The sequence below is a fragment of the Hyalella azteca genome, unplaced genomic scaffold, assembly GCF_000764305.2.
Source record: "Hyalella azteca isolate HAZT.00-mixed unplaced genomic scaffold, Hazt_2.0.2 contig2234, whole genome shotgun sequence".
Taxonomy (NCBI): Eukaryota; Metazoa; Arthropoda; class Malacostraca; order Amphipoda; family Hyalellidae; genus Hyalella; species Hyalella azteca.
In genome coordinates, this window is record NW_025932517.1 from 49,351 (window position 1) to 121,439 (window position 72,089).

A 72,089-nucleotide genomic window follows, 5' to 3' on the forward strand; every position below is an offset into this window, starting at 1 on the left:
GAGAGTTGTTGTTAAGCTCGATGCTATCAGTCATTGAATTACTGATTTATATGACTTGCAATTCAGCCGCGTGCATCAATAATTCATTCAAGTGCCCTTTGGTCGCTTAATGCAATGAATTAATATGTAATGAAAGACAGCCTCTTGAGATGAGTACGTTCCTGATTTCACTTTTTTTACAAACGATAACTAGTGAATGGCGAAAATTACTTGAAGCATTGGTTACTCGTGGTGGCTCTAGTTGTTCCTTGGTCCGCTAGTACAGAAAACTCCTAGATTCACGGACAAAATGTGACTTTAAAATCTATTAAGTTACAATGGTTACTCGCATTGGAATGTACTGCAGTGATTAATTCAGTGAAATTACAACTTGAAGTCTTGGGTCGAAAGACGGCCGAATCAGAAACGATAGCCTTCTCACATTAAAGATGTTAAAATGGTTATGAACAATTGTCGGTTTCTACCCATAGTGCGCCTCCCACTATGGAAGCTGAAATGAATAAATTACTTCATACTTTCTCTGCTAGCCAGCATCGGGCAGTAGAAGCATCGTTTTCCTGGCTGCGTTGTCTGACAATTATTCTCGAGGTTTCGTGATGGAACCTGCATCGCTTTCCTCCTGCTCGGCCGGAGGAAAGGATCGGTGCTCGGCCGGCCGTCCTTAAAAGTTCGGTCAATGCATCCCTTCGTTTCGTTAATGCGTAGGAAAGCGGACTTTCCTTCGTTTATTTCCGGAACCGTCGCGTCTAGGCTCTCCAGAAACCGGGATGAATGTCGTCCCTGAGCTTTAATTCTAATTTTGAGAATCATCACCGTTAGATAATAACACACACGTCTGCTGCGGTTTTTCATTACTTTTTCAAATTACTGTCCATGAATAAAGGTGAATTAATTGATTGTTGGATTCTGCAACGATCATTTTGAAAATCTCGGCTATTGTTACAGGGTTGTGAGATAACTGAACATTTCATTTCCACATGATCTAAAGTTATTTCACTTGCAAACATATACTAAGAAAGGCGACTATATCTAAACAAATGGTTTAATTTATTTGCCGGAAACGACTTCTTTCCATGAAATCCTGTATTTTTCCAAGATATGGGATATTTCCCAGTTGGCTTGCAGTTGGATGTGGGACATCGATCATATTTCGAAGCATGTCTTGCGAGGTCAGGCCATAGAAACGAATTCGAAACTAATAGTTACGGGGCATTCGTGGTCCGGTTTACTTCCCAAGCGTCGCCCAAATCCGGTGGTTGTTGAAAAACTAGATGCACTCGTCTGCTAGCACGTAGCAATGGTGGTGAAAAAAGTGCGAATTAGAAAGTGAGGCACGAGTAAACTAGGCTATGCCGGTGCTAATGAAAATTATGTTCTCGTGCATATTGTATTGACACAAATTTCACGTTGGAACATCTTAAGTATTGAGAAAAAGTATGGCATAGGACATTTTAGAGCAATGAATATTTTCAAATGCTCTGACGACTTTAACTATTAACTTAGCGAAATGCGTTCAACGTTTAGGCAGTTCAAAAATATCTAATCTTGCCTGAAGTAGGCGTTAATTAATACATTTAGGGAATCAAAATACCATGAATGAATAATCAGACACTCGGAAGAAATAGGCTAACGCGAAATTTCTAAGTTATAAAAGCATGAATGACTTCCGCGCTTTATGTACCATTACGTACTAAATAATGCTCCTACTCTTGTGGAGGTAGTACGTACATTTGATACTCATTGTTTTTATGTTGCAACTGTCGACTTTTTATCCGTTACGCATAGGAAACTGTTAAAATCACTATTTTACAGTTATTGTTCTTTGATTTCATATGAAAAAGTGAAGTGTTATTTTGCGTAGATGTAGTAGCATGAAATTTAGGTATATACGGTAAAGGAAGTTATATTTAGGCTGTAGACTGTAGATTTCATGTTATTGCACTTGTTTTATGATGCTCATCGACTTTTTTATTCGAGTTTGGGATGAACCACAGGACACATTTTAAGCGTTTCGGTTCGACAAAGAAAATCATTTTTACCCGCAGTTTTGCAATTCGTTGAATAAAACGTTTCTGCTTCCTGTACAAGAATGGTGAATTCCGATGGTGTTGTTTTACTCGGTTACTGGTTTTCGGCAGAATAATGAGTCCAACTTTGCTCAAAAAAGTGGGACTTTTGAGTCCTCAAAAACTATGCAAGAGTGGGCCACAGCTTTCACATTTTTCTTTCGGTGTGTTAGTTTAGAGCTCGACAGCCAAAAACCACGCAGGTTTTTGGCTGCCTGATCTGGATCGGCTCTTGTCCAATGTCGAGTTTGTTTTTTATTAACATTGCGCGACTCAACGCAAGTCTTACCATGCCTGTTCCTTACAACTCGTCGATTAATTCCTAATAATATAGCCTTAAGTACGCGTGACTCTGAGGGGAACAGCTCAAAAATTGTTATAGCTGGAATGATGGAAATTAAATTCAGTTTTCCAAACACCGAAAATGCTGTAACGCACGTGCAGTTTCAAAACATTTTCATCTACGCACAATCAACAAGAGAGCACGGTTCACTCTCAAATTATAAGTTTGCTTCACCAAATAGTAAATATTTTTCGTGTACTTGGTCAAGAAAGTAAGGTAATATTGAATTAAAATTTCTCTTTCTTACATTCCATAACGTTATATCTCACTGATGCACCCAATAATTTCAAATCTAACTCTTAACATGTTTTGCTCCCGAATTTCGAAGTGTACTAAAGTTCACAGCTGCGTGTGAGGTGCTGTCGCCTTGTTGCTGCGTGACGAATGGTCGCGTCAGCCGCGGCACGCGTGAGAGAATTGAACTGCGTGACGCTATGAAAGCCTCGCCACTCTCCTCTACACTCACGTAAATACTAGGCTCTACCAGCTTTAACATCACTATGCCACTCCATTCAGTATAAATACCTACTTAGTACTTTCATTCTTAGATGTGTGGTCGGATTCAAGCTTTCTCACGCGAGCTTCAAAAGCTCTGTGTAAATTATTTTCAACTGGTGTTGAACCAACTCATATTTATTTCGAACTACAGACCTTTTTCAGTAAAATTGCAGTTCCATGGAAGGTTCTGCTGTGGACAGAAATGTATTCATGATAAAACTACAAGTAATGCATGCAGTAATGTGGGAATGAGGCGTCGCAGTAGCGCGCAATATTCTACGTTTAATGATGTAACGAGCCAGGAAGAGAGATCCCAGTCATTACATGCATTCACCAATGATGTCATCTTTGTTATAAATTTGTGTCACGTATCGTCGCCAATCTTCTGCTTCGCAGTAATGACAATATTTGTTGTCGTACCTTCTACATTTTTCGTAACAAAATGTCCCTTGTTAATTGATCGGAAATTCTAATACTTTTTTCTAATAATTTTAATACTTTACGCATGATTTTCTTGTACGGATGCATTCTTGGTCCATTTAAAGATGTACACGAGTTTCTCCTGAATTAAAATAGAATAATAACTGAAAAATTGATAAACCTAACGAAATTAATAACTTTGTTCATGAGGGTACAGGGGCGAAAATATGATGAATTCACCGCCAGATTATGCCAAATGCATTCTCGATCTAAATCATAGTAATATATTTATTCTAATTGATATTCATGGAGAAGGAACTTCAAACCTCTTTTTACCAGAGAATAATTATTATAATAAAAATTAGACCATAAAATAAAGCAATAGTTAAATGCAAACATTGCTGAAGGATAAAAAACACAACACTGTTTTTTACTGAATTCATCTTCGAGAAAATTAATCATAGACTCGAGAGAGAGAGAGAGATATTAATTAATTAATTAATTAATATCATAGAGATATTAATCGGTAAAATTAGATTATTTTCGAGCATGCGGCTTAAGGTTTCCTCCATAATCGAACTTTTTCAACTAAATCGATGAAAGCAGAGTTCAGACTGTAGATTTAAAACCCTTGCTGCGCTTGCTTAGGAAATTAAATGTGTAATGTTATTCTTACCGTAATCGAAGACTGGAGCGGGCAGTGAAGGCAACGCTAAGTGGAACGTACCTTACTGACCTAGACAGGCAACAGAGACTGCGCTGTCAATGAGAGAGCGACGCTCTGCCAGAGCTCGTGGGAGATGAATATAAAGGTTCCGCGTTGCCATATGCGTCGTGTGCGATCCAGAAATCCATCAAATGCCTTACCTTTAATGAAATTGGATGGTTCATGCATGGTATGTCATGGATATTCAAGCAATGTTTGTTGTGTTATTTAACCCAGATAATGATTGTCGTTTAGAATTATTTTCAGCCATCGATTCTTGCATATGTAAGGGGTCTGTCTTAGGCTTACCGTTTATTATCCAATTCTCAAGTTCGTTTCGTATGCATTATTTGGATGTTTATTAGCAAAGGAAAGTCGGAGCTACTCACATGATTTTCTTGTTAAATGGCAAACAAACAAGAGAGATGCCGACCGTTTAGAATAAGAAATGGTTGTACATTCCATTGATGATCTGAAAATTATATGGGCGCAATTTGGTAATCAAAATGAAATATTTAAAACAATCACTTTTATTCATTATAATTTAGACTGTCTTGATTGACTACTTTAGTAACTGTAAGTCAGACGTAGTGATGATCGGTATTTAATTTTGAACTTAACATTAAGTGCAGCACGACCCACCGGTATGAAATACGCCCTTAATACGACATAGCCGAACATGACGTGTTGAATTATTAGTGTCACGGCTGAAGCGAACACGGAGTATTTCTAAGATGGAATGCTCGTTGAGGAATAAGATGGAAAAGGATAAGATAAAATGGAAAGCTCAGGACACGCCTAGCCCTCGATCTCCACAACGTTGCCCGAGGGCACCGGACTAACGGGGCAGGTTGTGGTGAGTGTCTGCTGCTGCTAAGGGAAGCGAACCACAGTCGCGGCCTCGAGCTTCAGCTTTCAGCCAATTCTGAATTTCTCTTGCCTTCAAGCAGTGAAGGCATCCTTTTACTGAAGATTTCATGCCTCCTTTCATGCCTTGGTTGGATTTATATAGTTGTTTGATTTTCATTATCGATGTTGATTTGGGTTAATTTGATTTATACTGTGACCATAATATTCCATAATGCCTAATAAATCATTTCTGCACCGTTTATCAAGGCTTAGTCCCCAAATAGTTCATTCTTTTCTATGTTTTCTGTTTTGGAACTATCATTCGTTTACCTCTTATTTTCTTTATTTTCACGTAATTTAATATTTTTGTACAATTCTGCAACGATTCGGTTCTGTTTTTGACGATTTTCCATTTTTTGTTAAGCAATCTTAATTGGAGAAAGTATAACCGTCGTACGTGTTGTTGGTACGAACTTTATAGCGAGACCGAATTTGAAAAAAAATCAATAGACTGATGCAAAATAAACAAAACTCAGTACATGTTTACGGTTAGGTCAAATGTTCAGTCACAAAACCTGGTTGACGCCGATATGTATATATTTTTCAACAATATTTTCATAATTATTTTACGAATTTTGGTGCAATATGTGATAGTTCTTGAGGTCTTTACTGCATCTACATCGCTGCAAAAATAATTTTGACTCAGATTATATCTTAAATTTCTCGTCGAAAAAACAATCAAAAAGTTATGATATTAAATATATCTATAAGGATTGATAAACTTCATGCCTTGAAGACTACGAACTTCCTATATATCACCAACGCTTCTGTTATCGTATAATCAATGCATGTATTGTGCGATCGTAAGAGCGCATTTTTTATTTCTATAGATACTAAACAATTGTGAAAATGAATTTATATGTGCAGGATAACTCGCATGCTCCAGGTATGCTCCGCTCCCTGTTCGGTACATTGTTTAACGTAATTTCTCTTTGAATTTATCGCTCATCTAATTCTAAAATGCCCATAGCAGTTTTCACGAGGAAATGAACACTTATATCTTATACATAAAGTAACTGTCGTTTGCGGCGATTGTGTTTTTTATAACAAGGAACTAAGGTGTCGTAGACTAATAACTTGTTAAATGAGGCGAGAAAATAAATCCAACAAAAACTTAACAATATATCAATAGTTACGGAGATAATCGGTTAAAATGTCTTCTTACTCACGCTATTTTCCTTTATTCAAAAACCCCACGAAGAAAACGCCTGACGCGTTGATTCGTAGTTCGTGTTGTTCACGATGTTTTTTTTTAATTTGCCTGATGATTTGGTTCCATTTGTCTGACATTTCGTAACGCATTAGGCGAGATGACTAAAGCTCGACCCAGCGTTTTGTTCCTTAGATGTGCGAGCGCGGACTTGTGAGCTGCAGTTCTCACGGTTTCTTTGGCAACGCACTTGACCGTATAACCATCACCTTTACACGAAATCGCATTTTTTTTCTTCGCTTTCAGCTCAACGAAAAAAAACAGTGATATCGTGAATCTTAACACGAAATCTTTTCTTTCGGCAAATTGAGTTTCGGCAAAAAAGTTTGACGATGGGAGTATCTAGAGCAAAATTTTATTCTACGATTCAAATTGTTGTATTCAGCTACTTAAAACGAAACAAATTATTGGATTTGTCTAATGGTATATCACGCCTGAGATATTATTGCCGTACAATAATGCGGACTCCAATGAGCTGCTGGATTTCATTGATATATTTGATTTCATCGATTAGTTCATGGTTGTCATCATACCTCCAAACGAAGTAAAATATTATAAGATAGTCAATAGTGGTTCAAATGAGTTCACATTAGAATGTTTTTCTCACTTGTCACCACTATAGTCGGCTTTAGTCTATAAAAAAGGTTATCACGATCCTGCCAATCAATGTGAATCGGGTTTTCAGCCGCGCTTGCTCGCAACGCCCGGTTAACTGTCAAGATATACAGCAGAGATCGCGTTTACAAGGAGTTATTGCTGGGACTATTCTAGGTCATGTGCCAATTAATTGGCAGGAAATGAACTTCATGGGTCGTTTCATCCGTTGTTCTTTCTCCTGATTAACCACAATTTTTAACGTAATTTCATTCACTGCATCTTCTAAACAAAATTATGTGATTTGTTATCGAATTTATTCACCAATAAAGTGCTGAAAAGTATCGATGTTATGCTGAGATGCTGTTAGATGCCTGTTATGCTTGTTATGTTATGCTGAGAATTTGTTTTCTCAGAGGCACTATGTGACTTAATTTGGCGTAGCCCGATTGCTCATGTCTTGTATCAGCTCCGCAGTCATTTAAACAACGACTGCTCTTCTTCTTAATCTTAAAACTTGAGGTTTCTTATAAATCTTATCGAAATAATTTTCAGATATTTTGCATCGTCACTTGGTGTATTAACATTGCAAAATATTCATAATGAGGTCAGTGTGACCTTGTGTGTGACTTCTTCGAAGCAGTGTTTCTTGGTTATGACGTAGCTCATGATGTTAGGGGACGGAATTCATCCTCCAGCTGAAATGCACATTTCGCAAGTAGCGCAGATTGCCAAAAATTTTGGCGGTATAAGAAAAATCCCGCCTCCCCCCTTACCTGCTAAAACCAAAAATACACAAGAAAGTTCGTTTGCGAACGTATCTTCCCCCAATTCCGTGGCAGACTTACGAAGAAAACATGAAGAGGAAGTTGCCCAAGTAACGCCCACAGTGTTCAGTCCATCCCGAAAAGCTCTAAACCTTCCACCTCGCACTCAAGAAGAACAGGAAATTCTAAACGCTGCGCAACATCAAAAAATATACTTTGGGGGCCAGCCACAAGGTCTGTTCAAAAACGAAGCCTTCGACACTTCACAGGTCGAAGAAATGTCTCATCATTCCTCGGAAGAACCGACGATGCCAAACCCCTCAAACGAACAGGTAGCTAGGGGCCCTGCACTTAATGAGCTTCTGGACAGAGAAATTCGGGCTCGATCCGAGTTAGTCTCAAGATCCTTGCGTCACAATAAATCTAATGGTAGATCACGATCAGAATTGTCATTGCATCGCCGAGAAAAGCGACTCCGGAAAACAGCAACCCTGGAAAGGTCAAATCCTCCTCAGCCATCAACTATCCGAAGCCGCAGTTCCGGCCACCGGTCTGACAACGAGCGAAGCTTTGATCAATCGCCTTTACCGTTTGTGAGCATGGAGCCCGACAGCTTACAAACGGTAGAAATAAACACGTTGAAGAGAGCAATCAAGAAGGCCAATGAGCTGTATGGAAAAGATACTCATAAAGCACTTCTACTTATTAATCCGATGATCGAATCATCATCATCGAAATTATCCAGCCGAACATTAGTCAACTTACGACAAAAGCAACCAGTCAAAGTCGCTCTACAAAATTTCGAGGACAAACGGCCAAGACAAGCCACCTTGACAAGAAATTTAGAATATCATGGACAACAGAGAATGAACAAATCTGCATTGAAAAGGCAAATGCCTTTTCCAAAAGAACATGAACATTTTCAAGAACACTATCAGCATCAATTTCTCATTGACCCAGACTCACCAGAATTAGGCAATGAAATAGTCAGGTTTGAAAGAAAACGACTAGCAGGAATTAGAGAAAACGCACGCGCCCTTAAGAAAGCACCGCCTCCACCACCGCCGCCTGGAGGTAAGACTGCTTTATTTATAAGGCCTGGAAACTGAGCTTCGCAGGGTCGATTTCTTTATTACATGATATGCAAGAAATAATTGGATGCTATTTTTTTAAGAAACGCAGCAAATTTTTTGTTGTATTCAGCAATACACTTGGTATTGCCTTGGTTTATACTGCTGACTTCACTCAATAAATTATTCGTAACGCAATCTTTATCGTGACATTGATCATTCTTTCTTCATTGAACTCTGCAGTCCGCTTACAAGACGTATGGTACTACATTATGATAGCGCTCACAAATTTTCATTATGAATTTTTCGTGCATGAGACTTCTTAGTAGCATATTTTTTGTGTTTTCCAGGTATGTCTATTCTGGAGTTGACAGTCATAGATGTTCGGCGCCCAGCGTGAGTATTAAAAAAATGTTTTTCTGGATTACCTGTTATAGCGATTATACTTTTGTTCGCTGTGATGGTTAAGAAATTTGCGAATAGGATACAAGTAATTTTATTATATATTTGCTCATTTCAAACGAATTTTTAGAAGGATTCCAACATCACACGCAAAAGCAAAAGCTTTCTCAGCTTTCATTGGATAATGATAGGCGTGAAGTATAAACATGACTTCTTCAAAATCATTTTCTTTATCCTTTCCTCGCATGTTCATAAAGTTATGTACACTTACTAGCGCGATATAATACCATTTGTATGCCAATTATTTCGTTAGAGCATATAAATCATTTATATAATTGAAATGGGGGAAAAATTTGTAAAAAATAAACTTGTAACTTTCGACTTGTTGCCATCATGTATTTAGCAGCCTCGCAAAAGCTGACTCGACGACTTTCGCACTGATTTCTCTAGCTCATTAAGGACGTCTTGTATCCTACTTTGCGTGTAAGCAGTAAAATCAGACTTGGTTTCCCCAAGGCCTCCAACACAACTATGACCGACCGTCTTGCATCCGTATACCGTCAAAAAAAAAAAAACGCTCGGTTGAGCAGGACATAGGAAATATTTTTACTTCTATAGGTCCCTCATTCCCTGTCCCGTCTTTGTAAGACTAAACTTTAGTTAAAATCATCTAGAAATCAAAGTTCAATTACAATACGCACCATTATCCATTTTTTGGAGCAAACTTTCGTATTTCAGGGTCTTGTGTCGGTCTATTTATAATTCTGCTCAGGAAAACACTTGGCATCTTGTAAATTAAGCATGTGTTTGTGCTGCTACCAATAATAAGCTGTTATTCCTGAAATCGAATATAATTCCCATGGATGGTTCAGAACCTTTGACATGGTGAAGCCATTATTGGCGTTTCCTATTACCCGGAAACTTAATTTTACTGATCTGTTATGAAATGAAAGCTTATCATCTGTTCTAAACTGGAGCAGCTGACTTTAACGGCCGTACATCAGAAACTCTGATGGACGTACATCAGAAACTCTAAGTAGAATCGCTGGTCGAAGTAGCGCTGCACTCGAGACACCATCTGTTGGCCTCATCCTCGCGCGCTGCTGTCCCGACCGAAGCAGAACGTGGCAGTCGTGCTCCGCCGCTCTTATGAACATCAACTCGCCTCTGGCTAATAATTCTTGCTCGTTTTTTACATGCTTGAGGCTTTTAGCTTTCTTGGTCTCAATGTATACCGGGTTCTATTATATCTAATGGCAATTTACCTGGCCATTAGATCGTCCGAAGTGTATTATGAGACCTACTTGAGGATTGAGTTTTAATTGAATGCAGTTACTTGTTCAATCAAGTGTTACTAGTGACAATCAGGCCCATTTTCTCCGTAAAGTGAGAACCAACTTATACGTTTTTTTATTCAAACCTTATATGATTGTCCAGCAAAATATAACTAACGCGAACTTGGTGCTTTAAAATTGAAATCATAGCAAACTTTTTTTAAAGACGTGTGTTTTTGAATGGCCTTTTCTGGATATTTTGTTCGGTGTTAAAAAATATATACAGTCATCATCACTTATATATCACTAAGCGCAGTGGAAGGAACGAGGAGTGCTATATGTGACCAAAAAGTGCGAAACACGAAGAGCAACCTTTACCGGAGTCAACAAAATAAATAGGTAGGATTATACTTATATCTAAGAATTCATTTTATCTTTTATTCTAAGAACGAACGTTAATTTCTTAAATGAGGCTGTTGATGTGAAATTATATTTTCAGTCACGCGAAATATTTTGCTCTCAATTCCCAAGCCCCGAATAGTTTTTCTGGTGTAAGGCTTGCTAAGGTCCATCGAATTCTCAACGGGCTGAACGCATGCAGAAGGAAAGATACGAAACAGTTAATCCATACATCAAAACAAAGACATTTTTCTACACAGAAGTAGTCAACATGGATGAACTTCACTTCCATAACAAACCCGACCAAACTTTGAAGGGAACTCGATTCGTGAAGAGGCAGATGATCCCTATTGTTCAGGAAGCTGAAGCAACGTCAGACGAAATCGGATTTCCACCCGAGTCTTTCCTATGGAAAACAAATTTGAAGGACACCAAAGATTTTGACGGTCATTTTGATTCCAAATTATTTATGCAAACTCACGGACATCTTCTGCCTGCTGGCGATCACTCAGCGGAGCTTCAAAAGAATCTAAGGAATCGTCGGCGTCGCATTGAGACAATGTCGACCGTTGACAGCCGCGTTGATCGGGGCTTCTCTTCGAACGACGAAATTAATCAGAGAACGGAGCTGCATTCGCCGTACGACGAGCTTACATACGAAGAAACGCTATTTGAAGTCCACGATGATCGTATACATGCGAAATCGGCCTCATCTCAAGATGATGATGAGAATGCGTTGAATTCGATGAACAGGAGCATGGTGTCCACGATGAACCGAAGAAAGCGCCAGAAAATTAATGATGTAGAACGTCTTGGGGATAACTTTCAGCACGCAAAGGGTAGCGGAGAAGAAGCAGTTGCCATCGAGCAATACGAACATAAGAAAGAAGTTGCAACTCATCGACGAAATCCCTCGACGGTCGATGGCAAAAACAGGTCAGTGGACATCAAAAGAAAGTTTGAAGGGACCGTTAAAGGAGCTCGGCAACCTCAGATGATACCAAAAGATTTGCTAGAGCAATACATCGAAGAAAGAATTAAAGCGGTAGAAATGCAAATAAGGGATGAGATTTTGAGGGATAAGCAAAGCGACAAGAGGAAGCATCATCCAAAAGGAACAGGAGGAAAAAGTCTTTTAGACAAAGTTCCTGAGGCTTATTCCATTGAATTGGAACAAGCTGATGAGTCCAGCAGAGACTCTCTTCTTAAAGAAATTGCTGCTGTTTTAGTGTCTAAAGGATACGTTGCTAATATAGAAAATGGTATACGTAAAGACGAGTCGACGGAGTTGAAATCTAGAACATTTGGTGCCTTTGAACGTATTCGAAGCTCGGCCTTAGAGAATCATGACATTCATTTGCCTAAGCGACGTCAACGTCAAAAAGCCGTCTTGTCCCCGGCGTCTACGTACAAGAGTCATGTTGCTTCATCGCGCCAGCCGACAAGTTTGGGATCCGAGGGAAGTTCCAGGAGGCGAAACAGTGGCCATCGTAGCAGTGGTATCCAACAACAGCCACGCCGGAAGCTGAGGTCTTCTTGTTCTAGAAGCAGTTTGACGAGCCTTATCCGAACCCCAGGTTCTTCCAGCAGTTCTGACGACTGCACTACGCGCAGGAATAAAGTTCGACGCTCTGTGAGCTCGAGTAAACGTACCAGCATAGGTAGTTCCAGTCACCTTAGTTTGGAAATGAATAACGAAAATGATTTGTATGACAATATAACTTTCAATAGAAAGCACTCAAGTATAAAACCCGATTCTGCAAGAAAAGAAAGCGATCACCAAAAATTAAATGAGAAAAAATATCGTGACAGAGACCAAAAGAAGTTAAAGAACTCTTCTTCTGAAAATAGCGAAACACGTGAAATTAAAACATTGCCCGGCGATGAAAGTCGTTTAAACAGCAGTATGCAATTAACACAAAAAGACGCGCTTGAAAATTGCCTGGCGTCTACTGCTTCACAAACCGCTCCGGTTTCGGGAGATAAAGAAAACGATTCCAGCAAAACGGAAGGGGACGAGGATTGTACTCGCCCTGCGCCTCCACCAAGGAGGAAAAACCGGACATCCGCAGCCTTACCACAACCTGGCATGTCTCCTCAAGCTATGACAAGCCCTGCACCGAACGAAGGAGCAGTTCTGGGCGAAACTCAAGCCAGCCAAAAAGTTGTTCGAGAAAATCTCGTGACTTCTAGAGGACTAACAACAGGTAGGCTGTCAATTGACGCGAGTCTCTCGAACTGTTGTCATTGATTGTTTGGTTTAATGATAGATAATTCTTCGCTCTCGACCTGCTGCCATGAATGGTTTAGAAGTCCTCAAACGCGTAAGAAGCAGAATTATCTTGTTTTTCTACTCCTTATTTTTCAGTAACTATTGTTTTTCTACGATGCCATTTTGCTAGCAGATATAAATGACAATATTTGAGCTGCTACCGCCGGCTATTTCGATTAATTGATACGAGCATCTCATCTATACTGATGACTATTTAAGCTACGACTAGAACACTTTTTGTTCAAGTTAACGGCTATGAAATTTTGTACATTCCAATGCAATTCCCTAGTACCGGGATGATCGTACCATCTCACAGTTGACCGCTCTCGCAAGCGATAACTCATAACTTACGACGTATTAAGCTTCTCATAACTGACGACGTATTAAGCTCCTCATAACTGACGACGTATTAAGCTCCTCATAACTGTCGACGTATTAAGCTCCTCAGAACTTACGACGTATTAAGCTCCTCATAACTGTCGACGTATTAAGCTCCTCATAACTGTCGACGTATCAAGCTTCTCATAACTGACGACGTATTAAGCTCCTCATAACTGTCGACGTATCAAGCTTCTCATAACTGACGACGTATTAAGCTTCTCATAACTTACGATGTATTAAGCACCTCATAACTGACGACGTATTAAGCTACTCATAACTGACGACATTTATAGAACAAATTCCACATACAGTTTACTTCAGTGTGTGTATCAGTACAATCTTAAGCCGCGATTCATCGCTGCAGTTTTCCGTGATCCGTGCGATGTAACTGTAGGAAACACGCGGCGACGTCTGTAGTCTGTACTCGACCATCTGTTGCTTCTGCCGTGCGTCTGTTTACTAGGTCTTGCAACGGCGCGCTGTCCAGGCAGTGGGTCATCCATACGCGCGCAAAATAGCGTGATAACAGTACAAATTTGCAGCAATAAAATATCTGACGTAAACTGTTCCTGCACTCTTAATACTGAATCAGTTTAATTTTCAATATTGGCATCGGGCTAATAAATTTGCTGGGATAACAAGGAGAAGAATAAATTATTTGTGCTTGAGGATGGAGAATTTATTATGTATCGTAAAGTTTTCAGTTGTTTTGTTGACAGGCATGTATTCTGGGATGGAAAAATCCATTCAATAATCTTTTTGGAAAATAATAAAATAAGGCTGAGGCGGTGAAAGGACATATTTTGCGCAAGCATCCATCTGAAAATTTGCATAAAGAAAATTTCGTTTCGATTTTCTGAACACCAAGATGTCGTTGATAATAGGTCAGCAAATGTTGCCCAAGTTTTTCAAAGGCATGGTTTTGTCAGCTTTTATTTATTGCACAGATGCTATCTTCGAGAATGGCCTGTCATACATAAACCGACTACTCTTGCGAGAAACACTAGACGATTAATTTCCCTAAATTAATATTCTTTTCAACTCTAACGATTCGTCATATCATGACCGGCGTGGGTTTCTCTCAGGCGTTTCAGCGGGATGATGTATTATTGCTTACCTAATTCCTGATGTATCCCAATTCCCACGCTGTGTCACGCCAGTTGCAGTCTTAGTTTTGACGTTACATATGAGTTAATAAGTTGAATTATTTTCCATTTGAAGTCATGTTCAAGACCGAGCAAAAAATTTTATATATATTCTTAATTTAAATATATGAGGTCATATGTTAAAGTTGGTAAATTTTTAATATTATTTCTTCAAGGTTACAATANTCAGTCCAAATTTTCGTGTAAAAGTTTCTCTGACACTTTATATATTAAAATGGCAAATCAAGCCTGACGAGCTGCTTTATCTCTTTTAAAATTTGAAAATACTGTCTTATTCATTCGAGGATCGCACACAGTCACTGCTGATTTCCCAATTCTTATCCGATTAGAGTAAGAGTGAACCTCTTTCCTGGTCCCCGACACGCGATGCTGCCGTCACTCTTTCTCGCTTCCTCTTCCTCGCAGGCGCGCGTCGACACGCTTTCTACGGCTAACCGCGTTTATTGAAACATTCTGCGTAAAACTTGATACTTGAAGGGTAGTTCTGAATTAGACAGCAGTAGCTTTGTGTTACGGTGCTGTAATCCTATGGTACGCAAATTACCTGTATCTCAGTTATTCAAGTTTGAAGATATTTCATCAAGTAACCCGGATTAGCAGGTAATCCAACAAGTTACTCAGTACTGCAGTGGAGAACATTATTTTACTTGTGCTAACAGTTTCGCCACAGGTAGTAATCAGCCTGTATTGTAACAGGTACTTGTCCAACAACGGCACAGCACAGAAATTGAATATATTATCTTGGTAGCAAGATGCATTTAAAATTGTGTTAATTCTTTGTATGAACATTTCGCTCATTTCTTGTAACATTCGGGGATTTGGTCGGGAAATGTCAAATAATTTTGATAAATTGATAACCGGTGATTTCAGAGTTGCGAATAATTTATTAGATGCTGTTTAAATTACGGTAAAGTTAACTGAGATTTTTTACATTTCTGAAACCTCTCTATAATCATCTGATAACACAATAATTTTTAATACGTATGTTATTTTATTTGAGGACTTGTTTCAAAAAGAAATACTCAGATGTTCTGCTAACTTCATTCATAAAATATGGGAAAGCATTTTGTTAGTCTATGACATTTGTTGATACAGAAATAGGTTCGTAATTATGCATTTCATTTTTAATCCTAAGTAAATCAGAACGTTTCATCTGAGTTTAATCAATGGGAACATTGCGTTAATTGAATTTATTCATTTATCTTATTCAATTTATTGATTAATGAGTGTCTTGGTTGCTAAAAATATTACCAAATTCCAATTTAAGTATGACTGAGTGGAAAGACATTATCGTTGAATAGGAGAGAAAAATGCTTTAATCGTCTGCAAGCGTTAACCGGATGGTTACTCCTAGAAATAGAAAACGATCTGCAAAGAAAATATCAACCATCGCATAGAAAATCATTCGATGAGAGGGTAGACTTAAACTTTTGACCCGGTAAGCATATAATAGTGATTTTATGAATTGTGTGAACATACCACTTGATCAAAAGTCAACTTAATAGAAGTGAAATAAAGTATAGTTATATTGATTTTTCTGCATAATATTCTTGAAAATTTAGCCTTTTAGGATTGCCATGCGTGCTTCCTAATCTTATTGATGTGCTTCCTAATCGGCGACAGGCCACATCTGGGCCTACGCTTCAGCGCCGACATCACTGTTATTATGGCTTTCTCGGCAATAGGCAGTTACTACTTACTAGGCAACTCATTGTCTGCAAAGTGCGCCTCGTGGGTCGGGTCGCGCATCGCAATCTCCACCGAGACAATTAGTTTAACGAATTTAATATTCGAATTCGAATTTAGTATTCAAATTTGAATTTAACAGAATGCACAGTGATTTTAAGCAGTCAAGTGATGTTAATACTTAATGCACAGCTTGCTCCGAGAATTGCTGAACGTGCTCCGAGAATTGCTGAACAGGGGGGCACGTTAGTCAACAACTTTGCTAACAGTTCAGTTGCATGGACGTAAAATATCAGGCTGCTATGTGGGCACAAACCATCTCATCAACAGCTGATCGGTTTCTCATCTAACGATCCATTATTTATTTATCTTGCTTATTATAAGTAGTGGTTATAATAATCTTTTTTTGTTTGAATGAGAAATTCTTGAGCTCAACCAAAATCGGTTCGAAAATGTCGCGGTTCCGTTTCGCAACAATTTTTTGGTTTTATAGAAAATTCATGCACCCGACGCATGAAAGAGATTTTTACAAACGTTAATTAAGCGAAGTAAGCCTTCACTCGAAACATTAAAGGTAGAAAAACAATGCTCATAAGATTCACGTAAATTGATCGACGTAAAATAGTTAAGACTTAAGGAATGGTTTTGTATTGTAGCTCTAGCAACTGAAAGACTTCGTATGGAAATAACTCGTAACCTTTATTTTGCGCGCAAATTTTTAAATAATTACTTCGGGCAAAATTTGTTTTGAGTTCTGCAGAGAAAAAATCATAACACAGTAAATTGTTTAACCCTGACATACGGAACAAATGTTGCTAAGTAGAAGTCTTCAAGGTGGAGCGATTATCAAATTATCAATCGAGAGATAATCTACAAATTATATTTATAACCGAAGAACAAATAATGACTTCCACTAACATTGTAGGAAATTGGAAATTTTCATATTCTTACCCAAAAAAAGGATTAAAAATCACTGTGATTGAACCAATTGATGAGATTTTAAGCTCGGGGGCTGTTTGCATGATGAATCGTATTTCCATTTATTTTTATAGCAGCTTCTACGAGCTTTTTAGTGATATATCCCTTCAACATGAGAAGGGCCCCAAATATTTGTATTCGGGGTTTAGGTTGCCCTGGATTTGAATGTATTTTTATCCAAATATTGCATGAGATTTGGCCGTACTATGCCAGAGATTTGTCCGAACTTTTGTTAGCCCCGTCAGATTAATCCGACGCTAACCTGAATTGATGATTTCTTTAACATTAAAATCCCGTAATCCTCATTCTCTTCATCTCGATTTTCGTTGCTCTTTATTTACGTTGTGAAGCCCAAAATTTGCGCCTATTTTTCTAGATTTGTCGTTTTTTTCTGAGATTTGTCCGATATTTCTCCTTAGCGGTTCGAGATTTGCCAAAACCCGCATTGTTCGATACAGAAAATTTCTACGATTTGAAACGCGTTCGAATAGCCTTCAATATTCACTGTGCCAGGCTTCAAACGAACATTCAAACAATTAGATTTCGACATCTTAATCAGACCAGATATTAAACCCGATGTTGCCCTGTGGTTTGCCGGAGATTTGCCACTTCTTAGCATTACATTTATTCAAAGATTTGTCTAAACTTTGTCCTACTTTTGTCAGTGAATTGTCCCACGATTTACCTAAAATTTGTCGGGAATTAGTCCGAATTGTTAAGAATTTTGATAGAATTTCGTAATAACAATGTCATAACTTTGTCCGAGTTTTGACCTGAATCGCGTTGACAGGGATAGACGAGGAATATAATCCGTGTAATTTGGGAACCCTGCTTCCCATTCTATAACACATCCCGTCATAACAATTACCTTCATCACAATTTCCTTCATCACGATTTCCTTCATCACAATTTCCTTCATCACAATTTCCTTCATCACGATTTCCTTCATCACTATTTCCTTCATCATAATTTCCTTCATCATAATTTCCTTCATCACGATTTCCTTCATCACAATTTCCTTCATCACAAATATCCCGACACTATAAGTATCGTGTCGAGATACACGTACACACACAATCGTTTGCTCTCTCACAAATATATAACAGATTTTCAATTCATGAACAACAAATTCATTAATTCTGCATACGTGGAATGAAATACGTTTCTCTGAAGTGTTTTTCCATTTTATTCTAATAAAATCCAAGTCATGGTAATATTCAGCGCTTTCATATGCATGTATGTTGCATTCGTGCATTCTATGCATATAAATATTCTCATAATTTCTCCATTGTTCATGTATCAATTGTTGCGAGTCATCTCTTGCACTCTATCAGCAAAACAGTGCCATATGTTCGAATTTCTAACAAGATTTTTACTTTTTATGTATGCAGTGACTTTCCGCGGCTCAAAGCTCACTTACACTATCCTAAAATGTTCTTAGAAAATCTTTGCTATTTCATTGGCGGTCTCTTTAAAATCCGATGGTGAGGTGTTCCTAATTTACTTTGGTCTCTAACATTTCCGTTTTTGTTATGGCTCACGCATGGAGCGTTTTCCCTCTTCTTCATTGTCGAGCGAGCTCTTGGAGTGAGTTGAGTAAGCAGCTTTCACTGCTTAGAAATGCTCGCCTACATAACAAATTGTCGCCGCAATATGCGCACGCCACCTAGGAAAAAAATAACTCATGTGTAAGTCTTTTCAGGCACGAGGCTTTGATGCGTTAGCCGTAATTTAATTACGTGGAACTCGACGCAAAGTATAAATTTTTGTGAATGATTTATGTGACGATAGCTGCACGTTCCATCGTGATTTATTAGGGTGTGAGGAAAAGTGCTGATCTGTGCATCGAATTTATTATTGGTTCTTTTTATCGCCCTCTCAAAAGCTAATGCAATCGAAACAAATCTGTTTGGAATGTTTTAATGTATGTACATGAAGTTTATATGAATGAAAAATGTTCGACGCTGATGATTACTTTTTCATATTGGTATTGTTTCATGTTAATACTTGTATACGAATAGAGTTGAAGTAATTAATTTGTATCGTGTTACTTTATACCTCAAAACAAGCACAGACAACGCTAATTGCATTGAAAAAAAAAAAAATAATAACCCCGAGCAAACTCAAAAAACATTTTTCTTTGTGAACTCGCGGCAATCCCTACAACGCGATTTAAATCCATAGAAGTGACTCAAAAATAAAGTGTTTGAAATAATCAACTTACCTGAAGAACATGTCGCAGGGCACCGCATGGTGTCAATAAGCAAACAAAAATATTTCCCATCTTCAGTGGCGATGACACGCGCTGTTCAGAAAACAGATAAGGGAGAAAGCGAACTTTATTGACCGCCAGTCTCCTTTCTTGCTCGTGATTACTCTCGGGAGACTTTTCCATCACTATGCAATTTCTACGTAGCATCAGGAACACAAGCTGATGCAAAAATACTTAGAGCTTTGCGAGAGTACGGAACCGCTCTCTCCGCGATATGTTCAGTCTCGTAGCAGTGGTCTCTTGATTCGGAGCTGCCTGCCGTGCTTTGCAACGCGGTTATTAAAACACAAATTTCAGTGAACTTTTCTGTTGCAAGTGTAGTTAAATGAAGTAATCATTTCTGTAATAAATAGTATTGTATAAAAAATTAAAGCGATTGTTTCCTCACAAAGCGATTGTTTCCTCACAAAAAAGTGTCATAACAAAATCGAATTTTTCAAATCAAAAACAAAACCTCTGAATACATATAATATTGCAATATTCCTTTTTTGGAAAAAATGATCACTTATGTATATTTGTTGATTTGTATTTAATTAGTCTTTGATGCCTTTACGAGTAATATATAAAATTACATCTTCAAAAAGTGGTGAAAGCTTTGTGAATAAGTCGAATCAATGGCCACTTATATGAATGACTAAAAATATGAATAAATGCATATACATATGATTTGAATACAAGACGCATACTTATTCAAAAATGTGCCATTGAAAACGATTCACGATGCAATATAAATTTGAAATCGGACATCACTAATTGAAATATCTTCCTGAACAATTTACTTCGCTAAGTTTTGCATACGAGTGACTTAAAACGATTCACGATGCAATATAAATTCGAAATTGGACATCACTAATTGAAATATCTTCCTGAACAATTTACTTCGCTAAGTTTTGCATACGAGTGACTTAATTAAGGTTCAATAGTTGTTTCAAATTTTCATATCAGTTGCAAGAAAACTATTTGATCTTGTCTCAATTATTCGATTTCGATCTTGTATTCAATTCGATCAATTATTCTCAATTATTTGATATGTGTCTCCCAAAATAATTTCACCACAAAAATTAAAGTGAACTTAGTCAATCTGCAGTAGGCTTGTTACCAAGTACTATGCATTAACTTCAAAATATGGCCAAAGAAAGCAACGACGTGTACAGCTCGTCCCCGTATTCCACATGCCCCAGCTGCTGCCACAAGTGCACTCAACGCGGCGTTGCTGAGACGTCAGGTCTGTCATGTGTGCGAGTGTCCCGCCGTGTCTTTTGGTCCCTGAGACGTCTGGTATGTCAAGTATGCGGGTGTCCCACCGTGTCATTTGGTCCCTGAGACGTCAGGTCTGTTAAGTATGCGGGTGTCCCACCGTGTTTTTTGATCCCTGAGACGTCAGGTCTGTCAAGTATGCGAGTGTCCCGCCGTGTCTTTTGAGATTTTAAATTGGATTTCGTCAATGGAACTGCAATACAAAAGAAAATCGTGAGAATGCACTGCAATATTATTTACAGATCTTACTGTGACATTGCCCACTTATGTTTGCCGCGTACTAATAAAGATTTAGAGTACCATCCTCGAACAACCATTGCCTGCTAAAGAGGCGACCTCGCGCGTACGCCTCAACTTGATTGGTTTTCCCCTATAGAGCTTCCGACTTTTTGCGGTGCGCGGCAAAGATGGCAATTTTATTTTTTATGTAAAAATTTGTGTGAATTTTGATTATACAAATGCTTATACGCGTTTCGCCTCCAGAACGCTCTTTTGAAAACTTATAATTACATATTTTTATTTAGTTTGATTAGCGACGTTTTAAATATATGTATAAACTTCACTCACGAGCGAATTCGACGCAATGACGTCAGATACCCTGAGCTGTTACCCATTAAAAATCCGTCTGAAAATTGTCTAATCCTCCAATATCTGACCACACATCCTGTATAACTCGTTTTGCATTAATTTCATAAAAACTTAATTTTAAATTTCAGAAAAATGCTTTTTAAGTAAGTATATTTATACTATTTTTAACTTGTTAATGTGTTTTGTACTTGTGTTTGTTAACTCAGCTTTTCTTCTAGCAGGTTGCAGCGCTGCTAGACCTTAATCAGATTCGTTAAAATTGATAATTCGTTCGAAATTCAAACTTGATTTCAATTTTCGTGTGTAATTGTAATCATTGGCTGCCGACGGTTAATCTGTATTCCTTCGACGAAGTTGAAGTTGTGTTTGAAAAATTGGTTCGGGAGTTAGAATAATAAAATGAGTGTTTCAGAACTTTTGATCAGACGAAAAAATAATGGAAATCAAATGCTACCGAAGTCACACCGCTTGAAAAAGGAGAATAATAAGCATCAATTGTCGAATGTTGCTTGTCCAACAGCTCTTAAACAGGACCTCGTAAATTTTCCGAGTATCATTGTTCGGGAAGGTAAAAGTTTGAATCAATGGCTGAAAAAATATTGGCCCTCATATTTTAGTGAAGTTTTTCAAAACGGCGCTCCCAATACAGATCCAATCATGAATGCAAAGTTCAAAAAAGATTTTATGAACCGGTTTGCTGAAGCTATAAGTGAAAGCAACAAAGAATTTTCGTTTTCTGAGAGTTCTTCATGCGCTCCCGATAGAAATGAATTAGTCTCGCTTATAAAAAGAAAACGGTCTGTGACGTACTTCACTCAAAAGAAAACTTCCAAGCTCCAGAAGATGCGAAGGAAAACTAGCGTAAATAATGAACATCGTAGCAGAAAGAATAAGAACAAAGATTTAAAAACTAAATCTTCGCTGAATAACACGTCTACAGTATTTGATACATCAAGTACAGACATGGAATACTTTTCAGAGTCTGAGTTGCCCAATGACAAAGTTTCTTCTCCCCATTCTGGCTGCTTACCTGAGAAATCGGCTAAAAATTTTGCCGGAATAAATCGCCAGAGCCGTAACGTTAGAATAAAGACAAATTACGGTGAACGTCTGATACCAATTCCACCGAAAGTGGCCGAAATACCAGAAACTGCTAGAGTTTCATCTCCAACTTGGTCATCGCCGCGAGTTGTCACATTTCGGCGAAGCGGTAGTTTTGCATCGGAGATAGCACAGAAAGCTCAGCTTTTTCAAGAGAAACGTAAAATTTCTAATTCTAATAGAACAGTCCATCATTACGGCTCAAAATATGTATCTTTGCCGTTGATAATTAATCCGACGAATGAAAATCGTGTGATGAAAGAAGATAATAAAAGTTTGCCCTTTATTTCCGAAAATAGTGTCCGTACTATCGGCGGAAATGCGTCTCGTACGATGACTACGTTTGCGAAAATTTCGAAAGAAACGTCTGATGATAAAGGCTGGGTGAAAAATGGTGAAATGTGCGAGGAACAAAATAAGGTGACCCGAGTCACTACTAAGGGCCCAGAAAAAAAATTTCTAAGAGAAAACGAGAAGAAAGAGTCTTGGGTTGGTAAGTGCGACCTTTCCTCTGCTGCCGTGTCTGCTTTTACAACCTCCAATGATGCGCGCATTGGATGCACGAAAGAAAGTATACCTGAAACGAAATCATTTAATTGTAATGATGACTCATCGTTGGGCTCTAGCTTTCACATTCAGTGGACACCTGGTGAGGCCAAAACTGAATTTACTTCTGAATTGCAAAATGTTGAGAGTGGAACTGGAGATGTAATCCGAAAAACAAAGGCAAAACCGGAAGAGATGGTAAAGGAAGAACGGTGTGCTCCATCGAAGCCCTATTCTCCCGTGAAGCTGAAAGGATATTTTTCAATAAACTCTTCTACAATTAATTTGTGTGGAGAAACTTCGAGCAACTGGCAAGTTCGGAAAAGAAGACCTTCCGACGAAGGCATTTTGGCTGATTGGACTCCTGATGTGGAATGCGAAGATTCAGACTCTAGAGAGCGCGAGACGACCAACACAAATAAATTTGTGATAACAAAGCCTTCAGATGCCGGAGTTGGAATTTCAGTTTGGTCTCAAACGAATGAAATTGAGACCAGCAATAAGTTTGATACGTTCTTGTCTCACAAAGTTTATCTTCCAGACGTCGACTATTCGCTTGACAACGATGCCATGGCGGTTATAGGAAAAAATCCGTGCACGTGTAATACACGTAAGACCTCTTCTGTATTCACTCCTTCCAAACTTTACATGATGCATGCGAGAAGAAATCCAAATCTGGCCTTGAACGATTTCCTCGGGAAAGACTTTTCAAGTTTACCGGCTAACGGAATAAGACCATCTCCCTTCCCAACCAAACCGGAGACACCTGACCAAGATTTCTCCGATTCACTTTCCAAGTGCAACATCTTCGCGCATCACACTCCTGCAACAATGCAGTGTCCTGATTGCATCTGTTCACTTTCTGACTCAAGAGCGAGGCATGAAGATCGTTTTACAAGCGCTACAAGAAGGAATGTTTCTAGCGATTCTTCTGATGGCCAAATTGGACTCTCCGCTAATGCTTGTCAAATAGGCCGGAAAAGGCGTCGAAAGATGAGAACTCGCCTAAGAGGCACAAGAAGATCTTTTTCTGCGGATAATAATCGCTGGTCAGACTGCGAGGAATGTTATAAGGACATAAAAATGCTGCAATCAACAGGAAAATCCAAAGACCTACTCAGTCAACATACAGAGAAGTTTCGTACAAGTCGACCCCTTCGTGTTACGGGACGATCGCATTTTACAAATTATCGAAATTTGGGCATGCGCCGGAAAAAAACACGTCATTTGAGAAGCCACTTTTCAACTTCCCATCGAATCTCTCGTCGTCACCGAAAACTAACTGGGAAACATCGTATTCGTTTTGCTGCGACTCCGCCACTGAATCGACCAAGTAAGCCGTCGCGCACTTCACGTTCAGCAAATATTTGATTTCTCACTTCTCACCAAAAAGAAACAACCCGCTGCAAATGTTATACATTAAAATTTTTTATTCACATGCATGAACCCACTATTAAACTCTTAATTGTTGTAGAACCACAAAATGTTCTAACTCGCGTCGCGGCACTGACTAAATAATTTTAAATAACCGGTCGCCCCCAAATACTTCTTTTTTTTCCCCCGACTTAAACACATTAATATAGAACACAACGCATATTAAAGTATATTTTTGCACGGAATTCCTTAAATTCTAAAACCTAGTTGAATAAACAAGTCAATTTTTTCCGTATTCATATTCTTATTACGTTACCATTAAAGTTTAAACAATCTTAATATGCACTCAAATTGTTATTTTTAAAACCGGTAGTCACCGTATCTGTTGAGATATGAAAAATTGTATTTGAAATAATGAAATGTCAAAGTAAGGTAATCTCCTTGTAATTTCAAAGAGCTTCAAAAGATTCAATATCGATTAAAGGTAATCATCTATTACGGAGTTGATTCGAACGGCATGCGCGTAAATGCATCTTGACTGCCTGTATACACAATCTTTAATTCCACGCGCATTTCAATTCCATGGTGTATTCCTTGCCGAACTTTTGTCCTTTCTTTTGACCTAGAATTAAATCCATTTGTATTCACGAATTAGACTTCTATGCAACACCATGACCTCAAAGTTTGAAGTCATGCGGCCATTACAGAGCAACTTATGCCAAGCTGTACCGTTCGGTTTAGTGGCAGAATAACGGACGAGGCCGCGGCGACGACCACAGTGTAGGGGCGGCCGTCTCGTGCGACCATATGGCGTCTGGTCCTGTTACACGATTTGCATCAGCGCCTACGTCTGCATGGATCATCAGCTGGCAGTCATTATTGTTGCTCGTCGACATAGAATAAATATTTAAATGGGAGATACTGGTCGTCAACCGAGAACCTTTACTGTAGCGGCGCCTCAGGCTCTTCGAATAAATATTTAAATGGGAGGTACTGATCATCAGCTGCAGGCAGCCCTTACTTTAATGGCACATCGAGCTATTCGGTATAGAAGAAATATTTAAATGTACGACACTGATCCCTGAGAAGGAATTGGTCTGTTCTGCGGTCTCTGGACCGTCAGCGAAAATTATTTAATTTAGTACGCCATAACTCGATGAAAATTCCATAATTAAAATTTTACCATGTAACAGTAAATTTTTACATGTAATAAGTGTTGATCTCCACTTTATAATCTCAGCACCCAGGTTTCAAGACCCGAATTATTACTCTCTGATCAACAATTCTTGCATTGCACTGCTGTGTACAAGTCTCTCTTATGTGAGAACAGCTAAGCGAGATAAGACAAGGAGCCGTAAACCGACAAACTAGCGTCCGTAACTGCAGTGTTGTACGAGGGGATTGCTCCTACGAACGCAAGCTTCCGTTTGTTTGGCGAGGCGAGAACAGTTCGACGAACTAGAACGAGCAGCTTTATCGGCAAACAGCAATCCAGATTTCAAGAAACTATTGGATTTCTAGATGGGGATCTTTCCAGGAGAAAGTGTGATTGTAAACACACTTATGTTTTTCTCCAAGGATTACGAGAATGAAATGCTTTTACTATTCACTGTTTTCGTTATCGTCCAGAATGATTGTTGTTATCAGTCGAGGAAGCGAATTCCCTTGTTGGTTCAAAACACGCTGCTGTGTGCGGTTTCCATGAGCACATTTCTTCTAAAATATTCTAAATACTACATAGTAATTATTCCGACCATTTTCGAATAAAATAATATTGTATATAATGTGAAATTTTATTTCAATATTGTGTTTTGTCAACACAATTGAAATCACGTCACCATGATCCAGGGAAACAATGCTATCAACAGTTACAGTGTTACACGAACATTCCCGTAAATAGTCTGCTTGCTGCACAATTAAACTTTTTTTCAACCAATGTTGCGTGAACATAAAAACATCTGCTTGCGCCTTCAGGTGCTTAGTAGTGCGCGAACGGACGCGGCGGCAGACGACACGTGCGCCGGCCAGCGTGCCACGGATTCTGCCGTTGTGGAAGAATTTGCCAGGCAGCGTCAGTCGCCTCCGCGGTCGACTGAGCGACGCACGGATCTGTCTTCTCTGAACTAACAGGCCTTGGATGTGAAGTGCACCATTGTTTCGTTTTAGCGTTCAAGTGAAGCATTAACTCCATAGCTATGGAAGATAAGGTTCCAGTGAAATGTCGGGCCGCAAGACTATAATTCTGTGTGAATTAATAATATTTCAGAAACAACCGTCTAGTTTTTGGTTCTTCAATATCAGTTGTCTTTAACTATAACAACTTAAATATTTTCACAACTTAATTTTGTTGCTGCTGAATTAAAGCCTCAAACATAGATAACAAATTAAAAAGAAAAAAAAATAAAACAAACCATTACACTGATCGACACGAAGATACTAGGTACGTTACTGTTAGCAGTGAGAAAAAAAAAATAAATAGTTTTTACACTACTACTAGTCGCCTTTCAAGGACCGTCACGCAAATAACATCAACGTAATGTTAAACTACTGTTCGGACACACCGCATTTAAAGACAGTTCTGATTTTTTATTTTATATTCTCAGTTCAAAGTTCTAATTATTTAATAACTCGTTAACCAAGCATGGATGCCCCTGATCAAGAAATCGATCATCTGTACGCGGAACGCTACAGGAATGAGGTCAACCCGCCGCAATCTCCGATCCCGAGGGACAGTCTCGAGAACAGCAGCGACGGAGGGCATTCCGTTCGCTCTTCTCTCCGGTCTAGTGTTAGGAAAAGCGGTAACATTCGAACTCAGTCACAAAATTCGAGTATAAGTGAAAAAATTAGCAAGTTTGAAGCGACTGCCGGTCATCAATTAATTCAACGTAAGTTTTTTCAAAGGAGGAATTCACCATCTTCTCCAAACCGACCTCTTGCCAGTCCCGAAAGTGTCGATAGGGGATCACCACGGCTAAATCCTCATCAGTTGCTCCAACGAAGCATTCAAGCAAAAGCCATTCCGGCACAGGTGATGAATGTCGATTTTCGCGACTTGGGTGAGAAAGAATACCTCCAACATAATTCATCCTGCTCAGGGTTGAAAGAACCATCGAAGACATTTTGTGATGAACACTCTCTTACGTCAGCACCAACTTCACGAATTCCTAAAGCATCCTCGATCCGCAGTTTGGCGGTAGGATTGTACTCAGTGCAAGAGCATTCCAACGACAATTCCCTAAAGAGGACGGAAGTCGGAAAAGACGTTAAATCGAAACCATTAGCATATTCTGATAGTGAACCACTCAAGGTTCGAGTTAACGTAGAGGAAACCGATGAAGCAGGCCGTTATTCCTCAGAATGCACACAAAACAATGGCAATCCTCAGATTTATCGGCTTAGAAATGAGGAATTTGATTCTGCTAAACAAAACATACCATATGACTTCAGGCAGCCGTTTCCGAAGAATGCGGTTCCAGGTGACTTCTCTGCCAATTTCGAAAGAAAGATGAGCTGGACTGCTCAAAATGGTGTGGATTATAAGGATCCAACTCGCAACAAAAATGTCCAAGATACCTTTAACCAACTTCCACTAGAACCTGCATTGGGGCTAAGAGAAAATTCCAGGGGTAACGAAATTCCGGTAGCTTCAATGACTGAACTTGAACCAGGCAGGCGAATGGCACAATCTTCAGAGGGTTCGTTACAAGTTGAAGCTCCTCAGTTTGGAGTCTCCCGTAAGTCATCAGTTAGTGAGAACCCTACTTCCCGAGATAAATTTCCCCGCATGGAAGACTACGGATTTTCTGAAGGTAGTGGCTTTGATATGAAGCATCTGATGTCGCACCAAATATCAAATTTGATGGACCGTCGTTTGTCTCATCAAGATCCCAATATCAGTTACGACAGTTCTGTGTTAGCTCAATTAATGACTGGCTCTACAGAGTTCCCTAAGAAATCGCCGGTTTTCGGTCATAATGAATATCTAGACGAGGCACACACTCCTTTGACCAGTGTTAGCTACATTAATGACTCGCCCCTGAATAAACGCAACCCACTTCACCATAATAACTCAATAAACACAGATCCTCTGCAAAAAAATAATCGAGAGCAAATGGCAAGTCCTGAAAGTATCTACCGGCAACCCAGTCTAGCCAATTCCAGAACTGCATCACAACCGTCTCCACAAGAACCGCCAGATTTCGCAAAAGAGGCGAATCGTCCACTGAGTCCCATTATTCGGAATTCAAGCTGTCCGATTTCAACTCCTCCTCCTGCTATTCCGTCTAGACGTCCATCGTTGCTAAGAGTGGTCACTGAAAATCAATTTCTGGAAACTTCTAATTACCTTACCGACGGTTCTGTGGAAGAGCACGGAAATCTTCTGTTGAATGATCATGAATCATCATCTCCTCCATTCTTCCAATCATCAAAGGCTAGATCATCAGCATCACAAAATTTGCCTAACGAGAAAGCAAGACTCAACTCAAATCCACTCCTTGGGCCCGGTCCATCCAGCGAAGGAGTTTACAAATTCGCTGATATTGAACGAAAATTTGCCACGCCAAGTCCCCGATCAAAAGCTGAGTTCATAAACGGAGAACTAAGTAATCCCGCTGGACTTCTTGCATATGTAACTCGTGATTCCAATTCGCCTCGCATTGAAAGGAGTATAACGGGCCTAATCCGCGGGAAACGATCACCTGGAACTGACAGCGAAGATGGTAACTCAAGAAGAGACGCTTCGGAATCTCCTTACTGCAAAGGCCAGGATAACAAGCACCCGGTAAAAGTCCTTCCCTCAGAGTTAAACAGTACGGATGTGATTGAAAAGATGCGTAATCCACCGCGAAGAAATACCGATGAACAGATTGCCCATTCTAATACAGTGGAAGACGTTATGGTTAAAGAATATAAGTTGGTGAAAAATCCCGGTAGTAGCAAGAAAAAGAAGAAGAATGAACTCGTCATGTCTATCAACCGAACTATTTCCAAGGGAAAAAATTCGTTGCGTTTGAGAAAACATCAAGAGTTGCTGGAAGACAGCAGCTCAATCTCGTCACACGGAGACTTCGATGCTGATGGATCACTGGAAACCGACCATCGACTTCCAAGGACTCCAGTCGGGAAAACTAACATTCAGTCTGCAGAAAAAGTTCCCTCTGACGACGCATCTTCTGGCCATTCCTCCAGAATCTCTACTCCTAGGAATGCCTACAGATTTCTTGACAATGAAGGACGTCGCTCATCTGCCGAATCCATGTCATATAGCAGCTGTAGCGAATCTCAATGCAGTCGCAACGCTTTGGCGGTACGTCGTGCACATCCCGAACCCAAAAAAGAAAAGAAACAGAAAATGACCCCGAAGAAATTTTGGTCTTTCACTACTAATGTGATTTTTCCGAAATGTGAGTATATAACTTCCTCTCACCAATATATATATATATAAACAGTTTAGAGAAATATCGCCTTTAGAGCTGTTTGTGTTATTTTAGTTGTCTCACCTTGAGTCATTAATTCTATCTAGGCTTCCAATTTTCAGTTTACTCTGAAAATTGAGAGTTCGTAAATTCCACGTTTCCATATTATCCTCGGAACATGTCTTCAATTACACTTAATTTGAAGGGACAATCTAGAGGAAGCACCGGAGATAATATTGCAACCTACAAGGGATCTCTAATCTCATGTAATCGAAGAAATCGTTAGTCGTTTGTATACCATAGAAATATCTTCTTAATTGCAGACTCGTTGAAGATCAAGGGAAGAGATGCGAGTGCATGAGTCCTACTTTCGCAACAGGAACGCCTTTTGGTTTCTCTGTAACTGTTGGCTGCAAAACCAAGCGTCATCTGCAGACCGCTTGCTTGTGTTGCTCCCGAGAAAACGACGCTTGACTACTATTTTCTCTTATTATTTTATTCAGAGCCTCTCTTATTAAATTTGCTTGCTTAATTCGCAAAAACTTGAAATTAATTTGAAATTAATTTGAAAATTAATTTGAAATTAATTGAAACTAATTTTTCACCGCCTTTTGTGATACAGGTCTGAAAAGAAGAGCTTGATTATATTACTTAAATTATTAGGTTGCATTATTTTTAAGTTCCATGATACGGATTTTTTTCCCTTTTCTTAAATTAGTTCACGCATGTTGCCTGGGCAAACTACGAATAGCTTAAGCGTCAAATTTTCAAAAATGTATCTGGCCCAATAGCGGTATTCATGCGATGGTTTTTCTTTGGCATTTTCACTGTCTACCTGATTATTTTTTGCTTATTCCGTAAGATGCAGCGCGCAGTTTTAGTCCTCCTTGCACAGGTCATTAGCTGCAGGCAATGGCCGTAACAAATGAAGCTAGTCACTACTGCACTTCTTTCTACACTCTTGCCAACCACCGTCCTAACGGTGCTTGGCGAATTGTCATACCTGAGCCGTACCTGACGTTAATTTTACGCGATCAAAATCCAAAATAACCACATTTACAAAATGGCATAGATAGGATTTTTGTCAAACATTGTATGTTTCAGGCAATGAAGAAAACATAATTTTTCAAACGACATCAAAGGCGATTTCCGCTAATTATCTGTGGATGAGTTTTTGTGTGGAAAATTATATTTCAACAATTGCAGTGGCCACTTTAAACTGGAAGTGGTGAATTTTATTTTGATATAATTTTCGACCTATTGAACGTTGTAAACTGCAATCATGTACACTATGTCAGAAATAGTATAGTAGCCGATCTAGAAGACGAAAAGAAAATGACATATTGTCAAAACAAAAAACGGCGGTATTTTCTGTTAGATGAGAAACTACTATATTATTCCTGTTTAATACTTGTTATTTTTCACCTGAACAGAAATCGCGCTAAGACAATAACAAGTCTTCAAAATTATAGTATAGCATTAGGCTATAATTGTCTTTAAGACACATTAAAATATAACTCAGTACTCACTGCATTGAGTGACAGAGAGCGCATTTTCTCGTCGACAAAAACGTGAAGTCACGGACGGACAGACGGACGGACATGACGAGCACAGTAGCGCCTTTTTTCCGTAAATGAGAAAATGCGCTAAAAATATAATTTTACATATTATATTAAATTCAATGATAAATGATGAAATCCATTTAATTTATGTTATCATCAAGTTTCATACGTTACACTGAAATTGTATGGATCGATGCACGCTCGCCACTTATATGCACTGTAGATTCTCTAGCCGTTCAAATGATTGGGGACTGCAAATGAATAGCGTAGCCAGGCGAAAGTTTCCTCGTTATAATTACCCCAATGGTGACTTTAGTGATAATCACTGCGCACCATTGCACGTCACCACCACCATTACACTCTTTAAGGCGTCCGTTTTTCTAAGGACGGAAGATGCTTGAAGGCGAGCGATCGCTCCATGTGATTCATTAGTTAAGCGTGAATGTATACATAAATGACAATTATAACCTCTTAGAAAGCAAAAGTATTGTAGAAGTTCAACGGTTTCGTTTGAGAAGTGCTTTTGCTGATAGAGAACTGTCTGTTTTTTTTTTCTTCAAATGTTGGTTAGTGCAACGGCTTCATTCAACTATCATAATTTTGATAAATTCTATCATATGTTCAGCTTACATTGAAAATAATTCCAATTGGGTCAATTAATTTGAGTAATTGATACCTACTACGCTCGTATCATCACGTCATTATGTCTCCTACTGAACTAAGGTTGCAGTAGGACTAAATACTGACTTGTGTCAGCGCTGTCACGGCTTTCGGCGCCGCGGTCCATCGTACAGGCTCACAAAGTCTGGTTTAGTCGTGGTCATGTGACGACCGTCGCTGCAGGTGGCGCGGCAGCTATACTGCATTTGAGCGCATTTAATATAGGCACTACCAAGTGATACATTACCAAATGAATAAACGGAAAAATAATGATAATAAAAAAGAGTTTATGATGGTGATTGGGGTTTGTGAATTAGATATTTCATGTTCTTGATGGAGTGAAATTAACGAAGTGTGTTGTACTTCTAGCGTTGAATTTTACTTTACTGTTACGAAAAAATAAACTTTCGTTTAACTACTACATAAATTAAATAGTGTCAAGTGTTAAACACAAACCTTACTTTCTTTACAACTTTGAAGTAAAATGCAATTCAGTGTTTTGAAGAAATTCCAATACTGCGTTTTGCACTACTTAATATATCGCGTCAGACATTCTTATTCAAAATCTGATGTTATTCTTATGTAATATTCAGCTTTATTCTATAGACTGATGATTTGTGTTCACATTATATCGATATATACGCTCAAGTTTTAACGGAAATGAATAAATATTTACGAAAAAAAGTGGATGTCTACTACATTGCTTTGTATATTTTATCGATATCATAAAATTTATCTATAACGTCGGACCTTCCCTCGTGGTCTTATCACACGTAGACGTCACCACCCTCGTGAACGCTCGAGTGAAAGCCCTCATTAAAGTCAGTTCCGTTCTAGAATGACTTTCTATGCGTATTACTTTTTGTGTTGCCTTGTAATCGAAAGCTTATCAGTAAAATATTACGCAATTACGAATATTTACCAAGATTCTGTTTTTGAGTTACGACTGAAGTATTGAGTGAGAGGACGAGATTTGTCAGGATGTTCAATGCATGCTCCTCATTTTAAAACTTTTTCATAACTTTCTTGCATACATCAGTTATTTCCCGTCGTGTTCATCCTTATTAACTAGAAAAATCATAATGTTTACTCTGTTCATGAAAGAGAATGCGCAGTAACGTGGCTTTCTGCAGCGTGTACATGTTTGACACCCGCCCTCTTCCGTCCCCTTATCGTCGGTGCGTCTCATTTCCGCGTCCTCACAAATTGAACTTATCCGCCACGACGCCCGGCATGAGATTAAACTATGAACACATGACAACAAAATATGACGTTTGATAAGTTCTGAAAGTTAAAATCTTTCTTGAATAGTGTGGATTTTAAAGCATCTTGGAAGCTCAAAATAACATTGGGTGGATCTAAACCGTAGGCTTTCTCGATATAGGCTCGAAATCCTGATATGATTTTGTCGGTTAAATTTCTCACTATTAACATCATCACTTGATTGACGTCCGCAATTCTGAAATTGAATACTATTAAGAACTGATGATGGTGCTGAAGAATATTGTCGTCTAAACAAACTTTCAAATAAATAATTTTACTTCCTTCCCAATTCCTTTTAATTTGTTAACCCCTACCCAATTCCTCGTACGAAAGTTTCTTGTGGTCACATATGTATATCAATCAACGTTAAAGTTTGGAGAGTGGTGACTTTATTTCACTCGTGTAAAAAATTTAAATAAATTCATCTCTCGGCCATTTAAGGTATAATTTATTAGTACCTATGTCCTTCATGTGAAGCTGAACATAAATGAAATAAATTAAACAAGTTTCGAACCTAAGTCTGGCGATGCGGTTCGTCCGTTGGACTCCGCACGCTAAGCCAACGTCAGAGCGACGTAGCAGCTGCAATTGCTCCCACCACCGCCACCAGCGATGGCTTGCCGCAAACCAAAAGATTCTCAAATCCTCAGCAATTGGTCCGCCTCCGGTAAGGCATGAAACTCTGGACAGGCTGGATGAACTGACCGCAGCAAGCACCGGATCGTCAGCTGATGTATTGCTGACGGATGATTACATCGTGCCAATAAATAATAAAAGGAGGGCTCCTTTTGGCCGAGGTAAATGGATACTGGGCGTTCACACTGTACCTTAATATAAAAAACATACCTTGCGCATTTCGCGACTCGGGACTGAGCTTCCTATTTCTTAGGCGCAAAAACGTATCAATTTTTTTTCTCGTACATTATTGTCTCCAAAATCGAGACCAGGGATAACACCACTTGAAGTTCAACATTTATCTATTCAGGCCTATACCTTGCATTTGAGCAATTAATAATTTAATATTTCTCCATTGTATTTTCCATGAAAAGTAAGTCAAAGATATGAAAGTCCGGTGATATTCTCGCTTTACCGCCGTCCCGGTCACCGCAAGAACAAAATTCCAACAAAGAGCATCCGGCACGAAGATGATCGCGTGACGCAACAGTTGTCGCTACGCTGGACAGACCCTCCTGAACTAACTGTAACGCTGCCGTCTAACTGTTACAACGCCTTTTTGTGACAAGGACTATTCTGTGTCTAGCTCATCAGCTTGCTGACCTGGAAAGCAAACTAATCTGGAATAGAATCTCTAACTCAATCACGTAGTAGGTATCCTTTATATATCTCACTTCATCATTCCGTTTTTTAGCGGAATATCTTAACTTATATCCGCAGCTAACGTTTTAGCCGAATATATACCTTAATTGACAAAACTTTAAAATCTCTTTAACAGTTAATTAGAGCGACAACGATTTGATATTTTACTTCTTATTTCCATAATTGAAATGCTTGCAATAAATATGAATGAATGTTTTACTTATGTTTAAGGTCACTCGAGTTTGGTGCGGCGCTGAATAGCATTCATTGTTTTCTTAAGTAGACCGTGACACGCATCACGTTGATACCAACGTGCGTCATCTTCTACGGCTTTACTGAGTATATGATGAGCTATGGAGAAGCTTCTTGATGATCGCTGTTGCCATGACTCGTTGTGTAACGTGTTATTCTTTTATGTTCCACTGAAATACTTTTTGCAATTGGCTCCTAAACGAAATTCTTGTACGGATCAATTGTCTTCTATGTATCTTTAACTGGAGCTATCAATTAAAATATACGCTTAATAAAATTCACACGTTGGTTTACGTCAAATTTAATTATTGCTGTATCATTACTGTATTAATTTACTATATTACTTAATTATTACTGTATCTTTATTACTATATCTTTATATCATTTCCTACTGTTCGTGCACTGCCTTAAAATTTTTCTAATAAAAAATTTCTATTGTATTTTTTTAACTGATTCTGAATAATTTCCTGGTAGCTATCCTTTTCACACTGAAAATTTCCTGAAGTTATTCTAAAGATTCACCAGCTGCCTCTGTCGAAAGCTTTTTAGCATCGCACACGATGGACAATTATATTTATCCCAAGTTACCTTCAAGTATTTTATGTACTAATTTAGCCCGTTTTTTGCCCCCGCAGCCTATCCGGATCACCCGGAGCGGGACTCGCTGGACGGCAACCTACCCGGCTCGTCCCACGGCACAGGCAACCCGCCTCCCCCACCCGCCCCGCCTCAACCGGGGCCAGCCTCACGCGAGGCCGCCAAGCTTGCCGGTGAGTAATAAGATTTTCTGTTACCGTAGCCTTCAAAATATTTGACTTGAATTAAGAAAAGTATAAAATCATTGAAACTAATTTGTTTACTTTTTAATTATCTGTCGTGGCATTTTTCCCTATTTTAATGGACTTTTTCGCTGGAGTACTTTTACTGTGAAAATAAAACATGTGTGTACCGGTATGTATTATTCGTCATTTTTTTGTCCCTTCTACTCTATGTAACTCAAACATTTAGTAATTTGCCAGCATCTGTCCCACTGAGAAATTGTTTCCCTTCCTTATATTAATAATTATCCATCATTCAATCCTTTTTAATTTCCAAAAATAATCCATTGTAACTGTTCAATTATTCAAATGAATAAAATTTGCGTTTCTGGACAGAACTGAACGGCCAGTCGCTAGGCCTAGGTGCCGGTGCTGCCAAGGGCGGCAAGCACAAGAAGCCCAAGAAGATGAAGGGCGACGCCGACGACGGCGCGGGCGGAGAGGACGAAATGCGCGACAATTTATCCCCGCTGGACAAGAAGGGCCACGCGTCCCGCAAACTGCGCGAGTATCCTACCAACTCGCATGCCTTGACCATGCGCGACCGCGACTATGATGGACCGGGCGGCTACCGGAGCTGGAAAGAACCTTAGTGAGTACCAATTTAGTTTAAGCAAATAAACAATATGGGAATTTAATATCAATAATTACTTAGTTTGACTTAAATTTACAATTTAGGTTATTTTCCTTTGTCGTTAAATTAAATAGCGTAAGAAGGAACTGTGCTATGTGCAGAGATCAAATTGTCAATAGAGCAAACTGTACGTCCAACCGGATTGTGGTACTTATATTGAGGCCGCCATATTCTGAAACTGGTTCAGGCGCTCAATTTTTTTGAGGAAAATCAAATTAATATTGTAAATTTCCTGATGTAAGGGTGCTTGGAAATTTCTTTACATGCTGGGATTATGCTTGAAATATATTTTTCACATTATTTCTTCGAATAAACTCTGTTGGAAGATCAACAACGTAAGTGCTGTTCATCATTTGATTAAGATGAAGTATGAGTGATGAAATAAAACGAATCTACGTCAGACTTTATTTACACACCTCAAAATCATTTTATTTACGTCAAACTGTTCATTTCCAATGCAATGGCTAACTTATTAATTCGTCAATTTTAAAGCTGTCATTAATCTAACAGCACAGTTAATTGAAGTGGAACAATTACGTTACAACCAAGATTTTGAAGAATATTCCTATCGCCAACAAGCTACGTTCGCAGCATATTGATGAACAATATCCGATATAACAGCATATATCGTCTATTATTCGACAAATACAAAACGTTATCGCATCATATTGAATCAAATTATGACCAAAAATTCTTAGCGTGTGAATCGGTTTACTGTCTTAAAAAAATCCAGGTTAGAGCGTAGCAACATAAACATTGAAATGCCGCGTTTGTCGAGCACAGCTTGTTAACGATGCAATTATTTCCTTTTATTATTCACCATATAAATTACCTGGATCCCATTTTACTCGTTCAAAAGACTAGTGTGAATTTATTATATCGCTTAACTTTGACCTATTTTATTAGGTCAAGTCAAGATGTTTCGTGCTGTACACTGCGACAGATGGGAGTTATTTTTTTTTTTTTTTTTGCGCGCGAGAAGGGAGAGAAACAGAACCTGTCTGTGAATAACGGCCGTAGCTTTTTGCACTTATACTGCAGAGGCACCCTTATTATGGAGCATCCTACCGTTTTATGGCTCATACTGCTATTTTATGGCGTATCCTACTATTTTATGTTTATTATTTACCTACGAACGGTCAACGTTTTGCTTCCGTTTGAATACTTTGTCGTGGTTAATAATTTTCTACTTCTTTTTTTACGTAGAATATCAGCTAAGGATAATGAAGTATTTGTTTATGAATCAATTTTAACTTGATCTCTAGTAATGTATATTAAAACATTGATTTCGCAAACATGAGTAGAATTTAATGTCTGCCCTCAAATAACTTTACGCTAATCGAACATTGATATGAGCCAACTTGGTGTTGAAGTGCCAGTTGCACCTGCTTCAATCGCTTAAAATAGCTGCATTCTCTTGAAACTCGGCGCCCTTGTCATCTCTTTGAAACAAAATGAAGGTATAATCCTATACCGACTTGAAGATCATCACTCCTCCGAAATTATCATTACCTTCGTAATTGGGAGCAGAAAAAATCGTTATTCCTTTCCCTCCGCCAAAAATTTCGAATCCATCTACTTAAAATTCATGAGCGCGGACCAAAAGTTGCAGTTTGTTCTTCTCGAGAAATTTTTCCGTTACGTTGGTACCAAAAACGAAAGAAATTCCACGCCAGCTATTTTTCCGACAGCCTTAGGCAACGTTGTTTTGGTTGGGGTCCGCCCAGAGGAGATCTGTTACGACAGTGTATCCTTCCCATTCTTTTAGCGGTCTTGGTATGGACGAAACTTGATGCAGTTTTTCTAGGCTAGGACCTAGGCCTCCATGGCAGCAAAACACGACGTTATCCAAGACAGCGGCGATCGGTAGGCATTCAAAAACCTCGTTTATTTTTAAGTACACTTCCTCGTCCATCCTCTTTTTGCACTCTGCGCGGAAGCCATACCGACTGTTGACTTAACTGAGCTCATGGTTACCTCTTAACAGGAACATAGCGTCGGGACACATGACGGCATAAGCGAATAATAGAAGTATCGTCTCAAGACTATGGCTCCCTCTGTCGATGTAATCCCCTAACAGGAGGTATCGGGACTACGGTGGTCGACCCAAGGCTTCTAGGATGAGAAGTAAATCGTTAAATTGCCCATGAATATCACCCAGAATAATTACGGGTGCATCGAGCTTGAGAAGAGAATTTTACTCTATGAAATGCTAATAAGCCAAATCAAGGAGCCATAAGATTTATGGTTTAGATACGGGAATGGGACCTTTCTTCACTTTGGGTGTGGCTGAGAAAATGCCGGCCACCTGAGCTCCGTTTTCTTAGGGTTCAACTTCATGAAAGGTAATCGGAGTTTTCTGCATAACATATGACTCCAATTTATCAATCAATACAGGCAACGTCGTCGTGATTGGGAGTTCCTCGCGACGATCATCACTCCGCAGGTGCATTCTCTTGCAATGCCAAGGTTTTTGCGAGATCCCCACAAATAAAATCGGCACTGACTGACCCTGTAGAAATTATTATGTTGCTTCCATGTTGTCTACGCTGAATATTGAACTCTATTAGATCTTCTGGTATTCTGTTTACCAGTTAGACTGGTTATGAGAATATTTCACGTCAGCTGTGCACTAAATGTTATTCTCCAATGTATCTAATGGCGATGCGTTAAAATTACAAGAAAATAGTAATGTATCAATTTATTTTAAAAAATTCAAATCAATCAATCAAACTCGTTCAATTCAGCCGCAATAACCGGAAATTTTTATTTTCATTCGCACCTAAATATTGGGATTAGGTATTTTTTATTATATTGCGCAGACTATGAATCTTGAAAATGAAAACCAGTCCGTTAACTTCATCCCTGATAACATTTCTCTCATACAGAGGAAGTCATCAAAGCTAATAGTTTTCATGTAGGTGGTCGAGAACAAAGACCCTTGTGGCTCAATTTCTTTGAAAATACCAAGAAAGTAAAACTCGTTTAACGAAGACCACCAACTTTCCATGATCCATGCAAGTTTTACGTTCACAAACTTCCCTTAATTTTATTTATGCTGACATCGCCAGTCAAACACGATGCTCACATTTACGAGTACTAATTAAATTTTTATTGAAGAACCGTAAAGTCGAGACTAGGCTTATTTGGCTTTGGAAATACGCCTGAAACTCGTTGTTGAGATTTGTTAGAGTAAAATTGGATACTATCGATAAAATCAAAATATTTCTTCTTCATTACAAACATTTATATTCGTATCTATAGAAAAGTATGAATTAAATTGTCCCTCTCATACTCGTAATATCTGCTTATTGTCCTGTTTTCACTTCGTTAACTTCTGCCCGCTACAATATTGTAAATGAAGGAACTGGTTAAAATAGCAATAAACTTTGCCCTCAAGATGCGCCCTGAAACCTGTCTATGGCAGCAGTAATCTACTTTTTTCCAAGCTTCGAGTCGAACTGGAATTAGTGAAGATTGAGGGCAGCTCTCGAGTTGACTTTTTTCAACGATTTTCATCAGAGATCCTCAAGTGTGTTTGTGTTGAGCGCTTGCTAGGGCAAATTTACTCTTTTTCAACTCGCGAACTTGCTTCGTACGTCTGCTTCTATTAAGTAATTTATAGTTACCAACCTCAAAACTTATCAATTCGATTGTATTAGCGGCGATGCGTTTATTTTGATCATTTAAGTGATTTTTTGCAATTAACCTGAATGTTCACTTTCTGAGAAAGAAGCTAACCCAGCAGGCATACGGTGGTTGAATCAACTACGCATTACGACATTGAGATCGGGGTGAAAGGAGGTTTAGAATGAAAATTGAAGCAACATCTTTCATGCAACGTCGTACTGGCGTTACAATTCAACGTTGAATCAATGTTGCTACTACGACGTTGCTGCAACGTTGAATTTTATGGTTGATTCGACGTTGAATCAACTACACATTACGACGTTGAGATCGGGGTGAAAGGAGGTTTAGAATGAAAATTGAAGCAACATCTTTCATGCAACGTCGTCCCGACGTTACAATGCAACGTTGAATCAATGTTACTACTACGACATTGCTGCAACATCAAATTCTCTGATTGAATCAACGTTGAAGAACCAACCTGTTTTTCGTCCGTGGCAGGATTCGAACCCGGGATCGCTGGAGACCGCGCGACGCCTTAGCTACCTTGACCACGGCAGCTCGCGTGCATGAGCAATAGAAATAAGCTAAAGAATTGCTTAACTCCTTGAAAATTGAACTGCATTCTCTGGTCATGAATCGTAGAGTTATATATATGTATTTCATTCAATGTTGGTGTGATAACATTAGTTCCATGCTGGTAAATAGCTAAACATTCAACGTACCGATATCGACCATTTTTCAACGTTGAAATAAGGTTGTTTTCCGTCCTTTCTACTTTTAGTCAGATTTCAATGTTGATCGGATGTTGAATTTTGGTTGTTCAGCATTTCAACCTAAAATCAACATTGATTGAATGTTTAAAAATAAATAAACATTCAACGTACCAATATCGACATTGTTTCAACGTTGAAATAAGGTTGTTTTACGTCTGTTCTAGTTTTGGTCAGATTTCGACATTGACCGGACGTTAATTTTGGTTGTTCAGCACTTCAACCTGATATCAACATTGATTCAACGTTTAAAAATAAATAAACATTCAACGTACCAATATCGACGTTGTTTCAATGTTGAAATACGGTTATTTTACATCCGTTTCAGTTTTGATCAGATTTCGACGTTGATCGGACGTTTGATTTTGGTTGTTCAGCATTTCAACCTGAAATCAACATTGATTCAACGTTTAAAAATTAGTAAACATTCAACATACCAATATCGACGTTATTTCAACGTTGAAATAAGGTTGTTTTACGTCCCTTCTAGTGTTAGTCAGATTTCGACGTTGATATGACGTTTAATTTTGGTTGTTCAGAACTTCAACCTGAAATCAACATTGATTCAACGTTTAAAAATTAGTAAACATTCAATGTACCAATATCGACGTTATTTCCACGTTGAAATAAGATTGTTTTACATCCGTTCTAGTTTTGATCAGATTTCGACGTTGATTGGACGTATAATTTGGGTTGTTCAGCATCTCAACCTGATATCAACATTGATTCAACGTTTAAAAATTAGTATTAATTCAACGTACCAATATCGACGTTATTTCAACGTTGGAATAAGGTTGTTTTACGTCCCTTCTAGTGTTGGTCAGATTTCGACGTTGAAATGACGTTTAATTTTGGTTGTTCAACATTTCAACCTGAAATCAACCAATAATCAACGTTGTTTCAACGTCAGATGCCTGCTGGGAATATGCTTGAAAAAATTGTGATGAATTTGTAATTCAACAGCCAAAAGTGTCACAGAAAGCCGCACATAACGTTAAATCTCTGGAAAAATCAGATGTGAACGCATCATGCCCTGCAGGCCGTGACGTCCCCTACCAAATGGGCATCATTCGTGACTCTTGAGGGAACACAATCCCGTTGTTGGTCTAGAGTTTCACTTGCCTGGACGCGTTCTTTGCCATTTGTGCGAGGCAAAACGCTCTTCGGTACGCAGTCGTGCAGCAAAACGACTAAGACGACTTGTGTCTGACATTGTTTCTCGGGTGACTGACGACGTAGATCTGCACTGGAAGCAGCAGCAGTCTGCAGTGCCCGGCGAGGTTCTTGCGGCATTGCGGCCGAAGAAGATTCATCCGACAGTGCAGCTTCAGGTCTTCCCTGCGCTGGTCGACAGGCACGCGATTCTTTGTGTTCCTTGAAAACTAAGAGGCACTATGCCTGATTCTCTGAAGTGCTGATAGTCAAATTGTACTTGGGGCTCGTTTATTTGCGGTCTTCAGAACTGGAGGTTAAGTGCATGTTTTGTGTTACGGAGATTGAAATATAAAAGGAATTTACCATTTTATATTAGTTAGTGTTGTTTTCTCATTTTCTACTTTGTCTGATGACAAAATAATTCTGTAACTTTTTTTCAATTTCGCTAAAGCGAGTGGTCGTGACAGTATCCCAGAATATATTTACGGTGAAATGCGTTGTGCAGGCTGAAATTGTAGGTTTTAGAACTTCAAATAGTATATTTTCAGAATAAACGACGGTTTATAAATTCGATACTTTTTCTATTTCTGCAGAGTTGTTTAAATTTTGATGCATTCATTGAATAGCTTGACGAGGCGTAAATTTACTAACAATGTCTCAGGATTACGAGGACTTGACAATGTACAAGAACGACAGGAAATTCGATAGGAAACATGAAAGAAGCCGGACGTTGAACCGGTCGGAAATGACAATGGATCCTGAAATGTTATGTGAAATTAGAACCATAGCGAGTACATTATCCATCATTCGTGAGAACATATCAATGCAGCGCAGTAAAGAAATGTAAGTAATTCAATACAATATTTGGCACTGTTAAGTTAGCTTTATTTCTCATTGTTAAATTAGTTTATATCTAATGGCAAAGCTTCACATCGCACCTATAATTGATTTCATTTTTGCTTTAATATTTTTATCTGCATATAAATATTTTATTAAATACTCATTCAAGTGTTTCCTCATTGTATGTTAAATGAGAATTATTCGCATGTATATACTTTTCGCAAATATTTTTTCCAACAAAAAAGTTGTGAATCCCGTTATAATTTTCCTACAAATAAAAAACGCAACGGATTCCTTGAAGCAACTGCCTGGGCAGACGATCCTTCCATCTGAATCAGTAGGTCACGAGAGCGATGAACAGAGTCCAGGTTTTTCTTCCCGCTGAAAAAAGTTGCCCCGGGCTAGAGAGGATGGACTGGATAGTCAAAGTCTAGAGGGAATGTCGCTAGTTTGCCTTAAGCTGATAAACGAATATGGAAGTAGTTTGCGATAAGAACAAAAAATTATCCTGGGAACTAACAGGACTTGCTTAATCAGTACGGAAACGCAAACTAGTTAAAACTAAAAACAATAAAAAATTACGATAATTAACTGGGCTGCCTGTGGGTACAGAACAACTTTAATGCCTATAATTTAATTTTTTGTGTGAATGATTCTAAGCGCTCGGTGGATTCTTTGTGAAGCGGAGAGCCTCTTTTAAAATTTTCATCACACTTTGAAGGATATTTAGCCATGACTTGTTGCTACGAAGAAAGTGATCAATGACTAACTGACAGCATGAAATATCATGAAAAAAGTTTTCAGAGCCGGTATGTACTCTTCTATATTTTTTTGCATTTGCAAATTACATGAGTTAAGTGTTTAAATCTCATACTCAACAAATTAAATTTGTTAACAGTAGCAGAAGAAGTCTTTGATGCTACGTGCAGTGCAATCTCCGAGTACATGTGCATGTTAGGACGCAGTTTACTAGGCTGCACCCTGGGAAATATGTCAGGCGTGTGCAGGGACAGAAAGCGCTTAATTAAGCCCTGTAGCAGCCAACATTTTCAGTGCAGCTGAGCGTTCAGTTCTACACTTTCTCCTGCAGTTGTTGCTTTGAATGGAACTCTTTGAGTATGAAATCGATGACCACGCCTTGACCACGTGAAATTGAAGATCAAAATTTTTCGATTGTTTCGTCGGTCTTCGATGAGACGTGTTATTGTTGTTCCCTATAACACGTGCAGATGCAATAGCAAATCGAACGCCTTGCCATTTTTGTTCATAGGATTATCAGTTAATTTTATGAACAATTTGTGATCATCTAGCTGTCAAAATTTGTCCTTAAACTTGTTTTTTAAGCTGAATCCTCTGATGCTATAAATATATTGATTATACTCGTATCTATTTCACTTGCAAAGTACTAAAGAAATGATCAAATGTATCAGTGAAGCAGTTGATGTTTGAATATGTCCTGCAAAACACTCGCTACTTACGCACTCCATATCGTCAACTTTCTCGATGAAATCCATGAGAAGTTCACACGACGAATCGCCGTCTTTTTCTTTGGATGTTTGAGCGCGTCGCTCCTCGCACCGTGCGACTTTTACTTGGCGTTCGGAGATGCACGCTGCTCGGCGCGCGTAGTGTCACTTGAGACGCGCTTTTCTACGCACGCGACTTTCCGGCGCACACGAGTGAAGAAAAACGTGTATTTTTAGAATCTGCATAGTATTTGTTCTTGTATCGTAGAATTATCACGAGATTACTGACATCGTGGCTGTGTCATACTTACAAAATTTGTGTTACGAATCTCGGTTAGCATGAATAAGTTTGTTAGCTTGCGATTTCTTTTCTGTAATTTTCATTTGCGGTGACAAGCATGGATCAGGACTATTCACATGGCTCGTATTTTTGCTCTGAAAATCTAACTACTTTGTGTGCGACTGAGAGAAGGCTTGGATTTGACTGAATTGTGAAGTTACGTATTCAACAAATCTTGAATTTTTTGAGTTTTTCCTAAACTGAGCGTTCGTTTGTATTTTAGAAATTATAGCTGCTGATATAATTATTCACGATGACTATTACTTACGAAGAATTCAGGTAAGTCGGAGATGGACATTTTTTGTTGTTAAAAATTACCTTTCTAATTTTTTCTTGCTGATCTTGACTGCACGCAGCTTTCATCTATATTACCTTTTTTAGATATGACCAGCTATTATAACTTGCCGAAAAATAGTCCATGAAAAAAGTTAACAATTATCTTTGAAGAACTGTCCGAATTATTGTCCATCTATTAAGAAAAACTGTTTTTAGCACATTTTATCATTTATGGAAAAATGCACTATTGTCTTCGCCATGTCCGTCTGTCTGTCCATCCGTGATTTCGCGTTTTCGTCGACGAGAAAATGTGCTCTCTGTCACTCACTGCATGCAGTTAGTACTGAGAGTACTTAACTTAGGCCGTTATAATTGATTTTCCATGTGCAGTATGACCTCAACTTGACCGGTCTTCTCGGGCTCATATTAATGACTGAACGGCCTTATCAGGCTCGTATATTGCCATAGGCAGCATGTACCTGTGAACGGTCATGTCAGGCTCATATTTATGACTAATATTCCCATGTGCAGCATGTCCCTGTGAACGGTCATGTCAGGCTCATATTTATGACTCATATTCTCATGTGCAGCATGTACCTGTGGACGGTCATGTCAGGCTCATATTTATGACTCATATTCTCATGTGCAGCATGTACCTGTGGACGGTCATGTCAGGCTCATATTTATGACTCATATTCTTATGTGCAGCATGTACCTGTGGACGGTCATGTCGGGCTCATATTTATGACTCATATTCTCATGTGCAGCATGTACCTGTGGACGGTCATGTCGGGCATGTACGGCAAGCTGGTCGTGCTTCTCATGTTCGCATTCTGTCTCACGGAAGTGCTTGAAAATGACGTGGCGCCTCTTACATTTCAGGTAAATACATTCGTTCAATACGAACAAAATTTATCGTTGAATTCTCTTTGATCATTTCTTCAAAGAGGTATGAAATGTATTATGATTTAAGTTTACTTCTGCACAGTTTTGTTATTGAATTCTCTTGGAAATTATATATGTGCCTGTTAATTATGTTCATTGCCTCATTTTAACGTCATTGAGAAAAACTCCTATTAATATATGTTTAATTCTGCAATTTAGCTTTACTGTCGTAAAATATCATTTCTGACATGGTAAATGGCACTTATTTATCAATCTAAATATTATTATTCATAATAAAGATCCGAGATTGGAAAAAGTATTAATCTATTGAACCTTATCTACTGAATAATTACGAATGGTAATTTCAAATTTTTAGGCTGAGAAATTATTGTTCGGTGAGCTAAGTTTGCCGTTCCATTACTACCACGTTCTATGAAATTATGGTTAATGTTCGCGACAATATTAAGACCTTCCTTACCAGTCAGGATAATATTACTGTATACATTCTGTGATTTTGAAACACTGCTGGCCTTGCAGGGAATATTCCTGATATACTTGTACGTTGGCTCGATCTTTGCGATCATCTGCATCTACACGAGCGTGATCATGGAGAACTGTCCCTCCATGAGCGCCAGTAAAGAAAACCTCACCAAGCAAGGAGATCCCGAGGTAGGATCCATCAACTCCTTTGGGACGCTCAAAAGAGCGCACATCTCCAGGTCCAAGACCTCCAGGACCTCCTTCTACTTGAGGATTGGAGCCCTCGGTAAGGAGTTCATTAGATCAGGATTGTATTTCACATGCAGTTTAATATTTTTTTATTCTGTTATCAGTTTTACAGTTCAGGATGGAATAGCATATGAATTACTGAATATGTTCAGAACGAATATGTACAACTAGGCAAACAAGTTGCAAGTTGATGCTTAATAGGCTTGAAAGTTCACTGGTGTGTTCTTTTGTTGAGGGTTTGTGAGGTTTGCATCAGAACAAATTCATATTTTAACTGAAAAACTTGTACAGGACTGAATTTATGTCCACTCTCCTCAATCGAATGCTAATTATTTCTATAGACACAACATTTCAAGCAGCTTCCCAGGTCTTGGAAAATTATGTAAACCATCATTTCTGTTCTGGGTTTTAGTACACCAATGAAAACATTTTGTAACGGGAAAACTTGTGCAGTGTTTGGCCTGGTCACTCTGATCTTCAATGGCCTGGAGATCGCGATGCACTCAACCATGCGCGACGACTGCGCCCAGGACGTCATGTTCGCGCACCCCATCATGCAGGCGCTCTTCACCTTCCTGCAGATGCACTTCCTTTTCGTCAATTCCGAGGTATTGTCTCTTCAATTAATTAAGATTGTTTCTCATGTTTTGCAAGGCTGAATCTCTTCTGTCAAATCCTGAAAAATCATCTCACTCAACTCACGATTATTTCTCAATATTTTAAAGTGAACTTCCCCTTTTTCAACGATAGGTGTTAATAGCTGTATTCACGTTGTCTGAAAAATATCATATTCGACCTTGATTTTTTCTGCGTCAAACATGATGATGTTACGAAAGAGTCACATAACACTTTTGTTTCTGCATTTTTTTTGCAACGGAACAAATCAGATGCAATAGTCGTGATAAAATGACCGAATGTTCTCCTAAACTAGACATCTTGCAATGGCAGAATGATTCCAGCTATAAATTGACAATTGCCGCTCATTTCCTTCCTATTTTTGTGTAACTTATCCCTATAGGTGGTTGTGGAGAAGTTTGGCCAGATCGCCAGGTTTGCGTTCATGCATCTTGTTGCGACAAACTTGGCTATCTGGGTTCGCATGGTCGTCTGGGAGTCCGCCAATGATTGGATCAGACTCAACTATGGCTCAAGTGAGCGCAATTTTAAGATTTTTCCTGATGTATCCTGCCAATATGCAACTTCAGCTGTAAAACTTCGCAAGTAAATTCTTTATATGTTGGTATATAAACCGGCTATTGAATAAGTGCAAAGGTTATATCACATTTAAAATTGTATCGATGCATTTTAGGTGATTTGTACGACATGCCGTGGCACGCTCAGAAGGTGCTGCACCTACACACGTGCTACCATAACAACACCCTGGGGCGACTCTGGACAGGCTCCCAACAGCAGTTCTTCCCCTTCCTTATTGAGTACAGGTAAGAATAAAATATTTTTCGAGGAAAACTCATAAATACCTATTTAGTTTACCATGCAACGCTTATAGGCTGCTGTTTACAACAACAACAGAGTTAACAAACATATAATTATTACAGTATAGTTATTGCGCTTGATGGAAATGACAGTTCCTACTTACTATAGCGTACAAGGAAAACTCTTTAATTATTTTTGTTATTCAGTAATTCATTGTGTAATATCCGAGTGATTCGCTGTACAACCTGGTCCGAATGAACTTGTCAATAACGTTTAGCCTTCGTATAGACCGCATCTTATTTTCCCTTCAGAATTTTCATCGCTGCTACCGTGACGTACATCATTAAGTGTTATCTCTTTGTTGACAGTCTCATCCCTGCTGCCGTGACGTACATCATTAAGTGTTATCTCTCTGTTGACAGTCTCATCGCTGCTGCCGTGACGTACATCATTCAGTGTTATCTCTCTGTTGACAGTCTCATCGCTGCTGCCGTGACGTACATCATTAAGTGTTATCTCTCTGTTGACAGTCTCATCGCTGCTGCCGTGACGTACATAATGTGGCGCAACGTTGGCAAGGAGCACATCAAGAGCTTCTCCAATCTCTCAAAGGCAATTCTTGAAGAAACTCTGCATGAGAAGCGAGGACGCAAGGGGCATTGGAAGGTAACATTAAAGCTCAAACGCTTAACTTTACCTCAATTGAGTCAACAGCTATTTCGTTGTTAGAAAATTGGCTTCAGTTGAGCTTTGAAAAATTGTAATGTTGCTCATTTGTTGTTATCCTAAACCAAAATCAAATTCATGTAAATTTACCTTTGTAATTGAGCAACGTGAGATTAGGTTTTAAATAGCTATCAATCCAGTAGATATATAGAATTTTATTGCCAATGGCATAACTAAACATTTATTTGTGACGATTATAGATAACCTATGACAAATAAATTTGATCACCGTAATAAAACTACAGAAAACGACAAAAATAATGATCATCACGCTATAAGTGATCATGTTTGGAAAATTCAATAAAAATTCAGAAATAAATGCATATAAAATTTTCTGTGTCATCAGGTGGATTGCCGATCAGCTTCAAAAGGCCTGTTCCTGGGCCTGCTGGTGCTGGTGGGCGGCATTGTGATCTTGATCATATTCTTCGTGATGAAAGATCATGATGGTTTCGACGAAAAAATGTTCTGGATGGTGAACGGCTCTCAGATTATAATTCTTTCACTGTCCATCTTGAGCTGCCTCATTGGTTTCTGGCAAATCCCCAAACTCGCGGTTTCATCGACCAAACCTCTGGAGCTCGACAGGTTGTTGCTCTCATGCACAATTGTTGGCGTGTACATCTTTGCGATCTTCGGGATGATCGTCGGCGGACTGTACATCGATGAACAGAAGCTGATGACCATTTTCTGCTCCTGCTGCTTACTTGTTATTCAGGTTTGTTCGATGATCTGCCACTCTACAGTAATGAACTTCCTATAAAAATTCTGCTCTCGTCACTTTTTCTTCCCGACAGAGTTGCTTGCATGATCAAAGATTGATCATGTATTATTCTAGTTGAGTCATCTACTTTTCGAGTGAATGTATAATAATCGAACACTTAGCAAGATATCAAGATAAGCTCCTCTGTAGATGCATTCATATTGATTGACTAGTTTTAATTATAACTCAGTACGTGCCAGTTCGGGACCATAAGATAATTGAATGCACGAAACATAATCACTGCATGAATCCTGTTCGGTGGCTAACCATGCACTCAGTAACTTTTTAATAATTATGTATTTTTATTGTAATTCAGTTATTTTTTAGTATTTGAATGTCTTTGTTTGTGTGACAGGTGTCTCTACAAGGCATGCTCGTGGCAGAAGCTAGCAGGAGGACATGTTCTACAAGGCTACAGCAGCTCGTCAAGCCAGGGCGACAAGTGATCACTTTCTTGCTCTTCTCCAACATCACTTTATGGATACTGGACAGCTTCATCACTCACTCGACGCTCTCCCAACAATTCCAGATCGGATTTTATGGTACCCTTGCTTGGGGTATCATTTCAAGAATATCTCTGCCGCTTATGATTCTATTTAGGTTCCATTCGGCGGTCATTTTGGTCGAAATTTGGAAGAACACGTACCGAACAAAAGCCGAATAGGACAGGTCACCTTCAGCCAACCGCAAGCCTCCCTTCATACCCTCGTATTTCATTAAATCTTGCAGAGAAGTTCAAACTAGGAGAAGGTCTCCACGTGCAAGGTGGTCAACCCGACGGTATGGAACCAGAAATCGCCGTGAAATGTTTAATTCCTCTCGTATTAACGAGAGAAAACTCAAATACGCCACTACCCACAATTCATTTTCTCGCAAGATGGTGAACATTTACGCTATGAGCCCCAAGAGCAAATCTTTCCGCATGAATCGCTTGATTGGGAAAAATAAAATGTTTGAAGCTCTTGAAAGTCCAAAGCGGTTTCACAGATTCATCACGCTCCCTAACTTCATGGAAATTTATCCTACGTTAAGACGCTCTGGAAATAAGGGCTTTGAAGCAGCTGATCATTGTAATTATGCCGCACTGAACAAGCACCGTCGATTACTCCAGAGCAGGCATTTTAGTTCGTACCGACAATTCAATAACGATTACCATACCAGTGACGATACTTTGAACTTGAGTGAAAACACTGATTACATTTTCGGTTTTGGACGTCAGACTAGGAATGAAAATAAAGGCAGGTCGTTCAGAAGAGACTCACAAGTAGACCCGTGTCAAGAAGGCTCAGAACTTACTCCCGATAATCGTACGACTTCCAAATTAACAACTGCTGAAGGTTCGGAAAACCAAATCGTCAACGATTTGTTTGATGCTCGGGATATGACTGAGTCTAGCGAAGTTGTTCACGAACTCCTAGAAATCGTGCACACGGAAACTGAGCTCGAGCAGAGAAGGACTGATATCCTTGGTAAGTCTAGTTCTGACGAGCCTGGAACTAGTGAGTGCAGTCAAAAGAGGTCTGAACGTCTCAAAGCCGTTGTCCAAAACTGGAAGAGGGAAGAAGCCTACGCCTTCTCTTCCAAAGACTCTTGGTCTTTGAAGAAGTTCAATGACCTCCACAGCTCTATTGTTGTTCAAACAAACACCCCGAAAATTATTGGTTGGTCTACCGACGCTAAACCAGATTCTTCCGACACATTCATGACGACGGACGACCTCCGTTACTTCACTCAAGTACCGATCCGACAAAGACTGCGGGAATCCTGGAAAAACCAAGGACTAAAAAACAACTACATACGTAAACTGAACCCTGATGACAATTTCGCTGCTTCTGGCAGTCGATATATTACGGATGGCAAGCAAGATTCGGGCGGACCTGAAGAATATTTGCGGATAACCCGACCTGTGCATCTGCTGCCACTTCCTCGCGACCTCGTCCTTTTACCTCGGAAGGATGGAGGTGTTTTTGTCGACGAAGATTTATGACTTGAAGGTTAAAGTTGACTGAAGGTGGTTTGACTTTACGAGGTGCGACTTAATTTTTACTTATCAAGTTACTCTCATCATATGTATTTAATTGATGACTCTGAAATTAGGTTAACATAATTTATTCCAATTTTGAGTGCGTATCAATTATGCTTGGCGTTTGTATACCTTCAGCATTAGAACAAATTTCCAAGTCTTGTTGGTCAAGACTCTTGTTGAGCATTATTTTCGTATCTTTATTTTGTTGGAAATTATTTTAATCCTAATTAATAAGAATGATCGTTTTTCACCTGAAGAAGTGTTTTTATTTCATGAAATGACTTTTCATCACATTGTCGTAAGGATTATTTTCCCTCACAAATCTCATCTGATATTGAACAATTAATGATTGTTGAACAATTACGAATTTTTTATAGCCTACCTTATTCCACATTGTGCAGTGAAGGTCTAAAAATACAGTATTAATCCAATACAGAATCTAATATTTGAGTTTCATAAAATAATTTAATAAATTTGTATCATGATTGAGATACTGTATATTGTTCATTATATAATTAGGTGAAGGCATACATGACTGGATTGTTAATTGTTATGGGCTGATGGTTCTGTAAAAAGAAAATAACGTTATATTTATTAATAAAATTTAAGGAATTCTGCTCCACATTTTCTTTCTCCGTTGTGAATTTATTCCAAAACATCGTTCAATAAACATATTTTTGACATGCTTCAAAATTTAATTCCTTCAAGTTCAAAGGATGATGCGTTGTGATGCGTTTTTGGAACAGCTCACTGTCAAATTTACGTTTTCTATGACATCATCAGTATTAGTTTTCTATTCTTTTATTCTGCGCTTAACTAAACTAAATTATCGGCTTCCAAGTGTTAGCGAAATTGTAAAAAACGTAGCTATGATCTCTGATGTGATGTCTGAGCTACACTCTCTGCGATAGTGATGCTGGATGAGAGGGGTGGGGTTGATTTTGTGATGCCATGAGCCTATTCATTCAGTGCCAACACTTCTATTCCATTCTATGCATGAGAGAAAGAGAGACGAATGCATGGCGATGAGAGTGGGTCTGTCAGCAGTGGTGACTGCTGCCATGACTGAGAGTGGAAAGCGATATTTGGAGAGTGTGAAGAATGAGGGAGAGGAAGAGGTTGGCGAAAATGGAGGTCGGAAGGGTGTAAAGATTCGAGTAATAATAATAATAACTATTAAAAGAAAACAAATATACATGGCCTGAAAGATGCCAATATCTAACGCAAACTTCAAAGACTGCAGTGCAATAAATGGGACACAGCAATACAAGACCAAATAACTTACCTGTTGAACCTTACTTTTACCTATTTTCAACATACCCTTAACACGAACTTTCCCACCACTCTAGCCTCGATCAGCACCAATGTTGCTCCTACCTGACGTTCCTTCCCTCTCCTCCTACTTAACTTTCCTCTCCTCCTACCTTAACTAATGAATTATTATACCGTGGCAGCTAGTCGATATGAAGGCCCGATTCTTGAACGTATTTTTTTCAGGGTCACCACACCCCAAATCCAAATCCATCTGTCACTAGCACTTGAATATGGACTATAACAACAACTAGACTATAATCTACATTTATGAAGTCGTAATAAAAAAAATTATTTTGCATTTGTATATTTTTCTCAACAAGTACAAAAATCGGGAATAAAAAATTAAATAACATTCATCTCTCCATCTGTTAAATAACAGTTTGCATCAAACCCAACGTTAACTTTCCTGTAAAATCTTTGATCGCTTGTGTTTTCGTCATCACATTCATTTAATATTTTACTGAATCTCCAGAAATGCCGATGTCGTGTCTGGATTTACCGAACCTGACACTGTGTCAAATGTTTTGCCCCTCCATCGTTGGCTCATCAGCACACTGAGAAAAAGTTCTATTATCATCTTACATACGTCCATGAGGCTTCATTGAAAAAAAAATTCGTTTAAATTTAGCAAGTTTAAATTCTTTCCACGTATGAAATGGATTCATTGTGTTTTTCTTCTCTTTTAGGCCAGTTTAACTGATGGGCTTGCAATGCAAATCAGACTGCGGTGGTGTACGTTAAAGAAACGCCTGGTGATATTTCCATGTCTCGTGTAATTTTTCATGTTATTTGCGTGACGCGACGCCCGCATGGTTATTCATGGTGCTTGCGACGGCTTTCAATGCACGCCTCGCTTATTACTACGAGCACGCAAGCCAATTATTCATAATAGGCTAACCTGCTGGGCTGACTGAACCTCAGACATTCAGTGGACGTAGGTAATCTCATGATCCTTTTCCATAGAATGTATCGGTTGTAAAGGCGTAAGGCGAGGGGAGCAAGCTATTATTTGTGAAGACTGCATAATAAATAGGGCCCTAATTTTTCTTTTGTAAAGCGTATTGACTGATGCGATCATGTTTTACAGGAATCCTTTAACATGAAAATTTAAGTAAGAATTTTAATGTCATATGTCAAAGTCAATTTTGCAGCGCCGTGAAAATTCTACTTTATTTCTATTATTTGCTGCGTCAAAATTTGTTTAATTGCGTCACATTGCATTAACGCCTTCGCGCACGGAACATAGGATGTCTGAAAACTTAATTAGTTTTTCTCAGAAATATATATCCAAATTCGTGTCAATTAGACCAGATTCGAGTTAGAAAATATTGTGGGCAAATATCATTAATACTTCATATGGTTAAGTTATTTTCCCGGGAGCGTGGCGCAAAAGGAAAAGCATTCCTGGAAATATGCCAGCTCTGAAGCTTCGCGTCATTTTTCAACTCGCTAAAAAAGCCAAAATTAGAAGTAATCAATCTCAGGCAATTCTTTCATATCTACCGAGGTGGCCGGAAGAAGCTGACAGACAACTCGTAAATGTCAGCACATTTGCAATCTCTCAACTCTTGCTGATTATGGCGCCAATTGTTCACTCTTATACCCGAGATTTTTATTCATTATGGCAGCATTTTATGCGTACGTTTCCCTTATTTCATTTATTTTTTGGTTCATGATTTATCCTTTCTTCATTTTCTTCCTCAAAGACGACAACATTTTTAATAATGTTTCCGATTGTTTATTGATGATATTACTGTATGCCCTCATCTTTTATTCGTTAATGATTTCAAATGACGTTGTCATTTGTCAGAATGGAGAGCAACAAAAGCGCCAGACAGGTACGGCTGAATGAATCACATCGTGGGCAACAGTTTTGGACCAATACTAATTTCGAGGCTGTCATTCGTTCACTTTGTTGAGGCAACACAAGTTGCTTTGTCCAGCTTCTATGCGGTAGCTCGCTCCCTGCAGATTGCCCTCGAATTTAGATAACCGATCAAGTTCCCTAAGAAGTTCCATACCGTATATATAATAGCTTTCCATGAATAGAAGTTCTGCCTCCACTGGGCAGGTTAAGGTAGAAAACATGAAATGATTGACAGCTAAAATTGATTCATCTGTGTTTCGTTTTAATGGTGAGGTACCGATTGAGATGGCCTTCGTTAGTGTAATGAGGAGGGTAAAAAATGCATGGATCAACCTTATGAATATTTTTCTGGTTTTGAAATTCTTGTACATGAATGGCGATAACCTTGAACGATATAATTGCTCGATATCAACAGTTTATATATTTGATTCGAGTAGGATTCCTGATGAAAATGAAGGACTTGTTTTGAGTTTGAAATTCCATACAGACGTGCATAATTTAGATTATATAGACTTTGTGGTTCATGGAAATGACTATAATTATTATGAGATCAACGTTAGAAGTGATTTAAGTATTATTGAAAGGTCACTACTAAACTATTTATCTTTTCAACAGTTCCACCAATTCATTCAAGGATCAGCGATATAACATCGCTTGCTCGCTTTCTCAAGGCGCTTGCAAGCATGAGATTCTAGATTGCCTGCTCCTCTTCTTTGGATTACAGAATTATTTCTTGGAGTGCTCTCAATATTTCACGAGTCTGTCAAATGGAGAGGAAAAGCCTCTTCGAAGCCTAACGTATACATCAAAAGCCCTCTTTAGAAGCCCAAAGTAATTACTTTCTCGTGCATATCAAATATGCAGCAAACGCATAAAGGCTTCCTGCCTGGACTTATAAGCTGGACCGTGTAAAAACCGGCCATTCTAAACATCCCTTCGAGTCATGAGTATACCCGCCTGATATTTTTGTTTCTTCGAGAGCGGCTTAGCCAGAGTGAGCTGCAGTTCATAATGATTGAGACCTGTGCACATACGCTGCTATGCAAGAGTAATCCAGGTGCTAAAATATTTAATTAAAACGGTAATTTGCTGCACAAACTCGAAAAATAATTTTTACAAATTCTCTAATATTTTATGTTGAAGTTTTTAATCTTTTCCGAAAATCAAAAGCTTGCACAATCCGGCTAAAATAAAGCGTTCCTTCAATTAGGACTTTTTTGCAAATGAGAAATAATAGAATTTACGGGGCACTCCCATGGGCAATTTTTTCCCTAAGTTAATAATGTCCTGAATTTTGTAATTAACACATTAAATGAGAGTTTCCTGCTGCAAAGTTTTTCATAGGTGGCACTTGGAGTCGGCAGCCCCTGAAGGTCCTTGTCAGTAGTGGCGGACAGCACAATTTCCAAATGATACCTTCAACTAATTACCACGCTACTGGCCGCTAGCGTCTATACACGAGGCCAATAACATGATAAGCAGTGGCGCATATCATCTGAAAGTTGTAGTGGCCGCCTTCACTAACATTGAATGACTCCGAGCGTTTGTCGAACGTGATTCTCTTACCCAATGCCATTGATACTCAAGCGGAGTTACAGACACTTGGTAGGTCTTTTAACAAAGTATATTAGAACTTAGACTCAGTAATATTTCATACCGCACAACGCAGTCAGTGGCACTCGAAGTGGGTGGCACTCAGGGCTAGTGGCACTTGAGCCAGTTTACTAACTAGCCTCTGACGAATGCCAGACGCCGCGCAGGCCATTCCCCTTACGCATATGGTGACTCTTGAACAAATCTATGGAATATATCGTCCCAGCTGACGAACTTCTTTCGCTGGAGCTTCTTTTTTCGTAAAGCGATAATTGTGAAAATATGAGACGTTATCAACATAGGAGGAACGTTTATGTGACTGATCTTGTTTCGGCTGTTCTATCCACAATTAAATTTTTCTTTCTAGATTTGGAGTTGTTTTCATTTTATTTCACATACATTTTGCATGCTGCCAAATTAAAAAAATATATTTGTTCAGCTGAAGTATTATTGATTTTCAAATAATATTTCAGAGTCGTTTGCTAGGCGGGTCCCGAAATCTTTACCACATTCAAGTTGGAAATTAACTGATATTAATTAATTTCTGTCTCTTTGCCATCGCTGCAACAAATCGTTTAAATTCTCCGGAAATTAATTTAAATTCTCTGTACAATGCTTTATTATATTCTTATGTCACACAGATTACACAACCTAAATAAAAATATTACTAGACGTAACCAGCAATTAATACATTTAACCTTTAGGCTGGAATAGCTCAGTTTGTGCTGGATTCTGCTGATTATTCTGCATGTTCAGTAGTATCGGCAGGGATAATATGCGCTTTTTCAAAAGTGTTTGAATTTCACAAAAATTTACACTTAGCGAATAATGATCTAAAGAAAATGTGTCCTCCTTAATCCTCATAATCCCTGATTAAATTAAGCACAATCCATAACTGTAGCATATCTCCGTAGCGTATAACTATAGCGTATCTCCCCTCATAACATAATGAGGTAATGTGAGGGAGAACGCTGCATGGGCAGCAACAATCAACCATTGTAAGGCAGAGCTTCCTTACAGTGAAAGCTGCGCGGAGAACAACGGCTCTCTGTCACAAGCTACCAGGCGCCCAGTAAACTTCCTCAGCGATAACCCCTCTTTAATGCTTCACTACTCTAATAATATTGAAAATCACGAAATACACTCTTGGCTAAGAATGAGCTATAATCTAATTTAAAATGAACAATTAATGCTTGATTTAATTTATCGGTGAACTACTTCAGATTGTTGCTGTTGGCCTTATTTTTAGCGCATTTTCTCATTTATGGAAAAAATGCACTTGTGCTCGCCATGTCCGTCTGTCCGTCCGTCTGTCCGTAACCTCAAGTTTTCGTCGACGAGAAAAGCGCTCTCTGTCACTCACTGCAGTGAGTACTGAGTTATATTTTTATATAATTTATATATAGGATGTGTGGTGAGCTCTTCAATATAACGTACCATCAATAATTCTGCCTTAATATTTTTCAAGAAGTAGAAAATTTATTACCAATATTTAATCGGTGTTAAATTTCAGGTGGGTTGTAACGTTAAATAATTCGTGTAGTTTTTTATGAAAAAGTAGGTACATAAACAACTACTACAATAAAAATCCTACCTTAATTTTCACGTCATACGATCTGTGAATAACTTACTATTCAGCTTTGAGCTCCGGAGACGAGAAGGAGAATCAACAATGTTCCTCACTTGAATTTCACCTTAAAAAGTGCGGTCAAAATTTAAGTAGCAGGCACTACAGTAGATAGTTTGGCCAATAATTTTTAGTATGTTGTATATAAGCCCACGAAAGGCTCCTTGTGAAAGGATGTTGCATCACTCGCAGCCTCAAAAGAGGCTTCAGCTTCTGAATGTAACCTCATTGAACAAGACACATCTAATTTAGCACGCCTGAAAAGAATAATTATCGCATCGTGATCTTTTCTTCTTTCCTGAGACGAATCATTTCTTCGGCAGCTCGTCCTTGCCATAAGAAATTTAGGCGTCGTTCATGTATGGAAAACGTTGAGTGAAAAAGAGGTAATTAATTACACTATAATATTGTACTTGTACCTGAGGTTGTTCGAAGAAATGGTAATTAGAACATCGACACCTATGGGAAAAGTTGGAAAAAAATCCTTGATGGCAAATAAAAATGTACATACAAATTACATATGTCAGCATTTTTACTATCCTTCTGCGTTATCTGAATTTATTATAATAGGAAAATATAGTTTTTCAATTTATATCAAGCAATATAGGACTAATAAACGACACAAAACTAAGCTGATATCTGAATGAAATGAATTAAACGCCATTCCTCATTCATATCCAAATGCAAATTAAACCGAAGTATATATTTTCGTTTCCGACAATGAACAGCATAGACTGAAACAATATCAAGAAATTTTCAAGTGTTTTTCCCAGTAACATAAAGCATTTCTTGTTAACAAGCGTGAGCCACAATTCTACCTCAACAATCATTTGTTTTAAATGTTCCTCTTCCGCTACAGTGTTAATTATTTCATGCGGTTGCCACTATAAAGCCGTCTAAACGTGCATTAGCAATTATCCTCGACCAGGATTACATCCATCAGGCTTAACTCTCACCAACTACTTACATTCCATGTAAACTTGATGGCCCGTGGCGTCTGTAGATTAAATATGAAAGTAAATCTGATCCACAGTGAGCAAGGTGCTTAGTGCATCAGTCGCTGCTGCAGTATTTGCTCAACTGTTGCGGGAAATTTATTGTCTTTGTTCTGCTGGAAATTTATTACTGGTTTTCGAACATATTAAGTCCTAATTCCATTATAAATATGAAAGTTAATGTAAGTTAACACCTCAACGTTTGTGTTTGTACTACTCGATTATGTGACGTCTTTCTCCAGGTGAACAAAGTTTGTCTTTGTCTCAGCTTATGTTTTTTGTCCGAGTGGCTGGCAAGTCCGTATATATATACGCGCCCTAACATCATTCGACATTGCACTGTGCTCGATTTTGTACTTTGTAGCTGTTGGATAACGCCCGCCTCTACGTTATAGAAGATTTCGAGTCATTGATTGTCTGGAAAATGAATGTGTTTCTGTTTGTGGGCCCCACATGTCTCCGCAATTCTTGAAAATGCTCCCCACGTAGCTGCGTAGAGCAAACCGACCTGAAATCTTCATGAATTCCTAATGCTTGCCATTACAATGTTACTATCGGTTCTGAGCACTTCAGAGATTGCGAGAGATTATTTTGCATTGTTCTCAGACAGTGCGTCGTCCACCTTGAGTCTTTTGTCCATTTGAGTGGACGTGATTATGGATGAAATGCTGATGGATATGAATGGAATAGTATTTTAAAATCAGTATGATTATTTATTTAAGTAGCTCAGAGCATTTCAACTATTTTTTATTTATCTTATTATGAATTATGTATCCTATCTAAGATAATAAAAACTAACTAGGAGAAACTTAAACAATTATATAAATTCAGATTTTTTCCGTAAACTCTCGTTAAGTAATTTTATTTTGAACTAAAATGGGGGAATCCAGTAATTTATAATAAAATAAGGCAATAAATTTCTATCATGATTAATCCTCCCATTAAGTACAAAATGTTGCGTGAAAATTTACCTCTCGGGCATAGAATATTTTTTAACAATATGAAACGACAAATTCATCGAAGTTTCATTGAAATCACCCAAATCCAAAACATATATTGTGGTATATTGTTCTCCAATAAATCGATACTTGTTTTCGCATCGCTAGTCTTTTGAGCCAATTTTTCTAATGCTAACAAGCGTTTCTTGACGTAAAAAACACTTCTGTTATTTGGTTTCTCTCTTCACAGGTAAAAATTTTTTCGAACATACTTTTCTATTCACTCGGCAATTTTGCTTGGTACATTAGAAACTTCTACATAATATTTCACAGCTTCTCTGATGTGCCAAGATAACAAACAATATTTCATCGTCATGTTAGTTTCAAGTTTTCCCAGACTAGGCCTCGTTCGCTTTTCCATTTGGCCCGAAATTTTTTGAGTATATTTACTCGACTTTGGTTGCTTAGTCAGGTGAGTGATTGGTCAGGGACGCTCGATCACATACTTTGCAAATAATTATTTACCTCGAATATTTTAACGAGATCATACTTGTAGCATCCATTATAGATACATACTGACATTAAATAAGTAACATCCTTGTTAACAATTGCACAATTATAATGACTAACTCAGAAGAGTTTTTAAATCACAATAGGATATAATTGAAAGCTTATAGTTTAAGGGAATGTAATGTAATGTAAATATTAGTTTATTAATTTCTCTTTTAGCTTTTTAGTCACCACAGACGTGACCTCGCGTATATAGGAATCTGTTTTACCTCGTCATTCATTAGTGCGATTCCACCACAGTGGTAAGTGGTTCTTTTAGTCGTGTTTATTTTTAGTGTTGACAGTGCCCTGTGTTCAAGTAAAGTTTTTATCGACGTTTTAGCGAATATTTGTAGTTATATTTATTCCTGTATCTTGTGTCATCATATTATCCTTTCTATATTTCTGCGTTTATTAATTTATTGATTTTCTTAGTTCTAATTTTTCGTTTTCGTTTTGTATGTGCAGAAAGGCTCCGAAATCAGTACTTAATTAGATCTTTATTGAAAATAGTTAGTCGGCCTAAAGAAAGCGCACGGTTTTTGTTTGTTTATATCTTGTTTTTGTATTCAATGATAGGTTGTTTCAATTATTGGTTTTTGCTCATTGATTCAGTTTTATTCATCCTCCATGATGGCGCTTATTTTTACCACACAACAATAAGTAAATGTCCGGGGCCTGTGACAGATTTATTTTTATATCATTTATTTATCGAATGAGCCCCGACTTATATTGTGCCGTGTCCATGAGTTATAGTTTGACATATGATAACTTACAATTCATTAAACTGTAAGCACTATTCGAGATCATTAAAATATTAATGCAACCAATGACTATAAAATCTAGCAAAATTATTTTTATTAAAACTATCACTAATAGCAACGAATTTTTTATTCCTAGCAGTCTCGTTCATCACCAACATTCACTTCCATCTGAAGTTTCTTCCGTGCAAACGGGACATCGTATTTCTAATTCAACCACGATGCGCTAATTAAAAGGCACCTCATTCTCACGGCATTTTCAAGCTAAACATTAAACCTCTTCCGATATTATAGGTGAATTATCGAGCCATCGATATTTCTTCTATGAATTTAAAAAGGGCTCACACGGCAGAACAAAGCTGTTCCTTTTTCATCTTGAAAGTCTACTGAAGTGTCCGACAAGGCACCGCTTTTAGCTTTATCAGCAGCTAGTTAGCAAAATGAGCTACGGTCGCTCCGACGAGCAGTCAGTCCGAGGAACGGTCTTTTTATTTTCAGTTTTAGGTGCTCATTTTTAATTTTTTCAAGTGTGCGCTGATAAAGCTAGTTAGCTTATCCAGTGCTCAAGTGCGGGCAAATGCGTTCGCTCCAGACGGAAGAGGGTAACAGATTTGCTCCATTCATTCATTAATTCACAATTTCTGTACGTGTTTGGTCATAAACTTTGAGTAATTTTTGCGGTTAAAGGCTGTACAAATTTTGACGGCGATATAAGCATGCAGTAAATTCTAAATGTCGTTTATTATGCATAAGTTTTCTGAACGATGTGCTGTTTTCATCGATTTTCAAACTCAGCGGATTTTTAAATAAAACATCATTTGGATTAAAATCTGTATTCCTCTGAAGTTATTATAATTGGTAAACCATTTAAATTTGGGGTGTTTTAATTCAGATGGAATTATTATTCCATCTAAATTTCTATTATATTCGTAGATTCTATTATATTAATTTTGCAAATTTCTCAATTTTTCTTGCACTTCCTCGCTGCTGAGATTACAGTGGAATCATACATTTTGGAAGATAATTTTCGTACTTCCACTTCATGTGTCCTGCCAATTTGTGATAGAGATTCAATAAATACATGGACCGAGTGCTCATCTATAGTCTCGTTCCAGCTCTGGGTGAAAAACTTTAAATTCTATTCCATTTGAGAAATTCGTGATTCATCAATATTCATTTTTATTCAACTGCCGAATCTCAAAGCCAGTTTGTCCCGAAAACCTGTAAAGTTTCTTTACGGGGACTCGATAAGTTTTGGTCGACACACCTGAACCCATAAGTAATTTAGGACTTATTGAACTTAGTGAAAATTTTAGAATTCTATAAATACATAATGCGGCCATTTAAAGAAAGAAAAAATTCATAATACGCGTGTATTCAGAAGTTTTTAAGTACAAGAACTGACTATCACTGCCCCAAAGTTGACGTCGCCAAGCACTACTAGTTACGTGACAATTGAAGTCTGATTATTATTATATATAATTATATTATATTATATAACAGCAAAAACAATGCTGAGTGTTGACTATGCCAGCATGATGATTGCTGACAGTGCAGAGTGCTGACAATGCTGAGTGCTGACATGCTGAGTGCTGTGTGGGCCCAAGTATGCCACAAGAGGCCCAGGTGCCGAGGGCGGGCCTAGACCCAGAATTTCAATGGCCCCGCAAAGCAGAATTGTTGGCCCGGACGTGGGGCCGCGGCTGCAACTTTTGTAGCGCTTTGTTGAGGCGTGCATACATCACAGCGAATAGTTATGAAAATAGTCATGATTCTTTAAAGATCATGAAAATAAAAGTTGGTCAATAGTCATGAAAAATGCTATAAAATATCTTCTTTGAAGATCATGAAAATAAAAGTTTGTCTTCATATATGCAGTCAAAGAAAGATATTTTAGGTAAATTTCGTGTTCATTATGATTTAACTGTGTGATTATTATTTGAAAATTGAATATATTTTTGAGCAAGTAAGGCATGCAGCATTTACTGTATTTTGTTGAAGTTAGTTCGTGTGTACGTTGCAATATACAGCGTGAGTCTGCAATACAATGTACAAATAAATACTTCAATACAATGACAGAATAGCAATAATACTTCAATGAGATATTGCAATATCACATTATATTACAATTATAATTCTAGTAAACATTTGTGTACGTTCGCAAATTACAAGGACAATGAACAATATGATTCCTCAAGACCTACCGTGTCTGGATATTATATTACACTATATTATTATTGTTATTATTATTATTATTATTATTTTATTATTATTATTATTATTATTAGTAGTAATAGTAAACATTTGTGTACGTTCGCAAATTACAAGGACAATGAACAATATGATTCCTCAAGACCTACCGTGTCTTTATATTATATTACACTATATTATATTATATTATATTATATTCTATTCTATTATATTATATTATATCATATTATATTATATTATATTATATCATATTATATTATAATATGTTATGAATTATTCTCATTAATCAATGCCTCCTGATGATAATAATCATTGCAATTAAACATTAGAGCATGAAAAATTATAAGCACCAGTATCATTTAAAAGAAACAATGCAATGCAAATCACAATAATTCAATTATAAATTAATTTACGTATCCGCGCTGTTCCCAATTAGAAAATTATTAGTCCGACTAACTCGAATCAGTGATTATAACGTATCTTCTATTATAAATTAAGTATGCGGCAGGAAGTATTTATGCAATTAAAGAATAATTGGACTTTCTATTATCACATCTCACTCCTGACGCGTTCGTCAAATGTTAATTTATCGCGGTCTGAATAATGTAGCCATAATGAGCGTAGAATAAGCGAGCCAGCGAGCCTATTATAAGAGGCTATGCCTGAGCTTTTAATTGCACCGCAATCGTCCAGTGCAACAATCACTTAATAATCCTCCCTAATGGGAGATCCGTTGAGCCAATTACTGTAATGCTCGGCGCTGCTATGCGAAATACTGAGTTAAATATTACTGATATCCCAACACAATCGTCGGTAATTAATTTTAGGTGTGCCCGACAGTGGAAATCAAAAAATCATTTGCTAATAATGCGTGTATCGTTACCGTGGTCTGTGCTAATCATGCGTGTATCGTTACCGTGGTCTGTGCTAATCATGCATGTATCGTTACCGTGGTCTGTGCTAATCACACGTGTATTGTTACCGTGGTCTTTAATAATCATGCGTGAATTGTTTCTTTGTTTAATCAAAGTCCAGAAATAGTCTGATTGACCATTATTGACAGTAATGCCACTCTTATCAAAAAGTAATGCAGTTTGTGAAAAATACCATTTATGATATACAATATTTCTTTTTTTCAGATATTGTAGATATTCTCCTCGTCTTTTTATGTATCAGCATAAACCAAATATTACGTTGAGTAATTTTTCCTACTTATTGAATATCAGGAGTATTTGCAAGTTGTATTCGTGCATATAGTTATTTATAAGTCCGTGCACGATTAATCGAAAGAGCGAGAAGGTAACTGTTAACATATTAAGAAGATTTTATTAATAAAAGTAGTGAAAGTCGTTTTTATCTTGGTCTAAAGCTTAAGAAATAATTGGGAAAATCACTGGTTCATCACGATAATAGGTTTCCCTGTATTTTGAACCTGTAAGATATTCCCATAGCAAGAGATTGTTCTTCGGATCCTCCATCACAACCTCAGCGAGATTAACTGACTGTAAGTTTTCTCCCTGCAGGACGCGAGACACATTGTCTCGCGTCCTGCGGGGAGCGAGACGCATTGTCTTGCGTCCTGCAGGGAGCGAGACGCATTGTCTCGCGTCCTGCGGGGAGCGAGACGCATTCAAGTGTTCCACATTGCCGTGTCTCGTGAGACCCGCTGGGATGTTAGATGAAATTACCAAAGCACTCATTGTCAGGAGAAGGTTCAGTTCCGCATCAAATCGATACAGAAGAAGACTATAAAATCTGGCATTTGTGTATTTATGAGAGTTATATGCGACTGAGCTCGTTGTGTTGACGATTTGTGTTGACGACCATTTTTACATAGCTGAAAACTGTTCATAAATACAAGTAGTTCATTTTTTATTTATTTCTTTCCTACCTTTCCGCATATAATTTTTTACATCACCAACTATACCAGGTAACAAAATTCATAAAATAAAACCACCCATGTGAAATCACATGTAAAGTCAAATATAAAATATAATATGCTTTGCGCTAAGATAATTTTTCAAATTTACGAGTATCTATCAATTTTATTTGCTGTTTAGCCATATGATTCTGCAATGTCAACTGAGAAGCAGGCTGGGACGGAGCATTGACAGAGCGAGGGGAGTTTTGGTCTCCGAGGGGAGTTTTGGTCTCCGAGGGTTAGGGTGAGGGAACTCGAGAGTCTATCATGATTACCGCAGCACTCGCGTGGGACTGGACAGCTCTTCTCCATGACGAAGTTATATTTAGAAATTCTAAAGTGTTACTCAAATTAAGCTGGATCAAATGCGCATAAAATAGTTATGAACAAAAGATTAGAATCAAATCAAGTAAAAATTACTGATCACATTAGAATAAAATTTTTATTTTAATAATAAAACCTTGCGGTAGATCTTGAATTTCCAGTTAAATTATGTCCACTCCAAATAAAATTAGAACAAATTTAATTATTAATTATTACATGATTTGGTAGTCCATCCCACGCACTTTGCATATGGAATGCTAGTCGCCCAGAGAGAATATGTACACACTTACAACCAAAATGTTTGTTCGAAGCTGCGTTCAGTGGTCCAATAAAAACCAACTGTTGTTAGCGTGATCAAAATTTGCATTGAAACTCTGAAGCTGTGGCAGATGAAGTTAACGAGATCCTTCCCCTGCCAGTGCGGCTCTTCATAAGGGCAGATGTGCGCGTCAAGTTGGCGGTAGAAACGAAGAAGGGATATCGTTGTTTACATTATTTTCATGCTAGGGGTTTTATGTGCATTAATATCGATTAGCGTTATCCACACAGTTGGATGACTAACCACAGTTAGCCAACCCAGCAGTACAACCTATAACCATGCTATTGTACAATGTATATACTCTGGCGGTTAACCCCCTCTGAAGTCGTCCATTCCTGTTGCTTTCCTTCTGATCAACACCTGCAGGCATTTCTTACTCAGAAAAATATATTATTCTATGTCTACTTCTTCTGATCAGAGCATCCTAGCTGTTCTCCCTCCGGGCAGCGTAAACTCGGTACGTGTTCTTATACCGTTGGAGACATCTAAGCTAAACATGCGATGAGCATATTACACACCTTTGCGCGTTGCCGATGATGCTATTTGGTTACTTTTTTCCTCGTCATCAACACGAAACGCGTTGTACCATTCCTACTCATCAACTGAAAATTCCAGACGTGGATAAATCAGCCTAATACTCAGATAGGCTTCACGCGATACTCTTTTAAGCGCACCTCAAATGGCAGGTTCACATTTCTTGCTGACTCTCGTGGATTCTGCGGTATCTATTTGAAAAGGCGACCTTGTCCATGCAAGAAACGAATTAATTAGCTTTGAAAATGTTAACTACTTCTATAGATAATGTGTCTTAATGATCGCTGACAGCACATCTGTCAATCCAATATCATGTCTTGTCTTGAGCAACGGTAGAATCGTGTTTCTACAATACGATAGCATAGGTAGATTGAAGATCAGATTGCGGGCTTTGCTGAAGTAGGTTGGCCTGAACAATCCTCGTTTCGAGGCACGGAGTTCATGGCTCGTTGCGGCTACATTCATCCTCGGCGCTCTGGAACATCTCATCCGTACTCCGTTTGCCGGCTAATTACCCGACATCCGGACGAAAGACGCTTTTCCGTGGCCGCTCCGTTGTCCATTACTATGGTGGTGAGCACTCGATTTTTCTATCGCATTTTCAACTTTCTAGATTACAGAAGTTGTCTGCTCACGGATTCTCATCATTTGAACAGCATTTCTTTGCGCCCTCAATAATAGCGCTAATTTTCCTGTGCGGTATTCATTTGCTTCTGTAGCCTGATTATTTTTCCGACTTTGATCGAGATTAATTTTGTAACCTAACGTCATGATTAAATCAAATTTAATCGTCTCGGCTTCTTCAACTAAGGCCCACGTTTTTAAAGTCAGTCGCTTGTGTTGATTTTACCAGGAACTAACATTAATTGCAAGTAATATTAATATCAGCATTTGATAAGGGAAACCATTCCAACATGATATAATTTGAAAATATTTTCATTTATTTCCTAATAACAAATTACTTTAATTCTTCTTCTGAAGTGGCAATCTTTCAGAGATAATTGCAAATAATTTCAAGCTCTACAAAGCCTCTTCCTCTGCTGACTCGGCTGAAAAGAACAATATATTAACATATAATTAAATGAATAATTTCAGTATCGAAGTTCAACCAAAATCAAATCCTGCATCATGAATAGCGACCCAGCGTTACATAATATTATTTTGATATAATTAATATCTTCTTCTCGCGTTCCTATCTTTGATGTTGAATAATAAGTTTTTCCCTTTGGCATTGCAAATCAAGGCCAAATTAATCTAATGTTGAAAACAGGTCTGCAGCTTTCTCTCTCAGGCAGAACTCCTGATTAAAATAAATAATATCACTTCCTGACAATCATTCGGGAACCGTACACATTTACCCACGGAATAATCACCAGATTATCCCATTCATGTATAGCGCGTATATGGTGACAATATTTTCGTGTATTAATTCAAATTTTCCTAATATCTCTGCAATTTTAACGCAAATTTGTTTCCACGTACAGCTGCTGTCAATGCTGTGAAATAATTGTGAAAACAATCCAAACTTATGAGCTTGTGCACGTCCTGTTATCGTCTAATTATCCTGGCTTGGCCACGCTAATCACAAACCCTCCAAATAAATTATTCTCGCTAACTAGAGTAACTTGTTACCAATCCAAGCTATTCCAAGTTCGCTAATTGAACAATCTTTGATGCCGTATAATATGAACGAGTCTATCAAGGATCTTATGTTCAACACTTTAGAGGTAAGCTAGGCTCATTTTTAACAGAGAGACTTTGTTCCTTAGGGAATTTTGTGTGCCATTGCTAACAGCAGCTTCTGCTATATATATTATTTCAAATATTAGCTAATGACACATTTTAATTAGAAGTCAGTGTCATATCAATTATCGACCTCAACATTAACTTGACAAACAATTTTTGGGGGATTTATTACTTATGTCAAGGAAGATCCGCATTGACAGAAATAGATGGCATTTGATTACAGATGCTAATTTAAAAAATTTTTTAAATGTTTGCTTACTCATTTTCATGGCAATTCCATCGAACTTGTGGGCGATTAACATCATATATCGAAAGCTGTAAGTTTTCTTACTGTGAAATTTGTTCCTTAGTCACTATGCAAATCTAGATCACTATAAATCTAGATCTAGATTCGGTCACCAAAAAACCACGCCTTATTTCAAAGGGAAAATAACTGCATAGAAATTTATTTTGTCTGCAATAGCATGATGTCAGTGGAGTGAAGTGACTTGCTGCAGCTCCATTGCTTGGTAACCTGGTTTATGTTATCAAGTTCGTATTATTGGGTTAGCCACGCCGAGACAACTCCCTTAGATGCCTTAATTAAAGCTCTGGGTGCCACTGCGAGACTCGTGTCTCGTGCTGCAAAATATCACGTCTCACACGGCAGCGATCACGGCAGGCAAGGTTGACCGGTACCGTGCCCACATTTCAAGTTTTTGCTTATTGCATAAATAAAATGTATAAAAAAAATTTTTAAAGACCACGTTTTTCATGTGGACTCAAAAGTAGAAAATAATTTTACGGCAGCTACTGATCTCTGTTTGCTTTCATTCTCTTGGTCTTTTGTATTTCAGTTGAAATATTTTACAACATCTAAAACGAAAAACGTGGAGATACATTGTTGTTCCCGTATTTATCTGGGTGCGTGGCTGTAATAAAGAAAGGTTCGGTAATAAATACGCCTGAAAACGTGCAACAAATTATTGATTATTGTATTGTTATCGGGAGATGAGCTTCCCTAAAAGTTTCAGAGTGCTAGCTAGCGGGAAAGTTGGTGAAATGTCGATTGCAAGATTTGATCATCACAGACAGACAGACACGAAAGCGAGCTAAGAAAAACGTGGTAAAAACGGGTTTAATCTTCCAAAGCTGCATTCTAATAATTCAACCTATGATCAGTTGCAAGTCAACAAAAGCAATACTTTTTAGCGCATTTTCTCATTTATGGAAAAAATGCACTATATTGTGCTCGCCATGTCCGTCTGTCTGTCCGTCTGTCCGTCCGTCTGTCCGTCCGTCCGTGACCTCAAGTTTTCGTCGACGAGAAAATGCGCTCTCTGTCACTCACTGCAGTGAGTCCTGAGTTATATTTTTTCTTGGTATGAGGGAACATGCATTGGCAGAGCAACATGTATTCACTATAGGCAGGACTCTCCAAACTTTCTGAAATTTTTTGGCATCGTTACAAACTTATCAAGAATTTAAACTGAATTGGAAAATATTGTTCATTTATTTTCGTTCGCGCTTAGATGTCTGGAAGTCTAACGGATTATTTCATTATATGATTGGATCACAACTGATAATTCCAGTTGTAATATTTGATGCATCCAATCAAGGTCCCCTTGGTGCATTTTTAATGATGCACTTAATGTCACTCTGTGCTCAGAACAATAAAACCTACCATTTTATCCTCGTGAATTGATTAGTTGTGGATCATTGTGAAGCATTAAAAATTGAAGTCACGGTTTTATCAAAGCACAAAATTTATTAGAGATCTGTTAGAAATATATATTAGTGATTGTGGGAAGGCCCGCTTTATTATATTACACTTCGTAATTTCTGCTTGCTTGGTCTCTGATATTTACTGTTTGTAACTAGAGCTCATAAAATAGCAGAAGTAACTTTTCAGTGAAATTCAATCATTACAATGAACCTTTCTGATCATTTTTACTTGTCTTATCTAACTTAAAACATGGCATTTGCGTTATTTCTAACTACAATATATTTTGTTTCAAACGCAGTTTTTGACAGATATTGCCTTCTGTTCTCTTATGCAGCTGAGCAGATCGTCTTCGAATATCGTTGCGGATCAATACTCGGTTCTAAGTGATATCGCAGGCAGCTTTTGACGAAGGAGAAAGCGCTTTAGGCTCGTAGAAAAATATTCACAAGTAATTAAAGCTCCTCCGGCCATCAGAGTGCTGATGGGGAAGGGAGCAGCTTATAAAAAATTCAGAGATGCAGTGTGTTATTCCTCAGGAATTTATTTACTGGACATCTTGATCGCCGATGGTCGTGTTGAAAATACATGAGAAGGCAACACTGTTAAGAAGCTATTCAAAGTCGTTGTTAGAAGCCATCTATATATGTGCCTTGATGGCTGGATCATTGTGGTAGCTATTGAGATATTTTTCATCGTGGCATTTAACGATGGTCGCTTAGACATTCGTTGAAAGGTGAGTTGCGATTCTATGCGGCTGTCAATAACAGTTTCGAAGTTATTTATGCGAGGTTTGTTGGAGTAATTTAGTAAGTACAAGCGGATGCTCTACTCCTATGTAGGTACTGCCATGGCTGCAAGAAGCTGGTGAAGCCTCTGACAAATAGACATGTGGTCTATCGTTATATTTCTACCTATTCATTTGTGAACAATTGAGCTTGAAAAAAACAAACCTATAAAAACTTCCTTGAGTGAGTAAAATTCTTGGGTCCAGAGCCTACATTGCGATAACTGTTTTAATTATAAAACTGTCGAATCGAATTGAGGATAATTATTGACATGCCCATGTAATGAAGTAACTGGGATTGCGAATGTTTCTCCAGACGCAATAGGTGGACGGATGCCAGGCTGTTTACAGGACATCGTACAGTTATAAAACATTATATTCGATAGATAAAAACCAAGGGATTTTACATTAATTGGAAGTTTTTCCCGGACAGAATTATTGCGACTCTAAACTGGACTGTAGTTTTGTACTTTAGGAAAATTTTGTTTCATAGTCATAAGTTTTGTACTTTTAGTACAACCGAAATAATAATACCTAATCTTTGCGGGGTCCATCAAAATACCAGCAACTACGTCTACACATATTTCTCTACAAACTCCCTTGTTCTATAGATCACAAGGCAATTAAATCCGGATCTGATGGACAGTCCGGCTTCATAACAACCGTAAGACCGTGAATCTTTTGTATTGTAGAGCCAGCAAAGCCTGCGTTATTGAGACCGATGAAGGGTGGCATTTTTCATTTCATTTTCATTTCAAATGAAATATTATGAGTGAATTATTAGTAGCCATTCAACGGCCGATCGTGTCGTCATCCTCTTGTTCTGCCAGCGAGTTGTGGAGGATATCGTTAGCTGAAATTATATGAGAAATGTCGACGTTATTTGCCTAAAATTTGTTGTATGCGAGACTGAGCTCCTAATTCTTGTGCATGTATTAGATGCATAGAACTGATGACCCAGAAAAATAAAGTTAGGAAGTTATAACGTATCGTTATATAGAAAGAAAGAAAACGTATAGAAAATTATAACGTATAACTAAATTGCAAGTTTTTATAGCATAATAGGATATAAATACCCTACAGCATTTGTGAGGAACATTTGCGTAAATCTATATTTTTGTTATTATTTGTGAATAAGACGCCACCATATTTGGACGAAAAATCGGGACGACGACTTGTCTTTGTTGTATAGAGACAGCAAGAAAATTACCCTCGCGCGTGCAATCGGAAACGTCAAGCAGCTCGAATGGATCATAAGTTTCTTTATGCAATACGATTGTGTATGGGAACTTATTTCTCTCTTATAACGAGGCTTCAATTGCGCCGGCAATTGATGAACAATTGCAATGATTTTGAACTGTGATGATTCTTTATTTTTTAGCAACAATTTTTTTTTTCATAGATAGCCACTTCAAATATATGTATGTCCTTTATGTTTGGGACTCCATAAAATAACCTAGAATTTTAGTCAATGCATGCATTGGTTTAGAACCTCATAGCCATTTTTTAAACTTCGGGCTTCATAAGGTCAATGATTTTGATTTTTTTAACTTTCGTGTAGAATTTTGGTCAATGTACCGTCTGAGAACAAAAGCTGATTTCTTTTCTGAACAATCAGTATTATTGGCTGTAAGCTGCCGTCTCGAGCAGCATGAGA

The 72,089-nt window shown here is 38.2% G+C and overlaps 1 protein-coding gene across 5 annotated transcripts; it reads left to right on the plus strand.

The window, feature by feature from the left end:
- The first annotated feature begins 7,300 nt into the window (after nt 1-7,300).
- Nucleotides 7,301-51,861, plus strand: LOC108675669 (proton channel OtopLc). Of its 5 annotated transcripts, none has more exons than XM_047885507.1 (11): nt 7,301-8,587; nt 35,389-35,523; nt 35,908-36,163; nt 45,450-45,564; nt 46,105-46,333; nt 46,750-46,904; nt 47,315-47,447; nt 47,606-47,735; nt 48,261-48,396; nt 48,802-49,173; nt 49,574-51,861. In XM_047885507.1, exons 1-11 carry the CDS (start codon nt 7,414-7,416, stop codon nt 49,880-49,882), a joined length of 3,144 nt encoding a protein of 1,047 aa, XP_047741463.1. In that variant the 5' UTR covers nt 7,301-7,413; the 3' UTR covers nt 49,883-51,861. The 5 variants fall into 5 exon arrangements, with proteins under 5 accessions (XP_047741463.1, XP_018019185.1, XP_047741465.1 ...); XM_018163696.2 differs by lacking the exon at nt 7,301-8,587 and adding an exon at nt 10,883-12,865; XM_047885509.1 differs by lacking the exon at nt 7,301-8,587 and adding an exon at nt 20,517-20,638.
- Nucleotides 51,862-72,089: the final 20,228 nt, after the last annotated feature.

What these genes read in the sequence shown, in the direction of transcription:
- LOC108675669 (XM_047885506.1), top strand. Translation starts at nt 26,921, where the DNA reads ATGGATGCCCCTGATCAAGAAATCGATCATCTGTACGCGGAACGCTAC. An exon ending in CCCTTCCTTATTGAGTACAG is followed by an intron (nt 47,736 to 48,260) that starts GTAAGAATAAAA and finishes CTCTGTTGACAG; the next exon opens with TCTCATCGCTGCTGCCGTGA. An exon ending in GACGCAAGGGGCATTGGAAG is followed by an intron (nt 48,397 to 48,801) that starts GTAACATTAAAG and finishes CTGTGTCATCAG; the next exon opens with GTGGATTGCCGATCAGCTTC.